Source organism: Oncorhynchus nerka, linkage group LG21 (assembly GCF_034236695.1).
Source record: "Oncorhynchus nerka isolate Pitt River linkage group LG21, Oner_Uvic_2.0, whole genome shotgun sequence".
Lineage (NCBI taxonomy): Eukaryota > Metazoa > Chordata > Actinopteri > Salmoniformes > Salmonidae > Oncorhynchus > Oncorhynchus nerka.
In genome coordinates this window covers 25,741,009-25,813,097 of record NC_088416.1, presented here as the reverse complement: position 1 = coordinate 25,813,097, position 72,089 = coordinate 25,741,009, and the positions used below count along the sequence as shown (strand labels likewise).

Genomic DNA, 72,089 nt, shown 5'->3' with positions numbered 1-72,089 from the left:
GTTGATTGCCATCATGTTTTTTATCCTATCACGAAGGAGAGGAAACACAAAACATTCTGATTAATTTGATTTTTAATTCATCGTCATTAGTTTTCATTTTCTGTATTTTAACCTCAAAACCCCATTATTTATCTTGGTTTATCCTGATTCAGTCCAATGATAATGCAAACAAATTAATCACATCAAGTAACAAATGTGAAATTAAGGATTTATTCATGTTTATTAAGAAAAATGACAGTGTATCCATTGTATGTATGCTTTGTCCATCCATCTCTGCATCTTAAAACTGTTCCTAGTGAAGCTAGAATGGTGACAATTACTATTTTACAGTAGTATTGAGTCAGTGCCTATTTCGAAAGATCCCTCTACAGCCAACAGTGGTTCTCCAGAGCAGTGTGAAAGAAAGTCAAAGGAACATCTGCAGGTCTCATTCTGTTCCCTCTCAATCTCAATCGGGCGTTATGGCTGTCATTGCCTGTTTATTGAAAGCTTGAGCCGCATATTATTCAGTCACAGCCATTGAAATAGTTGGAACAGAACTTGAGCATTTTGAATGGGTACATGAATTAGTGACATACAGCTGAGAGATCAGAATGTCATTTGTCTTCGTTCCTGCTGATTAGGATGTAGGAGTGATTGTCCAGCATGTCCACAACGGAAGTAAGAAACTCTGAAATAAAAAGCAATGAATCAAGTAAGTAGGCGTAAGTGTAAAGCACATGTGCACAGTATCCTAAACTGGGTCGTAAAATGCCATACAAAAATAGGAGTTTATGTGTCTGGACTTTTGGCAAAGTGGTATATAGCAGGTTGGGTTGGCAAGCATCATGTACATTCAGATCCCATTCTCAATACTATGCACATTTCTCCAGCAATGAATAATTTGTCACATACTGAAGGAAAATAGAGAAATAACTCTGCAGTCAGTAAATTATCCCAAAAAAGGAGAGAAATTGCAAAAGAAAGGCATGCCCATTGTTGCTTCATTACATTTCAGATGTTATTCTGGGATGTGACCTTTAACATAGTCACTTTCAAACTTGCACATTGGTCGTTTTTCCCCTAACCAATGAGACTTTACTATCTTTAAGCAAACACAGCTCTCAGATGTGCAAATGAGATAAAATGAGTAGGCCCGTGGGAGAGCCCTGAGATTTATTTTGGATTTACAGGAAATATGTCTGGAAAATGAGAAGCTAAGCAATCTTAAGGAGAGGAGGAGGAGATGAAATTGAAATACCACTTGCTATGCAGAAAGCTCATTTCATGTCAATCACAGTCTAAGACAGTGCATGAATCCCCTGCGTGGCCCAGGCTCCATTCTTGTGTGATATAACTCACTGGAGGGATCCCTGTAGAAGCATTTTCATCTGCTGTAGGTGAGCAGATGGCTGGGTCACAGACAATGGAGAACATGAAAGACACCTAGAGGCCTGGTTTAGGTTACCTTATCATCTTCGGCAGCTGTGAATTGCAGGACAGGAAATCAAGTGCGCCATAGCCCATCGGTGGCAAATGTTTAAGCTGCTGTTAATTCAGATATGAACATTTTGACTTCTGGTCTATGAGACACAAATAACGATGGAGTATTCCGTTGCGTGTACCTGTTCGTTCTATTCACTTGTAACACGATGGATCTCAGTTCAGTGAATATCTGACTATGGGCTCAATTCAATCAAGCTCACATTGCAGTGGCATAAACATGCTTTTCCACACTAGGTAGTCCCCCCCCCCCCCCAATTCTATGTCAGATCTGATTGAATCCCAAGTTTTACTTGGTTTTTACCACTAATGCTAAAAGGCCTCATGTTAAATTATAACTAAATTCATAACACGTACTATGTTGACGGTAAAGCAGTAGGGATGATTAATTGTCCATGAATATTCTCTTGCAATAAAGCAGTATGGTGTTTTGCATGCACAGCACAGTAACTTTGTAAACCTTGCACTTTCCACACAGCATGCATACAATGTGTTGATAGTGTACCTACAGATAATACATATTACTTGGACCATTACAATGGATTGAAGGAATCATCCATGGGTATAATATAAACATTGCATTATTGCACCCAAGGGTTTGTCTCCTGATAATTCAGAGAGGAAGACAAATTAAAGCATAGCTGAAACCAAGATATATTCCTCTGTATTGCATCACTTTGCATTGTTTCACGTGTACAGAAAAATCATCAACATTTGAGACATAGTTTAACAAAGGCATTCAAAAGGAAATCCTTACATTTACATTTACATTTAAGTCATTTAGCAGACGCTCTTATCCAGAGCGACTTACAAATTGGTGCGTTCACCTTAAGACATCCAGTGGAACAGCCACTTTACAATAGTGCATCTAAATATTTTAAGGGGGGTGAGAAGGATTACTTTATCCTATCCTAGGTATTCCTGAAAGAGGTGGGGTTTCAGGTGTCTCCGGAAGGTGGTGATTGACTCCGCTGTCCTGGCGTCGTGAGGGAGTTTGTTCCACCATTGGGGGCCAGAGCAGCGAACAGTTTTGACTGGGCTGCGCAGGAACTGTACTTCCTCAGTGGTAGGGAGGCGAGCAGGCCAGAGGTGGATGAACGCAGTGCCCTTGTTTGGGTGTAGGGCCTGATCAGAGCCTGGAGGTACTGAGGTGCCGTTCCCTCACCAGCTCCGTAGGCAAGCACCATGGTCTTGTAGCGGATGCGAGCTTCAACTGGAAGCCAGTGGAGAGAGCGGAGGAGCGGGTGACGTGAGAGAACTTGGGAAGGTTGAACACCAGACGGGCTGCGGCGTTCTGGATGAGTTGTAGGGTTTAATGGCACAGGCAGGGAGCCCAGCCAACAGCGAGTTGCAGTAATCCAGACGGGAGATGACAAGTGCCTGGATTAGGACCTGCGCTGCTTCCTGTGTGAGGCAGGGTCATCTCTGCGGATGTTGTAGAGCATGAACCTACAAGAACGGGCCACCGCCTGATGTTAGTTGAGAACGACAGGGTGTTGTCCAGGATCACGCCAAGGTTCTTAGCGCTCTGGGAGGAGGACACAATGGAGTTGTCAACCGTGATGGCGAGATCATGGAATGGGCAGTCCTTCCCGGGAGGAAGAGCAGCTCCGTCTTGCCGAGGTTCAGCTTGAGGTGGTGATCCGTCATCCACACTGATATGTCTGCCAGACATGCAGAGATGCGATTACCACCTGGTCATCAGAAGGGGAAAGGAGAAGATTAATTGTGTGTCGTCTGCATAGCAATGATAGGAGAGACCATGTGAGGTTATGACAGAGCCAAGTGACTTGGTGTATAGCGAGAATAGGAGAGGGCCTAGAACAGAGCCCTGGGGACGCCAGTGGTGAGAGCGCGTGGTGAGGAGACAGATTCTCGCCACGCCACCTGGTAGGAGCGACCTGTCAGGTAGGAGAATCCAGCGTGGGCCGCGCCGGGATGCCCAACTAAGAGAGGGTGGAGAGGAGGATCTGATGGTTCACAGTATCGAAGGCAGCCGATAGGTCTAGAAGGATGAGAGCAGAGGAGAGAGAGTTAGCTTTAGCAGTGCGGAGGGCCTCCGTGATACAGAGAAGAGCAGTCTCAGTTGAATGACTAGTCTTGAAACCTGACTGATTTGGATCAAGAAGGTCATTCTGAGAGAGATAGCGGGAGAGCTGGCCAAGGACGGAAACGTTCAAGAGTTTTGGAGAGAAAAGAAAGAAGGGATACTGGTCTGTAGTTGTTGACATCGGAGGGATCGAGTGTAGGTTTTTTCAGAAGGGGTGCAACTCTCGCTCTCTTGAAGACAGAAGGGACGTAGCCAGCGGTCAGGGATGAGTTGATGAGCGAGGTGAGGTATCCAGAAGGTCTCCGGAAATGGTCTGGAGAAAGAGGAGGGAATAGGGTCAACGGGCAGGTTGTTGGGCGGCCGGCCGTCACAAGAAATTGAGATTTCATCTGGAGAGAGAGGGGAGAAAGAGGTCAGAGCACAGGGTAGGGCAGTGTGAGCAGAACCAGCGGTGTCGTTTGACTTAGCAAAGAGGATCGGATGTCGTCACCTTCTTTTCAAAATGGTTGACGAAGTCATCTGCAGAGAGGGAGGAGGGGGAGGGGAGGAGGGGATTCAGGAGGGAGGAGAAGGTGGCAAAGAGCTTCCTAGGGTTAGAGGCAGATGCTTGGAATTTAGAGTGGTAGAAAATCCTGGCTTTGCAGCAGAGACAGAAGAGGAAAATGTAGAGAGGAGGGAGTGAAAGGATGCCAGGTCCGCAGGGAGGCGAGTTTTCCTCCATTTCCGCTGATGCTGCCCGGAGCCCTGTTCTGTGAGCTCGCAATGGTCGCGAGCCACGGAGCAGGAGGGGAGGACAGCCGGCCTGGAGGATAGGGGACATAGAGAATCAAGGGATGCAGAAAGGGAGGAGAGGAGGGTTGAGGAGGCAGAATCAGGAGATAGGTTGGAGAAGGTTTGAGCAGAGGGAAGAGATGATAGGATGGAAGAGGAGAGAGTAGCCCTACTGAGAAGCGAAGATTGGGACGGCTCTACCATCCAGTAGGGGCAGTGTGGGAAGTGTTGGATGAGAGCAAGAGGGAAAAGGATACAAGGTAGTGGTCGGAGACTTGGAGGGGAGTTGCAGTGAGGTTAGTGGAAGAACAGCATCTAGTAAAGATGAGGTCGAGCGTATTGCCTGCCTTGTGAGTAGAGTAGATCCTTCTCATGTACAGTATATGTCCCTATTTTAGGAGCTAACTACCACCATGATGTAATGATGTCAGGTTAATGTGTAACGTAGAGGGTATGACAGGGTTGGGATTACCACCCTCATGCTATTCTCTAGCTCTGCAACATGCAATGATAGGATATTTGACCATTTAACTGTTTGTTGATCTCAAAGTGATTATATTACAAGCACCAAAGGCTCCATTTTCCAATTATACTTATGAGAATAATGTGTAATATTGCTACGTGAAGTTATGTGAATACTTATAAAGGAAGTAGACCTCTGTTAGTTACAAGTCGAGACAGTTGGATGGCATGGTGTCAATAAGAAAGTGCTCGGTTAATGAATGTGTTTTATTTTGTTAGATAATAATACGCTGCAGTGGATGACATCATTGTACACTTTGGGATCTATTTTAACAAACTAACCTCTAACATAAATCTAAGCGCACTCAAGTTTTGGGTGTGTCAGAAATAGTTTTGCTATTTTGACAGTGGGAATTATGGGCGCAGGTTGTAGGTGTTACGAGGGCTTGACCACTCACTGGCCAATGAAAAACTGCTCCAAAGCCTTTTTGGTTGCTTTAAATTGTGTATTTACTGTGTTTGGTGTTCTGTTGTCATGAACTCCGGCAGGAGAAATGTTAATGCCTATCCGTGAAAGATAGGGCTACTAGTTTATGAAATAGCATAGAGTATAAATAACATAGGGTAGTAACACTATAGTAGTCCTAGTTATGACAAATGTTTATGTATCCACATTTTCATATGCCTTTTAAAAAAGGTCATGTCCTTAAATATGGGAATGTTGCATTCAAATTTCAGTAGCCTTTAGCCCAAATTGCATTGCATATTATTTTTCAACTAAATGATAAACGACATACAAGCAGACTTTTTTTTAACTACTTGATGTTTCTAAATAGGCTTCCTACACATAACTACTTGATGTTTCTAAATAGGCTTCCTACACATAACTACTTGATGTTTCTAAATAGACTTCCTACACATAAGTACTTGATGTTTCTAAATAGACTTACTGACATCTTTCATTCAATGGGCATCGCACGTGTCTAAAGTTTTTTTAAGGGACCTGGAAATAAATATTATCCAAAAACTGCTCCCAAAAGTGATATTTTAATATAACATTGGTGATATGCTATTCTATTGATTTGGATACCAGTGCCTCCGCAGGCTAATTCCATGCCATAGACAACGCCCTTATGCTAAAACCAGCTTGTGGTCTGTCCTTAATACCCCTACAATGCTGCCTGAAATTGGCACTTTAGTGCGCGTTTTTAAGACACACCTCAAATATTTCCACCCCTCCCACCTCAGCGTAAGCGAGCTGATATAAAACAGGTAAATTACCGACCCTGGCGCAATTGTTTGAAAAGAGCAGAGTGCCTGCTTGAAGAGGTTGAAATTGCACAATATTGTGCATTTGAGAATTGTGCTGGGTTAACGGCCGCTGAAAATAGAGCCCTGCACCTTTACGAGGCTGTCATCGTGACATGTGCTGTGTCACGTACCATTCTGTTCCTTAGCTGGGTTTATGGTCAGGGATGCCCTTGAAAGCTAGTTAATACCACTTGAGACAGAAAGACTGTGACACGGTGTCATGATTTTAAAGGTCAAGGAGAGACCGTTAAACTCCCTAAGTATATGGTAATGGTGGTACGTAAAAATATCTTGCCACCCCGAACTTGATGTGTACCCCATCTTTATTTTTGTTACTGCACTGTGCTTTCCTTTGCATATCAACTGTGTATTCCAACCAAACCTTGTAAGGCAGGTAACAAGATTTGCCATACCTGCAAAGCAAATGTGATTTCGTATAACACAAGGGTTTGTTTGGACCTTCACTGTACCTTTGCTGCTGAGGAATTGGCATTGGTCAGAAAAGTTAGACTGATGCCGGTTACACTTGTGATTACACACTCAGTGGAGTTTTCCTTATTCAAACTTGTTCTGAGGGCAGCTCTGCCTTGAGGGCAGGACAGAAGACAGCCCTTACTGTCAATAACACACCCACCCCTCACTAGCTTGTCAGCTGCCTTGTAGAGGGGGCAGGTACTAGCAGCCTGCACCTGTTATGTCATTTGTCAATCAGTCCCAAGGCCAATCAACAGGTAGCTGATAGGCATCTACAGCTGCCAGTCGCAATCCCTACACATCATAGTCGAGGAAAACTGCAGAACACAGCTGTCAAATGATTCTAATAGTTTGCTCTATGGGGGGAACATGATGTTCATACGTTATGTGCAGACATCAACATAATATAGAATGAACAAGCCCTGCCAAATAAAATTAATGTAAGGGTTAACGATTATTCAAGGCAGCTTCAATGGCTTTATGTAATACTTTATGTAAGACTGACCAGAATTGCAAAGGTAGTTCCTCAATCTGTGTAAATCGTTTATCTTGCTGGTCAGCTGGTGTTGAGCTGAATTGGTATTCCCTGGACTCCAAGAGCCCTGGGGTTTGTTCGCTGTGGGGGGCCCAGCGATCAGGAAGGCCAGGGAGAGGGCTGTGTGTGCAGCTGCTGATGGCATCTGATGGGAGATCTGCTCTGCTACAGACCTTGTGCTATTATTCACCAGGTTATGTTGAAATAGCCCCTTATCTGGATGACAGTGCTACATAGCTGAGAAATATTGAAATAAACACAGTCTTGAGTTAAAAAGGGGTACAGCAGTACGTCTCCTTCAAGGTGCTGTTTCTGGCAGGTTTTAGATATTATTTTGAGATGCTGGTTTATTCTCTAAATAATGGCAAATTCATTTGATGTTTATGCATTTCTTCAATTTCTGTTTGAGTGAGGTGTCAAAACTAAAAGCACAAGTAAAATTCTCATTAGCATTTTACATCCTCAGAGCATTGTTGTCAAATTGAAAATATTTTATATTTGGTGATAATGCAACCAAATGTTTTCTTGTTCCTCTGTTTCAGAACCGAATGGATAAAAAATACATCCTGGTATGGAAAGATTCTCCATGGGCAGGCACCTTCATTTTGCTAGTATTGAGAGAGATGTTGTCTTTACTGGCACCTGATTTATCCAATGAGATTGCAATGGGAGCCTCAGCAAATGGGTGTCAAATTGGAGGAGAGAAATCCATTAAACAATGGAGTAACATTTTACTAAAGGTAAGGCATGTTGCTTTACATAATTAAGAAATATTTCCTTATTTTATTTCAGAACTTGTGGCATCTTTCAATATCGAGCCTATTCATCATGTCTTCAGTCACATGGGCCTGCAGCCTAAGACTTGAGCTCTTATTTATAATGAGACACAGATGTCAGGCAGATACAGCATGTCTGTGAGCAGTGCTGCATGTCCTCCTGTCTTCATCATCATCATATAGAATAGCTCATGGTTTGGGTGTGGTCTTTCAAATGGTTTTCTTCACCGAGAGAATAGAGCATTCTATTACTAGCACACCAGTCTGCTGCTGTTTCTGTATCTCTTCTGAACATATTTCTTGGAAATGTTACACACACCGCACACTGCTTGCTGTGCAGTCATATGTAGACACTCCATGTAGACACTCCATGTAGACACTCCATGTAGACACTCCATGTAGACACTCCATGTAGACACTCCATGTAGACACTCCATGTAGACACTCCAGATAATAAATGCTTATACCATGGCAACGTTTGAATACTTATTTCTGATTGGCTTGAAGGGCATTCTAGAGTGTGCATTAGTTCCCTATGGCGCACGGTAGAATTTTGAAAACAAAAGTGAATTGAAAACAACATTGTTGAATTTGATTTTCATAATAGGAAGCTAGGGCTGATGGTTTGGTTAGCTAAACTAGGAAGACTGTTTGGTTACCATCTAGTAGACTTGCTAACTACTTCAGTGGATGTTAGACAGGTTTCTAGCAGCAAATGAACACGTCTAGCGGCAAATGTGTTCAATTACAGCCATTGGAATAAAAGGGACAATCAACTTGTTGCTCTATGCGTTCTCTGGAAAATAATGCAACTCCGTGGAAGGTCAGGTCCACTCCGCCAGTGTGTCGTTCATTAGTTTCCATAGAATGCATAGCCTCTTATCCCTTACATAATGAATACATGTACACGTGTCATAGAGGAGGCGTGATTAGCACAGGGGCACTGCACTCCAAGTCACTCTATGTTGACAGACAATTCCTCTAGTCAGCCATTCTGTGTCATTTGAGACCTCTGGCATGCTGTGTGCCCTTGTGGCTACAACGGTTGAATAATAGTGCACTTGAATGCAACTGCAAGGGCTTCGTCAGGAAATGTTCACAGAGGCAATTCTCTATAGGAGGAGAGAGAAAGTTCTGACTTAAAGAAATGTATGTCACTGTAGTTTACAACTTGTCCTCATTGTTCATGGCTGATTACAGCATGATGGAAATTACATTTGCATGAAAAATCACAACTTTAATGTCTCACAGAAGGGACAAACAAAATATAAATGAACTGTTTCATGTGTGTGTGTATAGTACCCCTTGGGGTGAGTGTACATCCTCTAAAAGTGGACTTCTAAATATTGGCATGTTGGAGAAATAAAGATAATAAGAAGTGTTATGGATGTTAAATTAAATGGACATACTTTTTGGGGAGACTGATGCTGCGCATCCCAAATGGCACAGCGGTCTAAGGCACTGCTTCGCAGCTGTGTCGCAGCCGGCCGCCACTGGGAGAACCATGAGGTGGCGCACAATTGGCCCAGCATTATCTTGGTTAGGCCGGCCGGGTTGTCCTTGTCCCATCGCACTCTAGCGACTCCTGTGGCGGGCCGGGCCCAATGCACGCTGACACGGTCGCCAGCTGTATGGTGTGGCTGGCTTCCGGGTTAAGCGAGTATTGTGTCAAGAAGCAGTGCGGCTTGGCTGGGTTGTGTTTCAAAGGACGCACGGCTCTCAATCTTCGCCTCTCCCGAGTCCGTACGGGAGTTGCAGCGATGGGACAAGACTATAACTACCAACTGGATATCACAAAAAAGGGGTAAAATAATATAACAAAAATAATAATAAAAAACCAACATAACTACAGGCAGCCTGAATAGAATACAAGGCCAGGCACCACCTTTTAAAAAAATCATCTTTAAACATATACAGCTTTCCTCCAGTGTTAGTTATGAAGACGAGATGTTAATGAAGCAATACAGACCCGTTGAATGTCGACACAAATATAAGAGGTTTTTGTCATTTAAAAAAAAAAATCTGAAATATTGTAACAAAATATGCACATGAAACAATATTCAAGACAAACAAATTGTTGATACACTCTTCTCATCTTTCTATCTGTAAAAATCTTATCTGGAACGCAGCATTTTCAAGATATCAACAATCACTTCAGGGCAAGTCTGAAGAACACTTCTCAGAACAGAAGCAGTCAAAATGTGGTGGATTCACAAGCTTCTGAAGCTAAGATATGATACATCAATATCCATCCCATCCACAACCGTTATGGATGTTACGGCTATCATTGCGCTGAAAAAGAATACTCATAATGAAATGTAAGAAACAGATATTATATATATATATATATATATATATATATATATATATATATATATATATTATAGACCATATGAAACCTTGTTGAAAGTTGGCTTTACGGAGAAAGTTTCAAGATGATCCAATATACGGTGCATATTTGACTAAATCTTTTCCTGGATGGATGTTACATTGCCTGTTCCAGTCACCCCGCTATCTTTATAATATAGTAGAAAATGAAACAAAACTTTGGTCTGTATTGCTTCATTAACGTCTTCAGAACTAACACTGGAGGACATCTGTGAGTGGGAAAACAAGCTCTGCGAGCCCTTTCTGAAAACCCTTTTTTGAGACTTGGTAGCCTACTCTGTAATGGTCCAAATTTCCTACATAAACTGGTCAAATAAAGCTTGAACTCCAACATATAGAATATTTATCAACGTGGTTTCATTTGGAAATGACCAACTTTATTTGTACATGCTCAGGTTGACCTTCACACGGAATCACCCTTATCTTATTTGTATTGCACAGTGGTGTATATTGAAACATACCATGGTGGCATAAAATCTGCACTTCAAAGACAATCCTCAAAAGAATATAACAAGAATTGACCCTTCATAAGATTTATTTCTCAGTCTTTCGTATTTGTCCATCTTACTTTAAAAAACAATAAAAAAATGTATTGACCTGATAAGAAGAGTCAAATAAAAAAAGGATGAGGTCACTGAATTCTCAGAAGAAGATGGCTCCAGGCCAATCATATAAAGTGGATCATTTACAGTACATGACACACACCTAACTGTTGTTACATTTTTTTGCCATTGGAGGTAAAAGAGTTTATGAACAAGAAAAGATAACTTGTGAAATACCAGCAAATAGCCTGAGCAAGGTCAAAACACATGTTTTGTTTTGTTTTTTGTAAGTGTACACAAAAATTCAGACCAATGAGATTTTTTTTTTCAAAATAATTATTTTTGGTTGACAAATGTGTCATTAATTGAATAGAAATTACAGTTGAAGTCAGAAATTTACATACACCTTAGCCAAATACATTTCAACTCAGTTTCACAGTTCCTGACATTTAATCAGAGTAAAAACTCCCTGTCTTAGGTCAGTTAGGATGACCACTTTATTTTAAGAATGTGAAATGTCAGCATAATAATAGAGAATGATTTAGTTCAGCTTTTATTTCTTTCATCACATTCCCAGTGGGTCAGAAGTTTACATACACTCAATTGGTATTTGGTACCATTGCCTTTAAATTGTTTAACTTGGGTCAAACGTTTCGGGTAGCCTTCCACAAGCTTCCCACAATAAGTTGGGTGAATTTTGGCCCATTCCTCCTGACAGAGCTGGTGTAACTGAGTCAGGTTTGTAGACCTCCTTGCTCGCACACGCTTTTTCAGTTCTGCCCACAAATGTTCTATAGGATTGAGGTCAGGGCTTTATGATGGCCACTCCAATACCTTGACTTTGTTGTCATTAAGCCATTTTGCAAGTATGCTTGGGGTCATTGTTCATTTGGAAGACCCATTTGCGACCAAGACTTCCTGACTGATGTCTTGAGATGTTGCTTCAATATATCCACACAATTTTCCTCCCTCACGATGCCATCTATTTTGTGAAGTGCACCAGTCCCTCCTGCAGCAAAGCACCCCCACAACATGATGCTGCCACCCCTGTGCTTCATGGTTGGGATGGTGTTCTTTGGCTTGCAAGCCTCCCCCTTTTTCCTCCAAACAAGGATGTCATTATGGCCAAACAGTTCTATTTTTGTTTCATCAGACCAGAGGACATTTCTCCAAAAAGTATGATCTTTGTCCTCATGTGCAGATGCAAACCGTAGTCTGGCTTTTTTATGGAGGTTTTTGAGCAGTGGCTTCTTCCATGCTGAGCGGCCTTTCAGGTTATGTTGCTATAGGACTTGTTTTACTGTGGCTATAGATACTTTTGTACCTGTTTCCTCCAGCATCTTCACAAGGTCCTTTGCTGTTGTTCTGGGATTGATTTGCACTTTTCACACCAAAGTACATACATCTCTAGGAGACAGAACGCGTCTCCTTCCTGAGCGGTATGACAGCTGCGTGGTCCCATGGTGTTTATACTTGCGTACTATTGTTTGTACAGATGAACGTGGTACCTTTAGGCATTTGGAAATTGCTGCAAAGGATGAACCAGACTTGTGGAGGTCTACAATTTTTTGTGGCTGATTTCTTTTGATTTTCCCATGATGCCAAACAAAGAGGTAGTGAGTTTGAAGGTAGGCTTGAAATACAGTGGGGCAAAAAAGTATTTAGTCAGCCACCAATTGTGCAAGTTCTCCCACTTAAAAAGATGAGATATGATGAAAATTACAGGCCTAGGTACACTTAAACTATGACAGACAAAATTAGATTTTTTTTCTCTAGAAAACCACGTTATAGGATTTTAAATGTATTTATTTGCAAATTGTGGTGGAAAATAAGTATTTGGTCAATAACAAAAGTTTATCTCAATAATTTGTTATATACCCTTTGTTGGCAATGACAGAGGTCAAACGTTTTCTGTAAGTCTTCACAAGGTTTTCACACACTGTTGCTGGTATTTTGGCCCAATCCTCCATGCAGATCTCCTCTAGAGCAGTGATGTTTTGGGGCTGTTGCTGGGCAACACAGACTTTCAACTCCCTCCAAAGATTTTCTATGGGGTTGAGATCTGGAGACTGGCTAGGCCACTCCAGGACCTTGAAATGCGTCTTACGAAGCCTCTCCTTCGTTGCCCGGGCGGTGTGTTTGGGAGCATTGTCATGCTGAAAGACCCAGCCACGTTTCATCTTGCCCTTGCTGATGGAAGGAGGTTTTCACTCAAAATCTCACGATATATGGCCCCATTCATTCTTTCCTTTATACGGATCAGTCGTCCTGGTCCCTTTGCAGAAAAACAGCCCCAAAGCATGATGTTTCCACCCCCATGCTTCACAGTAGGTATGGTGTTCTTTGGATGAAACTCAGCATTCTTTGTCCTCCAAACACGACGAGTTGAGTTTTTTCCAAAAAGTTATATTTTGGTTTCATCTGACCATATGACATTCTTCCAATCTTCTTCTGGATCATCCAAATGCTCTCTAGCAAATTTCAGACGGGCCTGGACATGTACTGGCTTAATTAGGGGGACATGTCTGGCACTGCAGGATTTGAGTCCCTGGCGGCGTAGTGTGTTACTGATGGTAGGCTTTGTTACTTTTGTCCCAGCTCTCTGCAGGTCATTCACTAGATCCCGCCGTGTGGTTCTGGGATTTTTGCTCACCGTTCTTGTGATCATTTTGACCCCACGGGGTGAGATCTTGCGTGGAGCCCCAGATCGAGGGAGATTATCAGTGGCGTATGTCTTCCATTTCCTAATAATTGCTCCCACAGTTGATTTCTTCTGGTGTCCTTTGACAGCTCTTTGGTCTTGGACATAGTGGAGTTTGGAGTGTGACTGTTTGAGGCTGTGGACAGGTGTATTTTATACTGATAACAAGTTCAAACAGGTGCCATTAATACAGGTAACGAGTGGAGGACAGAGGAGCCTCTTAAAGAAGAAGTTACAGGTCTGTGAGAGCCAGAAATCTTGCGTGTTTGTAGGTGACCAAATACTTATTTTCCACCATAATTTGCAAATAAATTCATAAAAAATCCTACAATGTGATTTTCTGGATTTCCTTTTCTCATTTTGTCTGTCATAGTTGAAGTGTACCTATGATGAAAATTACAGGCCTCTCTCATATTTTTAAGTGGGAGAACTTGCACAATTGATGGCTGACTAAATACTTTTTTGCCCCACTGTACATTCACATGTACACCTCCAATTGACTCAAATGATGTAAATTATCAGAAGCTTCTAAAGCCATGACATTATTTTCTGGAATTTTCCAAGTTGTTTAAAGGCACAGTCAACTTAGTGTATGTAAACTTCTGACCCACTGGAATTGTGATACAGTGAGTTATAAATGAAATAATCTGTATGTAAACAATTGTTGGAAAAATCACTTGTGTCATGCACAAAGTAGATGTCCTAACCGACTTGCCAAAACTATAGTTTGTTAACAAGAAATTTGTGGAGTGGTTGAAAAACAAGTTTTAATGACTCCAACCTAAGTGTATGTAAACTTCCGACTTCAACTGTACATTTCCCTCCACGTGGGCCAGCCCACTACCAATTAGAGTTCTAGCCAATGAGCGCTAGCCCCTCGCATTGAGTCACAGCTAGGAAGAGGCCTGCCCAGCATTATCCAATGAGATTGCAGTGCAGGCCCGAATAATCTCTTTAATAAAATGTGCCTTGAAGCACATACAGTTAGTTATATCTAACCTCAACCAGGTTACAACAACACTGGGTGTAACTTAGTATACAGCAAGATGTGGTTTACTCTGATCATTTTACACAACACCAGGACCTCCAATTCCTGAAGGGCTGCACATATGCCAGATTTGTGTTGGCTCATTCAGTTCAGGTGTAAACCCCCCCTAAAATATAATGTAGTTGAAAAATATGTACAGTCATTCTCTGTACTTTTTGAATGATCTAATCTAATCAAACCATCAAGACCAGTAATAGCTTTCTGCATTCCAATGGCCTTTGATCTCAGTACAATAAAGCCTTGAGATTACAGACCTGATTGTTTGCAGGTGTGTGCAGCTAGTTTGCAGGTCTAGATCAACACACAACATGTGAATACACAGTCAAAACACATATTGCCCTTGCAAATATACATTCCAGTAATAATAAATGTTCATTCTCACTCCCTTGTGTATTTCTTAAAGGGGGCAAAAGATTCAAATAGCAAGTTGAAAGACACATGCATGATCTTTTGTCTAAGCATTTCTCTCCTTTGGTCAGGTGGAGGAATACAATCACAGGCATACCTTTTGATCTGTATCTCTTTACAAGCTGTGAGAAGGGAGCTGGAAGAGTTAAAGAGTAATATCATACCACCCTGCATTTCTCTTTGGTAAACTCCGACAGAGCTGATAGAATTAAATGATAAGATACAATAATTCATTGCCTGTTGTAATGTAGTGGAGGTATGGTGATAATAGACCTCTCTCTGGCTCTCTTCTTGTGTGACCTTCAAGGTAGATAAGCTGCAGTCCACGTTCATATTCCCCGTGTGTTGATATTGATGTTTGACAGACATTTTCAAAGTGAACTAACTACAGTACAGTGGCAGCAGGCAAACACAATAACTCCATTCTTCATTATTCTGTGCCAGCCGTATACATAAAAGAACAGGGGGAAAGGACAACCACATTAAATTATTACTTGCCTTTTTGAATCTATATTCTCAAAACAGTTCCTTGGCAACAGTTCTTGTGAAAATATTGTAAATAGCATTTGTATAGAGACAGGTGGTCGACTGTCTCTTATTGCCACATCATCTGCTTTTACATGCGGCATTGCTCCTCTCCGTACAAATGTTATGTTTATCTCTGTAAGAATATCGCTTATACATTTTTTCATTTGACCCTTTTCTGCCAAAGGATTTCCAAATAACGGTATAGATGTAACATTATCATTCTAGGCTTTTGATTTGTTTAGAAGGTTTGATCCGGTTGTCTTTATTATCATCAATACATGTGATAAATATATATATATATATATTGTCGTCTGGGTAGAGAAAGCTACAATATAGAATATTTGAAGAGAATGCACATCATCCCTCTCTCTCTAGTTCAGGCCCCCCCTTTCCAGTTCTTCTACACCGCGGCAGTATGTTTTTTGAACGCTCGTGGCGCTGTACATCTTCTGAATCACCACACAGACAGGAGTGAGAGACAGCCATGGAGAGGTGGAGAACGGACTGTTTTCTTTGTTATTTTTAAACTCTTCCCTATTCGCATCTATGACACGATTCACAGTGAGCTGTACAAGCAAAGATTTCCGATGCACTCGAAAACGGCAAGTAGGTTTTCACAGGTGAAGTATAGAGTACTTTTTTTTCAGCTCATGGTTTGGGATTGCGGTAGCCGGAGATGATCCATCGCTTTGCTGTGTGTGTGCGCGCGCTAGTCAATTCCGAGATCGAGTGTTCTATCTCTGCTGCGTCTTTTATCGATTCTGAAAAATAGTGGGGTGTTGGTCGTGAACAACTCTGAACATTCATTACCTAAGATACTTTCAGTTTAGTAGGCAAATAGTGTTGCAAAGTTGTGTACTAGTCGGTCGGCTGCGGAAGGGCCTGGCTGTGTGTACGGAGTTTGTTTCTGCCTCCCCTCCCCCATCCGTTCTGCTGCTGTGCTGCTCATACTCAGAGGCCAAGACATGAATGCAATGAATGTGGGATCACTTCAAAGCATTAGGGATGGTAGGGAATGGGTGTAGTAATACAGTTATAGTAGCGACAGATTACGCTCTTTGTAAATGTTCGTGCATATTACGAAACTGAAGACCGCAACACAGTATTTGTGAATGTGCGCATGATAATACTTGCACGATCTACGTGTTCACAGTTGTAATAATATCACAGCCTGTTCTTGATAATGTGATCTTGCTATTTTGGTAAATGTGTTACCTAGGCTACATTGTGGTTTAATAGAATTTCAGCATCAATATTGTTACTTTTTTTTGTTCCAGTATAACGTCAACTTCCTAACATGTTTGTTACGTTGTTGCTGGAAGGCTATGTTGCTATGTTAATTGATTCCAACAGTGTTGTTTTGGTATTGTCCACAGTGAAAGTTGTGAATTCATTGCAGGCTTCGTTTTTCATTCTCACCTAAGCTTTTCCCCCTGATTTTTAAATTGAGCCGTTTTAATTAAAGCAGTAAAGAGGGGAACTTAGATTTATGGTTTGATATTGACATGACCATTGCATATAATGTTGATGATTGCACAAATCATTCTGAGCAGTTGGCTGAACTCATGCCCAGTGGTAAAAGCAGTTGCCATTAGCTAACGTCCACACCTACAGTGTCTATAAAGATCAAATTCTTATTTTACAATGAGACCTCTCAGGTAGCAGGCGCAGCACGTATAACACACAAATAGGTTAAACAATATCATAGATACAACAGTCAAAAGTACACACAATGCCCAGTCAGTAATCCAGTTAGTAAGATATTGAGTAATGTGCCGCATTTAATTAAGAGGCACTGGGAAAACACGCAGTTATCAGTTAAAATCTTAGACAGTTTGTTTTTAAATGTACCAGTTTGCTCAAAATAGCATAGTTTGTGTTTTTTTTTGTAAGCATGGTCCAGTCTCTAGCAGCAGGTAATTGAAAAGCATTTTCACCAAAGATACTGAGTGTCTTGGGGATTGCCAGGTTTATGTAATTGCTGGATCTCAGGTTGTTGTTGGTGGTGTGGAGTCTTAGTATCGTGAGCTGAGATAAAGGGAGGTCTTGCCGAGGAGGGATTTGTATATGAATGTGAGCCAGTGGGTTTTATGTCATACATGTAGGGATTAATGAATGACTATAAGTCACAGTGATGAAGTTTGGAATGGGGCACTAGTGACAAAGCTTATGGCAGAGTGGTAAAGTACGTCCAGTTTATTGAGGGTGGACTTTGGGGCCATATTGTAGATGACATCACCACTAATCCAGGATGGGAGTATTGTCATTTGGACCATGGTGTGTTTAGCACTGTGTGTGAATTAAGATTTGTTCTGTTAGAGAAAGCCTATTCTGGACTTGACCTTTGCTTGAAGATGATTGATTTGTGTGTGGAATGATAGTGCCAGATACCCAGGTATTTATATGAGCTGACATTCTAGGTCAGTTGGTGTCTAGATAGATGATGACATTCTAAAGATACTGAGATCCTTGGAATGTAACATTTTAAAGAGAAGTACTACTCCTGCTACTAGAATTGAGCATATCACATTTTTGTGTAGATTCATCATCTCTGTCAATGTGAAAAGGAGAATTGAGTATAGTTAGTGTTTCATTGCACTGTGATGTGTAAAAGACCCTGTCTGTCCACTCCATAGTTCCCGGACAGCCACAGGGGAGGGCCACTTCCTCCAGGTCTCAGCAGGGACTGAAAATATTTGACTCAAGGTCGTCCTCTGATATGATCAGTCGGAGTGCCTGCCTGGCTGCATTCACCACACACAGCAGCCATGGTCACAGTCATGGCAGATTGGGCTCTGCCTGCACCCCACAGTTCCTCTTTTAACCTCCAGAACGCTCTGCCCTTGTCGCTCTATTTCATGCTCAGGGTCGGCTCCTGTAGTACACTGCTCGGATCTGTGTCTGTCATCAGTGGAGTTTTTGTTCTCTGTGTCCTTCACATGACACATGTCAAACATGCACATTTATTTTCAATAGTGAAGAGGGGTCGATGTGCACATCTCTCTACTTACAGGAAAAAACAACAAAATAAGAACCTGACAGTTTTAAAGAATGGAAGGAAGAGGAACCCTACAACAGGGTGTCCATAACCCTTTTCCGTTCAGTTATTTTCAGCCAACCATTCCAAGTCAGAAATACATTCAATATGATTGTGATGAAGCAGTTAGGCTAAGCAGTTAGGCTATATCTGAAATAGTGTTCTTTATTTTCACTACCTCTGTATTTTATAGAATAGATTTCATTCACACTAACATATAGCCTAGCTGCAGTTCAGAAACCCAACAATAAAAATATGTTCTAGAATCTTCTGATGTTAAGGTATTGCTGCAGGGAGTCATTAATGGAACGTGCTAATCTGTGTGAACACATGACACACAGATCACTTTTTTTCGTGAGCATCGATTTCTTCAATGCCCTTTGCTTTAGGGGATATTGAATTTTATTTCTTAGTAGTCAAAATATTTTTTCAACCTTTTAAATGGGTGCTATCGATGTAAGCAATGAAATAATTTATGGCATCTCTGTTTTGGCAGGATTTCTTTTTGAAATATTAGACTTGTGTGAATTCTATGCTTAGACATAGATATTCAGTCTGCTTTTATTTTCTCAGTATTGAATGGATTTCCAATTTGTCTCAAACGTTTGTTCTTTTTTACTAAGTTGTCAAAATGAGATAATAAACGTCTGAGTCATTGCCTGTGAATACGTTTAATTTTATGTGTTTAAAGCTTCCACTCATTGTTTATTTTTGTATTTTTCTTACAGGAGAAATTATTTCACAGTGGCATAAGTAGAGGGGTGGATCTGATAGTTCTGCACTGTGGGCTGTACTGGGGCGGGGTGTATGGACGCTGTGAACATGAGCGTGGGCGACAAGTTGGGGGGTTACCTGGTGGATCTGGGGGGCAGCTTCACTGAGGATGCCCCCAGACCCCCGTCCCTGGGGAGGAAGGAGAGCTGGTGTCCAGCGATGGACGGCCCTACAGCCACAGCTTCTATTCTTTCAAGAGAGCCTCAAGAACGAGGCCTCCACGGCCACGCCAAGACGACCTGACCTGGACCTGGGCTATGAGCCGGAGGGCAGCGCCTCCCCCACGCCGCCCTACCTTAAGTGGGCAGAGTCCCTGCACTCTCTCCTGGACGATCAGGATGGTATCCACCTGTTCAGGACGTTCCTCAAGCAGGAGGAATGTGCCGACATGTTGGACTTCTGGTTCGCCTGCACTGGCTTCCGGAAGCTCGAGGCCAGTGAGGGCCAGGGCGGGAGAAGAAGCTGAAACTGGCGAAAGCCATTTATAAAAAGTACATCCTGGACAACAATGGAATAGTCTCGAGACAGATCAAACCAGCCACCAAGAGCTTCATCAAGGACTGTGTGATGAGGCTGCACATTGACCCGGCCATGTTTGACCAGGCTCAGACTGAGATTCAAACTATGATGGAGGAGAACACCTACCCACTGTTCCTCAAGTCAGATATCTATCTTGGAATACACCAGGACTGGGGGGGAGAGCCCTAAGCTCTACAGCGACCAGAGCTCTGTCTCTGGGGGTGGGAAGGTTTTACCAGGGTATTTGCCCACGCTGAATGAGGACGAGGAGTGGAGATGTGACCACGAGTTGGAGGAGCAGCAGGAGAGTGATCCCAGCAACCGGCTCACTCAGAAGCTGCTTCAGGAGACCGCTTCCCAACGCGTCACCAGCACCAAGAGATTCCAGGACAGTCACGAGTACAGGTAAATCCTCTCTCTCTCTCCAGTCTCTATAACTATCTAGCTTCTCTGTGCAAGTGCTGAATTAGAAATAAACTTGTCCTCCCCCCTCTGTCCGAGTGCTGCCTGAAGTTGGAGATGAAAAGTGGCTCTGAGTTTAGCACAGCGGACAGCTTAAGATGAGAGGAATGCAGTGCAGGCAGAGGCCTTTAAGTACCTGTGATGGTGAGGCAGGGCAGGGGTCGAAGGGAGAGCATTTGCTGGTTGTTAGAAGGTGGAGGCAGACGCTCTTTGTGTTCCCCACGCAGGTGTCCCGTGAATGGCAGGCTTTTCTAGTGGAAGAAAGGTTCTCTCAGAGAAAAGCTCAACATGATTTCTCTTTTGACTGTGGAAAATGGAGAAGTCTGGTTTAACTGCAGCAGAAAGTCAAAGGAAGCACTCCCGATATTTCTCTTCTGGATGACTAAAATAGGACTGTAAAAGTACGGTCTTGTTTATCTGTCTTCCATTCTTTAATCAATAGTAATATGATGCTTATGTTATATTTGACAGAAACCTTTGTGTCACAGCCTTGTGTCATTTCATTTGCGCAGAATGGGATTGTGCGATGTGACTGACTACTTAAAACTCTGATCCTCGTCCTGTTGGAACAGAAACAGCGCCTCTGGGCTTTTTAGTCCACTATGCAAAGGATTAGGCCTCCAAATGTTCCTGCCAAAGTCTGCGAATGAAATATCAATCTTTTTTTCAAAGACATATTCACACATCTCTGAATTTGTTCCATATTGGTCACTAAAGCAAAGCTGCTATCATCACCAGTTGTGAGAAGGATATGCAGTGGGATTTTTCAGATTTATTTAGCCTTGCTCTGAAATATGTAAGAACACAGCATTTTTACTTTTCAGATGTGCTTAAGGATATTCACTGTTGGCATTGTCTGGTGCAGAGATTGAAGATTTCAGAATTCTATCCCTAGAAGTTGACCCACTTTTCTGTCAACAGTCTTTGACAAACCTTGACATATGCAGAAGATTCAGTAGCACTCTGTGCAGAGAATGTGTTGAAGAGTTGTGGTTGCAGGGCTGAAGGACTTGAAATCAGTCTTTTCAATTAGCCTGACTAAAAATGGTAACGTTTCCAAGTCTTTGTTTTAGTTTAGGACTAGTGTTGTGATTTTGAAATAGGTCTACTCAGAAATAGCACATTGTTTAGGCTATACTAAGGAATATTGTTTTGTCTTTTAGTCTATTTGGATGCTCCGAACAGTGTTTTTAGTATAGTTATAGTGTATAGGCATTTATGTTGCCTTTTCTCATTTCAGCTGGCCTATAAATGTGACAAAATGAAAGACTAGACTATTTTAAAACCACAAACACTCCCCACTCCACCCAGCTTCTGATTGTGTATTCTATGGCCCCTGGATATGATTGGCTTTAATTAGTGAGAGCAGTGCATTTTTTGAGGTTGTTTTCAAATGACTATTTCATTAGGTCTTGTATTTGGCGGAAATTACAAAAATATTACCCTCCATTTTTAAATAGCCTTTTAGCATCACCCTTCGGGGTTTTGTGCAACTAAATGTTGCAGCAGTCAGATGTCTTTTAATGTGTGAAGACCAGAATCCAGGGAATTAAAAGGGAGCAGCTCTGTAGTGAAGATGAATATGGAGAAAAACATGTTTTTTTCGCAGTTGTGTAGTATGGCACAAGAAAATGTGGCGGGATATTTGTGCGTTGTTCTCAGACAAGCAGGTGATGGCCTCATCCAGTCACTGTTCTTGTAGAGACAAAGCTCTCTGAATATGTTTACATGCTACGAGGAGCATGAATACACATTTTATATGAAACTGTTCATTCTGAAAGACTCATTTCAACCTGTCTGTCAATTCACACCTGACTCATTTCCCCGGGAACCTTTCTCCTGGTGCCCCTCCTCTCTCCATGTCTCCCTCGGAAAGTAGTTCAGATGGTTTATCTCAATGACAATTTCTGGTTTGAACAGGTTAGATATATAACCTCCATTTTTATATAACCATATCATCTTCAGAGTAATTGTAGAGAGAATGTAATGAGTAACTTAGCTGTTAGCAGGTCTGATTCCTTCACCTACAGTCAGAAGTTTACGTACACCTTAGCCAAATACATTTAAACTCAGTTTTTCACAATTCCTGACATTTAATCCTAGTAAAAAAAATCCCTGTCTTAGGTTAGTTAGGATAACCACTTTATTTTAAGAATGTTAAATGTCAGAATAATAGTAGAGTGATTATTTTCAGCTTTTATTTCTTTCATCACATTCCCAGTGGGTCAGAAGTTTACATACACTCAATTAGTATTTGGTAGCATTGCCTTTTAAATGTTTTAACTTAGGTTAAACGTTTCGGGTAGCCTTCCACAAGCTTCCCACAATAAGTTGAGTGAATTTTGTCCCATTCTTTCTGACAGAGCTGGTGTAACTGAGTCAGGTTTGTAGGCCTCCTTGCTCGCACACACTTTTTCAGTTCTACCCACAAATGTTCTATAGGATTGAGGCCAGGGCTTTGTGATGGCCACTCCAATACCCTGACTTTGTTGTCTTTAAGCCATTTTGCCACAACTTTGGAAGTATGCTTGGGGTCATTGCCCATTTGGAAGACCCATTTGCGACCAAGCTTTAACTTCCTGACTGATGTCTTGAGATGTTGCTTCAATATATCCACATGATTTTCCTGATGCCATCTATTTTGTGAAGTGCACCAGTCCCTCCTGCAGCAAAGCAACGCCACAACATGATGCTGCCACCCCCGTACTTCACGGTTGGGATGGTATTCTTCAGCTTGCAAGCCTCCCCCTTTTTCCTCCAAACATGACAATGGTCATTATGGCCAAACTGTTCTGTTTTTGTTTCATTAGACCACAGGACATTTCTCCAAAAAGTACGATCTTTGTCCCCATGTGCAGTTGCAAACCGTAGTCTGGCTTTTTGATGGCGGTTTTGGAGCAGTGGCTTCTTCCTTGCTGAGCAGCCTTTAAAGTTATGTCGTTATAGGACTCGTTTTACTGTGGATATAGATACTTTTGTACCTGCTTCCTCCAGCTTCTTCACAAGGTCCTTTGCTGTTGTTCTGGGATTGATTTGCACTTTTCGCACCAAAGTACGTTCATCTCTAGGAGACAGAGCGCGTCTTCTTCCTGAGCGCTATGACGGCTGCGTGGTCCCATGGTGTTTATACTTGTGTACTATTGTTTGTACAGATGAACATGGTACCTTCAGGCATTTGGAAATTGCTCCCAAGGATGAGCCAGACTTATGGAGGTCTACAATTTTTTTTTCTGGGATCTTGCCTGATTTCTTTTGATTTTCCCATGATGTCAAGCAAAGAGGCACTGAGTTTGAAGGATTGCCTTGAAATACATCCACAGGTACACCTCCTATGGACTCAAATAATGTCAATTAGCCTATCAGAAGGTTCTAAAGCCATGACATAATTTTCTGGAAATTTCCAAGTTGTTTAAAGGCACAGTCAACTTGGTGTATGCAAACTTCTGACCCACTGGAATTGTGATACAATGAATTATAAGTGAAATAATCTGTCTGTAAACAATTGTTGAAAAAATTACTTGTCATGCTCAAAGTAGATGTCCTAACCTACTTGCCAAAACCTATAGTTTGTTAACAAGAAATTTGTGGAGTGGTTGAAAAACGAGTTTTAATGACTCAATCGTAAGTGTATGTAAACTTCCGACTTCAACTGTATGTTGCTGTGTATGGGCAGGGCTTTGATAAACCAATCGGTGGTGATCCAGGGGTGGCTGCACTCCAATGTAAAGGGGAGTGACAAAGGACCAGTCATTATTCTCTCGGTCCAAAGAAATGCCCAAGTCATTGGAACAACAAAAGGCCCTAGATCTAATGATTTGGCATTGAGCTTCGATCACTGTGCATCAGGAGGACAATTTCATGAAGTTTTTCAGGACAATGGTATTCAAAGGTACGGATGATGTTTTGATGGGCTTTCTGAGAGGTATGAGTAATGTTTTGGCCATCTGGCCTACTCGTCGGCCGTAAGAAACGTGATGAAATGTCATCCATTTACAGCGGTGAACCCACACTGTCATAGCTAAACAGCAGGGAAAAAATCAACCATGATGAAACCAGTGTTGGTTTGAAAGCACCTCTCACCTCCGGCTCCATCTCTTTGCTCTCTCTCTCTGTGAGTCTGTGAACATTGACATCATGGCTGCTGCTTCAATCATGAGAAGATTCTAGATCATGGGCTTGAGTGCTGCCTGGGAATAATCATCAGAGGCTGCAGTAATCCGAGAGCTGCTCGGCTCATAAACCGATGCCTCACTACCAGTCAGTACAGTAGGATGGATGGCCATGGTTCTGGTAGGAGGCTGCCATTTTCCATGTTGTTCCCTGAAGAGAGAACACAGACAGGGTTTTAGAATTGGAAGCCCTGGTTTCTAGGAGGCAGCAGGGGAAGCAGGCTTCCAGGTCATGGGGAAACCCTGGTAAAAGGAGGCTTCCTGCTTGGCGCTCGCTCCCGTGCCGTGCACACTCCTTAAAACACTGTGGCCTCCTGCAGCTGCCCCTTTCAGTTGCATTTCCTCTCGTAACGCTCCTTCCTGTAAAAGAATCCCACTCATTTGAAACCTTGGCCATATAACGGTTGTCGTTATCCACAACCACGTTGCACCGCAGCCACAAAATGTACATTTCTATGCATTGACGGCTCGTATTGGTTGGACTTGTTTTTGTTTGATAAATGTAGCATGAGGGATGCCGTCATGGTGTGGGTTTTGTTCCTCAAAGCAGTTTTTTTTAGAGCATCCGGAGCAAAGAAGTGTTCTCCTCAGAGTCTCTGTTTTGAGAAGTTGAATCGATTTTTTTTTTTTACTTACTCAACTTTTTTTTTTATTTTTTTTATATTGAGTCATTTTTGACTTCAATGGAAACTCACTTTTTTTGCAAAATTGCTGACTATTCCAAATGAAGTACTTATCTGAGCTCTTTCCCTTCTTTTCTTAGTTGTTCACGTTATGTCATTTCGTGTTTTTGTTAGATTTGGGTTGTAAGCTGAAAGTAAATGTCATGCGTGTTCGCCATGGGTAATTCAGTAGACTTCCTTTGAAGGGCAGATTATGTAATGGCTTACTGCTGACAGTGCTTATGGACCGAAAATGTAAAAAGGCCATAAGCATCATTTAATGACTAGAGTGCTTTCGTATTAAACTGTAATCTCTTTTCCAGTGATAAACGCTGATAGGACTTATGGTTGAGGGACAGGACTCTTCAGAAATCATGGCTGTACACCTGTTCTTTACGAAGATTAGACATGTATTTATTTCCATGTTATGTTGAATAGGAAGTGAGGCACGTTTCTGTCTTGTTTTTTTTCTCTGGGGGAAATTTGCCTCCGGGATTGTCGAGGAATAGTCTCTTACTTTTGTTGCTCTTTGCCGAATAGTTGAACATCGCCTTGATATGATCCTGTCTGAATGTGACGGCAGTACCACTAGCCTCGGTCCTGTCATTTATAGCCAATAACCACGTTTCCATTCATACATTGTATGTGAGTAAAATCATACAGTATAAAAAAATCTAATAACAGCTGTGATGGAAACAGGAAGCTTCAGTACTATTTTCTAAACGCTGACAGATAAGTTGTTAGTTTGACATGGTGGGATCTTTTTGTTTCGGTAAAATGTTATTATGTGAGAAATGGTGGTGGAAATGCCTTTATGTGCAAATATGTAATAGCCATCATATCGAAGTAAACTTGGAGTCACTCGATCACATGGTTTGTGTGTGTGTGTGTGTGTGTGTGTGTGGTCCTCCCACTACGACTCAGGAAACAACACACTTTATTAGGCTACAGAGGAAATAAGTTACGATGAACTTCACAGGGCGGTGAAAGTGCACGGTGATCTTGATGCTCCTTTCCAATAAATGTCGAGGGTCTTATTCTGGTGACTTTGATTGATCGACGCTTTGACTGCCGTTTTGACCAAATAAAAAAGATATTCTCTGTGATATCATCATGTAGACTAGCCTACCGCAGAGCCTACTCGACGTTGGCTAAAGCATTAAGACCAGACTAGTCACATTTAGCTATTTAACGCAAAACGTTTTTGTGGCGAAACTGTCGGTAGAGTTGAAAATGTGATGGGAATCACGTTAAACATTGACATTTTATTCGGGAAGCCGAAAATTGCATTTTTTTGTGTGCACTACGTCATCATGCGCTGATTTTTAAAATGACATATCAGTGACTATTCAGCTTGGTGGAAACACCACTGGTGGGAAAATGCACGTGTTCACTTTGTGGATTTAGGAATATTCGCATGGAAATCTAGTTTATATTGTCATTTTATTCGATAGATTGGCAGTCTAGTTATGACACATATGCCATCTTCCGTTACGACTGCCATTGCTTCTCAAAGAGAACCAATTGTAATTTGTCATCTCTAGACATATTAGAATCTCATCCCTTTTACTTACATAATGTAGAACGAAAAGACATTCTTCAACCACTCTCCATTCTTCTCTTAATCCCAAACTGATTTACCACTTCGCAAAAGATTTTCTTTCTCTTTGTTTGGGCTAGAATATGGGCTGACTGATAGCCAGTCAGAAGTAGCCTGGGTTTTGGTTTGGTCTCTGGTAAGACTGAGAGCTTCAGAGTTCCCAGGGAGGGACCACGCACGGACCACTTTAGGGATCTTTTTCAGTTTAAAGATGAAGAGAACAGAGGCCTAACCAGATCTATAATGCATGTGAAGGGAGCAGTTGAGGGAGGTTGAGTCAACGATGGAGGCTGTGGTGATGCGATGCCTCCAATAAGAGTTAAATCAGCATCGCTACTGTACCTACCCTTAGAAACCCCCTGAAGGATATTCATTATGTGGGTGGTTTGGTGTGAAAGGCGTGTATTACTACAGAGATACTACACAGTATTCTTATTTGGAAATTTTCCTTTTGTTTTATATCTAAATGACATTTACATTGTCACTCAGTTCTTATCGGCTCTTATCCAGAACAACTAACAACGTCCTTCCCTTTTAATGCTATGATAATACAGGGCAATAATCTTCGTGAAATGTACTTGCGTGTGTCTCATGTGAACCTGACTCTATTGTTTAATGGTGCTAATACACTCTGACATCATTGATTGTGTTATATCACGTGCTATGTATTGTTAATGACTTTGCCTTAATGCTGTCTCTCTGAATGTTGGCGTTTCTTCCAGACGCGTGCCGTGGCGGGAGCCTGTCAACCCGTACTATGTCAACACGGGCTACGCCATGGCCCCTGCCACCAGCGCCAACGACAGCGAGCAGCAGAGCATGTCCAGTGCCAGCGATGTAGACACACTCTCCCTGACCGACAGCAGTGTGTACGTACTCGCACAGCCTCCGCATCACCTCCCACTCACACGCGTGCACACACACACACACAATCGGTCAAACTGTAATAGTACATACCAGAAGTAAGGGCAGATATCCTTCGAGAATGAAGGTTAGCTTCCCTGTTCCTTGCTATTCAGCATGATGACCGTCACAAACAATTTTATGACATGTGAGTGTGTGGGTATAGAAAACAATAGTGAGTGTGTTATTTTCAATTTCACCCATGCCCGGTATATCTGAGCTCTACCTGGGTCGTATTCATTAGGGCACACAGTAGCAAAATGTTTTGCCACAGAAAACAGAAACAGGTTTCTCATTGAACAAGTTCAGGTAGTCCCTCTTTTTGAGTATGTTTTCTTCCATTTGGTGCCGAATGAATAGGGCCCTAGTCTGACTAGTGCCTCCTGCTGCACCCAGACTGGTGCCATGGTGCCATTTCCCCCTGTCTGTCTGTCTGTCTGTCTGTCACTGGGAGCAGCAAAACATCTCTCTCTGCTCCTCTCCTCAGAGAACAGCCGTCTGTTCATTACCCACGCGAATGATCGCTGCTAAATGTCATTACTTATGCTAATTATAGAGCTATAAACTGGGAGGTACGACAGGGCCAAAGTATGTCATTTGAAGGCATGGACCTGTTACCCTTTTTAAATCAAGTTTCCCGGAATTCTGAGGAAATGGTGGAGAATTGACGGTAAAAGGTTGAGTAGATTTTGACAGGCTCTCATAATTGTGTTAAAGGAGTCGGTCCACAATGAATAAAAAAATCAAATGTTATAGCCTACGTCTTATATGACATACCCACATTGCCTGACAACGGTTTGTTTCAGGGTAAATGTATAAGCAGCACCTTTGGAGGATCCCATTTTGGACACGAGCTGTTATTTAGCGCCGCAATCCTCTTTCTTCCGCCTTAGCGGGAAGCAGACTGTTTCCTTTTAGAGTAAATCGAGCTAGGATATGTTGGCAGAGGGAAGCCAGAAGACCGGAACAGGTGCTGTAAGTTCAGAGATGGCACGGGGGAACGCATGTTCAAGAATCATCAAAGGCTGCTCAGCAGGACAAAAACATGTGTCTGAAGCTGGTTAGATTAGAGGCCATTATCTGCTGTTTGTTCCACAGCTCCTGGCACAGACGAGGCAAACCCAGCAGGGCCACTGAGACTTGGGATAAAACAGTTCTTCGTGTTGGTGTCAGCGACCACACCAGCTTTAAAGTAACCTATGAGTTTTGAATATGTGTGTAAAATTGTCCTTTTTGTTTTTGTTCCAGAGATGGGGTTCCACCATACAAGTATCGCAAACAGCATCGACGAGAGATGCACGAAAGTGCCAAAGCAAATGGCCGTGTGCCACTACCTCATATTCCTGTAAGTTAACCTTGGTTTAGCTGCACCCCCCCCCCTACACAAACACGTACGCACACATACCTGCAAGAACCCCACTCGCTCATCAAAGACTGCTGACATGGCTGTAACCTGGTATTCTAGAACCATCAGTCTCTCTCAAATGTTCCCATCTCTCCACCTTCCTGCGTTTGTAAGATGCCTGACTGCATCTCTCTCTGGGCCCGTGTAGGTTGTGTGAATAGCTCATAGTGAGGCTTGTGCTTTCTAAGCTGTGCCTGGTGCTGTCCCCCACTCTCAGCTTGTCTGTCTGTGTTGAAGCCCATCAGACAGTAGTGTTTCTCCTCTGTGGCAGTCCCGCCTCCCTGCATGCCTCTGCAGCTCCCTACAGGAGAACTCCCATCCTAATTGGGCCTCGGAGTCAAGAGTCCTGTTTAACAAGACTCTCTCCCTCACATTAGGATGCATTTATGTTTTTGTGTAGAATAAAAAAAAAAATAATCGACTTCTGTTTTTCGGTACACAGAATACAGAATAATAAAGAAACGAACTATGCATAGCAGAATAATGGAAACGCTGTCTGTCTTGTCCTTGATTGTTCCATTTTTGTCTAATGGATTAGTCCCTGACACAAACTGCAGTGGTAATGGAGAGACGTACAGTGCATTTGGAAAGTATTCAGACATTCCACGTGTTGTTACGTTACAGGCATGTTCTAAAATGGATTAAATAAAACAATTATCCTCATCAATCTACATAATAATGACATTTTTGCAAATGTATTAAAAATCAAAAACTGAAATACTTTTATTTACATAAGTATTCAGGCCCTTTGCTATGGGATTTGAACTAGAGCTCAGGTGCATCCTGTTTCCATTGATTGTCCTTGAGATGATTCTACAATTTGATTGGAGTCCACCTGTGGTAAATTCCATTGATTTGATTTGGAAAGGGATACACCTGTCTATATAAAGTCCCACAGATGAAAGTGCATGTCAGAGTAAAAAACAAGCCATGAGGTCGAAGGAATTGTCCGTAAAGCTCCGAGACAGGATAGTGTCGAGACACAGATCTGGGGAAGGGTACCAAAAAATGTTGGTAGAATAGAAGGTCCCCAAGAACACAGTGGCCTCCATCATTCTTAAATGGAAGACGTTTGGAACCACCAAGACTCTTCCGAGAGCTGGCGACCTGGAGAAACTGAGCAATTGGGGGAGAAGAGACTTGGTCAGGGAGGTGACCAAGAACCCGATGGCCACTGACAGATCTCCAGAGTTCCTCTGGAGATGGGAGAACCTTCCAGAAGGACAACCATCCCTGCAGCACTCCACTAATCAGGCCTTATGGTAGAGTGGCCAGACGGAAGCCACTCCTCAGTAAAAGGCATATGACGGCCTTCTTGGAGTTTGCCAAAAGGCACCTAAAGGACGCTCAGACCATGATAAACAGCATTCTCTGGACTGATGAAACCAAAATTGAACTCTTTGGCCTGAATGCCAATCGTCACATCTGGAGGAAACCTGGCACCATCCTTACTGTGAATCACGGTGGTTGCAGCATCATGTGGGGCTGTTTTTCAGCGGCAGGGACTGGGAGACTAGTCAGGAATGAGGGAAAGATGAACGGAGCAAAGTACAGAGAGATCCTTGATGAAAACCTGCTCCAGAGCGTTCAGGACCTCAGACTTGGATGAAGGTTCACCTTCCAACAGGACAATGACCCTAATCACACCGCCAAGATAACGCCGGAGTGGCTTTGGGACAAGTCTCTGAATGTCCTTGAGTGGCCCAGCCAGAGCCTGACTTGAACCCGATCGAACATCTGGAGAGACCTGAAAATAGCTGTGCAGCGACATTTCCCATCCAACCTGACAGAGCTTGAGAGGATATGCAGAGAAGAATGGGAGAAACTCCCCAAATACAGGTGTGCCAAGCTTGTAGCGTCATACCCAAGAAGACTCGAGGCTGTAATCACTGCCAAAGGTGCTTCAACAAAGTACCGAGTAAAGGGTCTGAATACTTATGTAACTGTGATATTTCAGTTTTTAAAATAAAAAAATCTGAAAAACTGTTTTTGCTTTGTCATTATGGGGTATTGTGAGTAGATTGATGAGAAAAATGTAATACATTTTATAAAAACTATCAAAATGTGGAGAAAGTAAGGGGTCTGAATACTTTCTGAATGCACTGCATACACTGAGTGTACAAAACATTAGAAACACCTACTGTTTCCATGACAGAATGACCAGGTGAATCCGATCAGCCCTTGTTGATGTCATTGTTAAACCCACTTCAATCAGTGTAGATGAAGGTGACTAAAGATTATGTGGATTGTGTATATGTTCCACTTCAGAGGGTAACTGGGCAAGACAAATATTGAATTGCCTTTGAACAGGGTACGGTCGTAGGTGCCAGGCACACCAGTTTGGGTCAGGAACCGCAACCCTGCTGGGTTTTTCACGCTTAACAGTTTCCTCTGTGTATCAAGAATGGTCCTCCACCCAAAGGACATCCAGCCAATTTGACACAACTGTGGGAAGCATTGGGGTCAACATGGGCCAGCATCCCTGTGGAACTCTTTGACACCTTGTAGTCCATGCCCTGATGAATTGACGGTAATTCCTAATGTTTTGTACGTTTTGTACGCTCTGTGTACACTCATCGCTAATAGAGGGTAATAGCCACAGTAGAGAAATAATTTCTACAGCCAGGTCTTCTAATGGCCATAAAGCTACTCTGGGCTGTTTGTGTGTAAAGCTTTGTCTGTGTTGGGTAAAATGAATATGAATCCAACTGAAACCAAATTCAAAGAGAAAATAGCAGTCAGAGCTGGAGAAATCTCCGGCTTTGTAATCAGCATGTGGACATATCCTGTGTGCTTCAGTGGGGCCCTGAGTAAAACGGCCCTCTACAATATTTAGGCTATAACCCAGAATGTACTTTAATCTCTGTTTGCTGGATTACTACAACAATGCACCTTACAGGCTTGAGTTGTGTTGGGAATACCAGCTAAGAGCTGCATATTCCCAGCATCTTCCTTTTGATGAAAATGTACTTCACTCTGCTGCCTGTGATTAAACATGAAATGATGGGGATTATTTTGAATGGACAATCACTTTTTTAGAGATGAAGTCTGGTCTGTGGTGTACCAGTGGGCTTTCACTGTGTTTTTCCAGACGTGACGTGTAGCTCAGACGCTGTTAACCTTTATTTATCTAGGCAAGTGGGGCACGGGGTCACGCTGCGACGGGTCGATCTGGAGATTGATTTCGGTGTTTTCTTCTTTTTTTTAAAACTGCTATTATAAAAGTCACTGACCAACAAAAGTTGTTTATGGCTGATAGTCAAATATCTTATGCTTTGTCTCTACCTTTTGGAAGTACCCTATGTTGAATGCCTGCGGCTCACATCATACATTCTGCGTAAGCAGCCTATATCCGCCTATTCAAAGCCTTAAACCATGTCAAATCAGACCTTGTAGGTACCACATTAGCTGCTAAGCAACAGTCTTCTTGACTTTGGTTTGAGGTTATTGTTTTGGCACGTTCATTTCCATGACAGGTCCCCTGTTAGCGTTTCCCTGATAAACTGTAGACGTGTTTGATAAGTCTTTCCTCCCGTTTTTTCATTTTCTCCCTTCTGTTCTATCAACAGAACAGCGTCGTGGCAACGGGGTTTGACCTTCTTTTTTTTCAGGAGAAAACGGCAACAATGTTATCGGCAAAATGGCTACCGGTACAATTTGAAATGAACTGGAAATTGTGTGTTTCCCCCTCTGTTAGCGCACCAACCGGATACCAAAGGACATTCACGTGGACCCGGAGAAGTTTGCGGCGGATCTGATCAGCCGGCTGGAGGGAGTGCTGAGGGAGAGGGAGGCCCAGGAGAAACTGGAGGAGCGGCTGAAGAGAGTCCGACTGGTACGTTGTTGTCCACAGTAGTACCACCGTGCTTGTCGGTGTGATCCCTCTCCCTGGTGGGGCGCTATACTACTCTATACACCCCCCCCATCATCCTTTTAACAACCTCTTACCATGTTCTCTACAGCTGTTTGTCTGGCTGTGTATCAGAAGGTACACTGTAATATCTCTGTTTGAAAGGACCGGGTTGATTCATTCAAAGGAAACCGACATTATTCCATTATGAATCATTGATAGAAGTGTGGCTCTGGCCTATCGGGGATCCATCCCACTGTTATCCTGGATCCCTTTTTGTCTCTGGCATAAGATGGAACACCTGTAGACAGCCTGAGCCACTTTTGAGCCAGGCGCACTGTAATGACTTTGTTTGAAGTCAGTTGGAGCGTGAAGAAATGCCTGCGCTCACCGCAAATGGAATCTCTTTCGGTACACAGAGCCAGGTCTTAAGTCTCAAGGCAGATATTTTATGTCGTTTGGCCCATATGTAAGAGGAGCCGCCATCATGGAACAGTAGGTTTCTCTTTATTAAGAGCTGGTGGCAGACGGGAGTGACAAATAGTGACTCTATTAACTGATATTCTTACCTAAATCAAAGCTAAGCTAGTACCCCCCCCCCCCTTCCATTCCTCTCCACTGCTCTCTTACCTGGTATTCATCCACAGACTTACACCCTGATCTCGCTGAATGTGGCCTCAATCCAATGTTGATTGATGGAGAGGTCACATGCGGTCTAGGCATACTCCCTCAGTAGTGTCTGAAAGGAACGGGTCAATAGAGCAGGATAGCCTGTCATATTGCTGTTGACTGATGAAATAATTAGTCGTAAATTATACAGAACCTTTAGGATCAATGCATTGTTGCCACGGAGAGAGAAATAACTTAATAGCCGTTTTTCACTTTACTTTTCAACGCTCTGAATATTGGCCCACCTAATGTATAATTTACATGTTCAATAGCAGCAGTACGTTCCTCTTCCCTGAGGTGAGAGTGAGTGAGAGAGACTCAGTACATCACATTCATTAGTCAATGCCTTTTAGCAGGATGGGCTCAGCAGGTCTGGATCTGGCCTCATTTTGGCACGAACAGGGTAACTGAGAGTGCAGAGCAATGGCCTGCACAGCTGCTCTGAGCCAGAGACCGAGAGCCAGGCCAGTATCTGCTCGCGCCAGTCAGACCCTCATCAAAAAGTCCTTAGCTCCCGCCCAGGATTCCTATACCTGGAGTGAGCATCAAAGCCTCCACCACATAAATTGCCCACTGTTATTTGCCAATGATTCCCATGTTGAAATGCCATCAAAGGTGTGTGGGAAGGGTGAGGCGGTGAGGAGCCAATGGGGGCTGATGTGTTTTAGTTAGGGGAGTGGAAGACCGAGTCCACAAATCCTTAGCAATTCAGTTTGTTGCAGAGACAGACCTGGTGAAATGGCTGTGTGTGCCATACAGTTAGTTACTATGGCTGTGCGTGCCATACAGTTAGTCACTATGGCTGTGAGCCATACAGTTAGTTACTATGGCTGTACTTGTCACACAGTTAGTTATTATGGCTGTACGCATCATACAGTTAGTTACTATGGCTGCATGTGCCATACAGTTAGTTACTATGGCTGCATGTGCCATACAGTTAGTTACTATGGCTGTACTTGTCACACAGTTAGTTACTATGGCTGTACGCATCATACAGTTAGTTACTATGGCTGACTGCGCCTTTGTCTAGGAACTAGTACATAGAAATATAATAGCTTGAAATATATCGAGCTATTTAATTGTAGTAAAAATCAAGGGTCTATTGAGCGGTAAGATTATGCTGGCAGACATGATGTAGAGCGAAATAGCTTTGCACCACAGAGGAAGAACATTGCCTCTGCAGCAGAGCCATGATGATGCCACGGCATGTGTTAACACATGGTCTCGTGGAAGTGTGCCATCTGCTGGTGTGACTGATTGGAACAAATTGCCTTTTGCCTTTTGAAATGACTTTAGCAGTTGTTCTTTCACAATGTGGTGAGTTGGGGCTCCATTTATTTTCTTGGGAAATGACCAGACACTGAAGCTCATGCATGTGGGTTGTAATTGAGATATGTCTCAATGTACAGCACAAATTAATGTGTAGGATATATTTGTGTATTATATACTGACGTGATCTCTGATATGTCAACTTGTAGTATTGCTGTTGAGTTGGGTAGTAACCATCTGCAGTATATTTAATGATCATTTATTTTTCTTTCTGGAAGGAGGAAGAGGGTGAGGATGCAGACATCTCCACATCCACCTCGTTCTCCAGTCACAGGCTGCCCCCTGGTGCCCACCCACAGCACTACAACAACCCCCGCTACTCTGACATCGGCTACAACGGCCTGGCGCTGCGTCCTGACGCCCACGAGGAGAACCCGAGAGTATCCTGGACGACCACGTCCAGCGAGTCATGAAGACCCCCGGCTGCCAGTCCCCGGGCACCGGCCGCCACTCTCCCAAGTCCCGCTCACCCGACGGCTTCCCTGCAGGTGGCAAGGTGCCGGACCTGGGATGCCACTGCCCACAGGCCCGGGCAAACACCCAGCTCGGCAGGGGCCCAAGGGGGAAGCTGCCAGCCAGCAATACCACCACAAACACGTGCACCACATCCACCACCCGGCCGGAGGGAAGCCCAAAGAGCAGGTGGAGGCTGACGCAGCCACGAGGGTCAATGGTAACTTCCACTGGGGGATGGAGCAGCACAACTATGGGTCCAAGTCTCGCAACTATGCTGACGGCATGGGCCCCAGCCCGACTGATCCTATGGGCTACAGGTACACACAGAGACACACAGCCCCTTCATGTCTCTTTGAATTGTGTTTTTAGTTCTTCCATGTCTCCGATGTTTTTTATTATATATATATATATTTTTTTTTTACACTTGCCATTAACGTCATTGTCATTTTTATCACGCAATTTCCGTAGTAGCAAAGGTAGCACGCTATCGAAGCGGCCTTTTAAGAAGGCTGAGGAGGTGCGGACCTTTGAGGTGCCCGTGCCTCCGGAGGACGTGGAGAGGAACCAGAAGATCCTCCAGTGGATGATGGAGGGAGAGGCGGTCCGTAACAAGAAGAGCCCCTACGGGTGAGTTCCGGCTTTATGGGTCTTCCCCACGTAGGGAATCAGTAACGTACAACCACAGTGATGCAAGTCATTTGAATTAACACTGATCTGTATTATGGGGGTACGTGTACATTTGGGTCAAACAATGACAAGGATGTCTCCCAGGAGCACCACAGGGTCCAAGAAGACCCCGTCGAGCCACGAAGTGTCGCGGCCCAGCTCTGTGGAGCGTCCCGGGGCAGTGCATCCGTGGGTCAGCGCCCAGCTGCGGAACAATGTGCAGCCCTCACACCCCTTCATCCAGGACCCCACCATGCCCCCAACCCGGCCCCAATCCCCTCACCCAGCTGGAGGAGGCTAGGAGGAGACTGGAGGAGGAGAAGAAGAAGACTGGGACCTTACAGACCAAACAGAGGTGAGTCGGCGTTACCTAGGGAGGAAGGGAGATGTTTCTGTCACAGCCTGGTTCTTCATGTCATGTCTAGCCATCCGTTGTATTGTTGTAGTGATTGTGGCAGCCATGTGACTGAATCACCAAACTCATCCTTTTGATAATACAGGAAAAAGGAATAATGTTATCGAAAAGTCATGTTTGTGCTGAAACAGCAAATGTTGGGGTGAGCTGAGGCATGACGGGGTCTCAGACCTCTAAAGAATGAAATATTCTTCCCTTTTTTTCCCCCTTCACATTTCTCACTGATCAAACCCCATTTTGAGTAGCGTGATGCACTGACCAACCTGGTTTGACGTTTTCATTGCACATCTGTGCATGATCCCTGGTGTGTGTATCCTGGTTGGCGTGGCCCCTGTGGCTGGTCCGTGTCTAACTCCCAGGGTTGTTGGGTCCTTCAGGTATGTGATGGAAGTGATCCAGCGGGGGCGCGCTGCCGCCAGGTCCGCCCTGTTCCCGCCGCTCGGCGTGGTGCCTGCCGTCTCTGACACGGAGCTGTCCGAGTACGTCCAGTCTGGTTTACCCCAGTAGCCCTTAACAGCCACCCCATTGGTCACAGCAGCACTCAACCCCCCCCTTCCCATTGGTCACAGCAGCACCCCACCTCACCACCTCCTTCCATGTCTATCACCAGCAGCATCCAGACCCAACTGCTCTGTATCTGCACAGCCAAGCAGAGGCCTGTCTGTATGACTAGACTCCATAGAGATTAACAGAGGCGTATATGTTTGATTACTGGCATTAATACTTGTATCCCCATAATCTAGTAGTAGTTTCCTGTACAATAACATGTGTGTAGTTTAGTTTTTTGTCAATTAGAAATTCATATTTGATCTGATTATTTGCTGACGTATGGGTGGGGATTAGAAAAGTCAGTCTCACCTCTTCAACCATTTCTTAGTCAGACTGTAATCCATAGCTGCAGGGTGAGGGCTAAAACAGTGGACGACCGTGAGAATGATCATACCTTTGGCTTCACACTGGTGGGATGAGAGGGATTAGAATGACATTAAGTGGAGAGAGATGGGGAAGATAGAACTGGAAGACAGGGAGGGAGGTAGTAGGAGGCAGCAGCTAGGGAGAGGCGTGTACTGTAAGCTGCGTGGGGCGAGAACGCAGAGCTTTTGATGTTCTCTGTGTGAAGCTGCTGTTTGTTTGATGTCCCGTGGCTTCTTCCTCCGATGGACAGTTTTTAGTGATGTAGGGGGACAGGATAGGCTGCAGTAAGGAGCAGATGAAAGCCGGGCTATCCTGGCATAGCCCCTGGGCCTCTACAACCCCATCCTATCACTGGGCCTCCACCACCTCACCCCACACCATCAAACCCAACAACAGGCCCAGGGGCATGCAGTTGGAACACTACTTACTGTAGTAGCCTGCTCTCTGCTGGTAGCATTTGGGCATAACACCTCTTCATCACAATCTCATTTAAACTTGTGAGCATTTCCTTGCTGGAACAACATTACCCCCAATAACTCTGATTGATAAATGAATACTTTCCCTGGACAAGGTCCTTAGGGCAATATTACCTGTACCGTGAGTGCTCAATTTGATAGCATTTTAGAGGAAATCAATGCTGTAAAGTCTTACATTGTGGCTCATGAAGTATTCCAATCATGAAACCGATTTTTTGAATTTGTTTGTCAAACAAATTTTTGCATTTATTGGTTGTCTCCTTTTTGGCAGACCTCTGGAAATCAAACTAAGGCCCCCCACTAGGGGTCCCCGGCCCCCCTGGTTGATTATGCTTCGCCCCCTAAACAGTCATTCACTGCATAGCAACTCTGGTGGCTGTCACAGCCAAAACATTTCTACGTTGTAAAGAGGGAGGATGAGTGACTTGAAATCTTGTTTTCTTACATCAGATTCTGACTGAGAGGAAATTATACCTCTGGAAAGGAAAACTTGACCTGACAAATTGAATGAACCTCTTGCTTTGTTTGTTTGCAGACATAAAGTGACGAAGAAGCCCGCGTGTGAGAACATTACGGTGGCCTACTACTTCTGTGGGGAGCCCATCCCGTACAGGACGTCGGCCAAAGGTCGCATGGTCATGCTGGGCCAGTTCAAAGAGCTGCTGACTAAGAAAGGAAGCTACAGGTGAGGTCACTACTCTACCTGGTGAGGCACAGGGAACTAGATTTACAACATGATGTTATGTAACATTTTAGTCTATTAAACTCTGAAGTCCTTGAAATTGAATATCACGTTTTTGTTGTGTTTATGGTCATCTGGAAAAGGATGAACCACATTCCAAAGTCCATTTTTTTCGTCTTGTGTAAATTTGGTGCATAATAAATCAAGCTTTTTCAACGAACTTGAACTAACAAGCAACTGTTCTCTATCCAACCGACTCTAGGTATTTTTTCAAGAAGGTAAGCAATGACTTTGGGGTGGTGTTTGAAGAGGTGCGCGAAGATGACGCCGTCCTGCCCATCTTTGAGGACAAGATCATTGGGAAAGTGGAAAAGATTGATTGACATGGAGGTGGAGAGGAAGGCGACGTTCACAAAGTCGGCCTGCGATGGCGCTATCGACGGATGAGCTGTTCACTGGAGAGAGACGGAGAGTACGTGTTTGATTAGAGGGAGGATTGGCAGGGGAAGAAAATGTACGGAGTAAGTCGCTACAGGAGGGAATGGATGAAGGGCTGAGAGAATGAGGAGACGAGTGCGTAGTGGTCACTGTGGTAGACCCTTATGACTCCAAGGCTTTCATATCTGCTCAGTGCCACTGCATTGTGCAGGCAGAGTAGGAAAGCATTGGACAACAACAACAAAAAAGCTGACATTCTCTCCTTCAGTGTCTTTCTGAGTGTAATGTAATGTAGCATTGTACAATTTGACTAGAAGAAAAATGCTATGAATCTGCTTACTAAAGCAGCATATTATTTTTGATATGACGTATCAGAAGGTATCCTTTCTAATATAAGCGTGTCATTTTTATATGTGTTGGTACCAGATGTGTACAGATTGTCTGTTTTAAAACATAACGATAAAGTGTTATATTATCTATTTAAATATTTGAAAAAGCGGTCGTTTTAATCCTATTAAAGCAGTGGCGCTGTTCCAATTCGACGAGATCCAAGTGTTTTGACAGGGCTGTTTTTCAAGTATTGTAGGAACTATTACACAGCCCCCATGTTCTACCAAGTGCTTTTAACAGGAACACTCAACCTTGCCAGTCCTCTAAAGTTAAGTGGCATTGAGTTGTCATGCTGCACTTATCACTGTATTATGCATTAGTGTCAATGGCGCAAAATGAAAAAGGAATGCCTTCTTGAGGTTGCCCTTAACTGATTCTGCCTTCATGTTTTGCGTTTTTCAATTAGGAAGGGACATCCCCAGCAGTAGCTCGATCTGTGTCCAATGTACTGTACTCTGAGGTCTATTAACTTTCCCCATAGTGTACGTATGTATGCACATTAAATACATTATTATTCCCATACCTGCAGACATCTGCCAACTTAAATTGATCCCCACTATGTTCAGTAACTTAAGATTTTTGCTACATTTCGGTCTTAATTGTAGCAGATCAGGGCAGAAAATAACGTCTTTGATCAGAGATAATCACAACCATTTGTGTACATGCTACTGACAGTTCAGATCCAGATTCTATTTACAGCCTAGAGCTTTTGTTAGGCATTTAAGACCAGAGTCCATAGTAGAAGTCTCCTGAAGGTTCATACACGGGTGTCCGTGTCGAGAAAGGGTCTGTGTGCGGAAGTTTGTCACAAAGTAACTACCGCGCTCAATAGAGTGTTGATCGTCTAATGTGTGTTCACATGTATCCAGAAAGGCTCCTGACCCCATGGTTTCACACTGGACAATGAAAGGACATAGTATATGTTTACCTAGTAAATATATCACAAATACAGCTGAATAATGACTTGTAGCCTTTCATAGCTCTATAGAGCTACATTTGGTGCCTGGCAGAAATTGTCTCTAGAAATAACTTTAGTAGGAAATTATCTATTTTTTTTTTTTGATAGGTCACAATACACCAAAGAGAACAGTAGAAGTCGATGTGTTTGTCATCCCCTTTTCTCTTCTTTATTTACCCTCATTCACATGGGTACTCTTTTTTTATTCTCCAAATCCCTGTGTTGAAGTGTAATTCTCTTGTACAATTTTCTAGGGCAGGGCTCTCCAACCCTGTTCCTGGAGAGCTACCCTCCATGTAGGTTTCCAATCCAACCCTGTTCCTGGAGAGCTACCCTCCATGTAGGTTTCTACTCCAACCCTGTTCCTGGAGAGCTACCCTCCATGTAGGTTTCCACTCCAACCCTGTTCCTGGAGAGCTACCCTCCATGTAGGTTTCCATTCCAACCCTGTTCCTGGAGAGCTACCCTCCATGTAGGTTTCCAATCCAACCCTGTTCCTGGAGAGCTACCCTCCATGTAGGTTTCCAATCCAACCCTGTTCCTGGAGAGCTACCCTCCATGTAGGTTTCCACTCCAACCCTGTTCCTGGAGAGCTTACCCTCCATGTATGTTTCCAATCCAACCCTGTTCCTGGAGAGCTACCCTCCATGTAGGTTTCCACTCCAACCCTGTTCCTGGAGAGCTACCCTCCATGTAGGTTTCCACTCCAACCCCAGCTGTAACTAACCTGATTCAGCTCATCAATCAGCAAATGACTACAATCGTTTGCGCTAGATTAGGGTTGGAGGGAACCTGCAGGACGGTAGCTATCCAGGAAGAGGGTTGGAGAGCCCTGTTCCTGGGCGTTGTGCCGGGGGTCAGTGCAAGGCGGAATGTGCTAACCGTTGTGAATTAGGATGGTAAGGACCTTTTTCATCAGAGTGCTGTATTGCTGGGTGTTGTTCTGTTTCAACACCACGTATAAGAGGACGATCTCCTTTTCTGAGATGCTGTTTTTGTATTTATTTAGATGGATATTTTTAAAGAATCTGTATAAAGTTAACATACGTAGTGGACAACCCTCTATTGTTCCTGTTTAAAGATTTGAATAACCGTACTTTGTGTTTTTATAGCGAGAGGCATTTACTCCATGATCTTTGACAATATTGGTACTCAGCCATCATCTGTCACGCTACAATGTAGAATTTGGCTCACTTGTTATAATTATCATTAGATGTTCACTGTCTGTATGTATTACCAATGGAGGGCAGTGATTCTTACTGTGAAAGCCCCAAAGTGACCCCCCCCCCCCACTCATGGTGAATGAAATGTATATAACGACCATCACAGAGTGCCTTTTATTGCCATCCTCTCATGTCATCCGCTATGTGATTCTCAAGTGTTACCAAGGCCTTGCTTTTATATTTTTATTTAACGTCTTACAAACCATGTTCTGTTCAACTGTTTCCTATGTCACATCTCACTTTGGATAGAAACGTTTTGTGTAAATATGTATAAAAAAAAAAAATAATTGTACATGTCATCAACCAGCAATTCACTTTAGGAGATATTCAATACCCCCGGACCTGTTTCTTTGTGCTGAGTTGTGCGGTTATCATTTAAAGGTACTTCAATGAATACATGTAATAAACCTGAACTTCTCCATTACCTGTAGTCATTCAAATGTGTTAACTGATTTGAAATCTAACACTTTAACACTATAAACTAACAACACTTTATGAAATACTTAATATCCTATTAAACTATACTTCACTATAATGTGTTACCCACAAAGTAGAGTTACATTAAATAACAAATCTGCAGTGTTTGACTGGCACAGCTTCAACTGAAGGTGGCAGTCTTGATCCGCTGGCATTGTGAGCGTTGCTTGAAGTGGGCTGGTTCTCACCCGTACTGGTACCTGCACCTCAAGTGTTCTACTGCTTGACCACTGGGAACCTCTTATAGAATATTGGCTCTAGAATAGGACACTTAAATCAGTCCTGTAACCTACCTAGTACTGCAGTCCATGACCAGCAGAGTGAGAGAATAATTTGCTCGTGTGAGGAGTAGATTCTCAAACCTGGCTGAGATGACAGCAGTTTCAGACAAAGCCTTTGATAATGGTCCTGGAGGTGAACTTTGGAGAGTGTGGCTGTTGTCTGAATAACGGTTCAGGCTTCCAGATTGAGGTGATTAATTGGAACATTACTACAGAATCAAATCTTGAGAATCAGAATCAAACTCTTGATTGACTCTTGTTGTGGATTGTATTAGAGCAGCTTTGCTTTTTTTGTTAATGAGTTTGAATCAAGTTTGAAGTATTTCAAGTCTAACTACAAAGGAAGATTTTGCAGTTCACTCTTGTCAGTTAACAATCCTTAACTGTCTATTGACACCCGCGAGTCAATCTAAGTAACATCATTTAAAAAATCCCCATCAAAATCCGTAAAATTAAGCTCGAGGTAACAGTTTGCATGGGCTGAATCTCAATCCACTGATTGCGCCTGTGTCGGTCTTCCGCATCTGCGGTGGAATGTAGTTGAGCTACGGTTTGGCCTACAAACTATGACCCCCACAAGTGTCACGGGACTAGTCTGAAGATGACCCATACAAATGAATGGAAGTATGGAGGTAGATTTGTGTCCCAAAAATATGGGGTTTAATTATGTGAGAAGAAAACAAATCCGGAGCTTTCTTATATCTCCTGGATATAGGACAGACACTTCAAAACCTTATTCCTTATGATAAAAAATTGTTTTTACATTTCATTTATGATTGTGCCATTCAATGCATTTCTATGGGCTATAGTATATATTTTTGGGGGATACCTAAAGGGGTCCTAAAATTCCAAATCAAATAGCTAAATGATCTATGGTATGACCATCTAAAACAATTGCATATGTTCGCTTTGTACCCCAACGACCTTTAGAGGTTAACCTGGCCCATTACTGGCTACGTCAGAAATAGCTGCGCATACAGACAAGTCAGACGTGAGCGGTAACATTTAACGAATGACAGACTTGATTGATTCACTTTGATGTAGATTTACGAAGGGATCATGTTGTGATAAGAGTCCGATTCAAGTACATGCAAGATGGGGTTTGTATGTGAATAAATGTTATTAGGTTACGATGGTTTGTGGAAATGCTGGACGTTTGTATACAGCGGAAGCAACGTTACATTTAAAACAAGTGTTCTCAGAAATGACAGGGTTTTAAGATCAAAACTGATTAGTGCATTTTGTAGGACGTTCTCCATCAACCTTCAATGACACTCTTCAAGTCTCCCTGCCGTGTGGGTGATTAGGCATCGAGCAATCTCTTTATAAAGAGCTCTTCATATATCTGCACATTAGCTACTGTTACTGCTCAGAAATATCTTCCTTTTGTCTTCCAATCCCTAGTTTGAGGCTTAGTCCCAGACAAGTGTCAAAACACTGCTGCTAACACACTGTTGGTTAATTGTGTTCTCGCTCACTTCTTTCCAATCCAATAGCAGTACCGTGAGGCCCCTGCTGTTTCATCCCAACAGGGCCCCCAGCTCATATAGACTTGTAATTAATTCTGGAACACAATGTTGGGCTCCGTTTAGAGAAGCAAGCAGCTTAATTGAAAAAGTAAGATCATTAGTGTGTTCTCCAGCAGTGCCTAAAACTAGCCAGACCAAATCAAAAGAAATAGGCCTTCATTAGTGGTCGCCACAGCTCCAAGATATATATAAATATACGGTTGTTTTTGCAAAAAGTTTGCTCTTCGCACCCTTTTGCAATGAACATCAATTGGAGGTTGTCTGTAATGATCAGACGCGTGCTTTTCTTCTCACTTCTGATGGAGACTCTGTGTGCTTCCCAAACCGGTTTGATCTCTCTTCACACCATCCCTGTTGATGACTCGCTTTGTATGATGCTGTTATGTCCTTTCCCAGCATCCTCGGTTCTTTAACATGCACTAGTGTAAGTCTACTGCATTTTGTCAGACCATAGTGTTCTTCATTGTCTTGACACATGCACGCACACAAGCAGCAGGATGCACCTGCTTAAAGCATGAACATGCACTGACATGCACTTCCTGTACCTATAAAGAAAGGCCACACTGAAGCGTTGGCTAGGCTGGTGACTTCATATACAGCTATATCAGTACGTTGTTGTACACATTGTACATGCTGTGCTTAGAATGGAGACCTGCACTGGACCTGTACATCAAAAGTCAGAAATGAATGTCAGCCTGTCAGGTCACTATTGTCCAATGTCCCAGGCTAGCGGAAGGTAAATGCCAGTCCAACCTCCTTTCATGCATAACCTTCCACACAATACCACACTGCCTCGCGTACTTTACAGGGTCATAGACCTATAAATGGAACATATCCTTTGTGTGTAACACCCAAGTAGGCAATGTTCTTACGGAGAAACCTGTATTGACTAGGAGCAGTGAGGGAGGAGGGAGGGATAATATATTTTAATTGCATGCAGTCCTTGTATTGCTGACTAATTTATACATGTTTTAGATTGCAGCACAGCAGTCAATAAATCCCACTGAACCTGAGTCTGAAATCCCCATGGTAACCAAATCTAAACACTCATATTTTATTTAATCACGATACATCCTTTAGAGGTAAACGTCAATATGGCCCCCATCAAGATACCAGGGTGAAGATATGCTCCCCTTGAATCAATTATTGCTTTTCGTTAGACTGTGCCAGGACTCCCATTCTACATTCAGACAGTTATACAGTCGCTGTTGCTGTGTGTGGGGGTGTATCCAGTGTTGATAATCACTGGAGTCTAAAGCACACATAAAAAAGCAGCTGGGCATGTTACTCCCACCCAACAGAAACAGTATGCCTAATTAGACTCAGTCAATTCATTGTGCATGGCCGAGAGGAATGCACAGACAGCAGCACATACAGGATGTCCCTTGTGTAGAAAATGCATCATTACAGTACTTGTTGTTTATGACATATTCTGCTTAACGTTTGTGGGCAGCTAAATAGAACCATGCCAATGATGTAGATAGGTGTCAGTAAAACTGTCAACTGTCTACGAACTGTGTTCCATGTACCATGGATATGACAAAAGAAAAGTGGGCAAAGGAATGAAGAAATGTCAGTCAGGTTCTGTGCTGGTGTGAAAAACAGCGTTGATGAAACCACATTGTAAACAGGCAGACCGTGAGCCCACTTCCATGTGGTCAAACCAGTCAATAACACAATGGATGTGTCAAACTAATTGCAACATGCATCTTTTCTAACTAGGCCATAGTAACAGTAGGTTCAGTTGAGCTATTTTCTGCTGTATATTTTCCCACTGCATGGGGTTGTGTTAATTGTTGTGAGAAACGTCTTAATGTGACTCAGCTCAGCCCCTTCATTTCCTCCCCACTTACGAGACTTGTAACATGAATTGTTGTATTTGTTTATTGTGGATTCCTGGGCTCCAGCAACATTAAGGCAGTTATATACAATAACAAATATTACATAACACTTTTCACAATACATTAGGTGTGTTCCCTCAGGCACTGGTCCAGGTGTGACAAAACTAGGGCCTGTAGGACCTGCCTTGATGAAAAGGAATCCTAAATCAAATAGTATGAAAATGTTAAGATTTTGTTGTATATTCATTCGACCAGGTGCATTTATTAATAAGTGTTTTGAGGTGTGCGTATGACAACTTCCTGTTTTTGAAGATGACTTGCTCTCAAGTCATTTTCAGAACACTCTCAGTTCAGGATACTCTGTTCAAAGTGCAGCACTCCGGCATATCACACATTTCTCACAGCTTGAGAAATGTCAAATCAATTAAAAACACCACTGGTGTCCTGGATACATCATGAGGGTAGGGGGCAGCATTTGGAATTTTGGATGAAAAGCGTGCACAAATTAAAGGGCCTTCTACTCAGGCCCAGAAGATAGGATATGCATATAATTAGATCTGGATAGAAAACACCCTAAAGTTTCCAAAACTGTTAAAATAATGTCTGTGAGTATAACATAACTGATTTGGCAGGCCGAAAACCTGAGAAAAATCCATTCAGGAAGTAGGATTTTTTTGTTTGTTGTAGTTTTCTATTCAATGCCATTACAGTATCCATTGACTTAGGACTCAAATTGCAGTTCATATGCCTTCCACTAGATGTCAACAGTATTTAGAAATTGTGTCAGGCTTGTATTCTGAAAAATGAGGGAGTAATAGCAGTCTGAATGAGTGGACCCTGCCGTGTCACAGAGCTTTTTCATGCGCGCGGCCGAGAGAGTGCCTTTCTTGTTTACCTTTTATATTGAATACGTTATTGTCCGGTTTAAATATTATCGATTATTTAGGCTAAAAACAACTTAAGGGTTGAATATAAACATCGTTTGACATGTTTCTAAAAACTTTACGGATGCCATTTGGATTTTTTGTCTGCCTGTTGTGACTGCGTTTGAGCCAGTGGATTACTAAAGAAAACGCGCAAACAAAACAGAGGTTTTCAGATATAAAGAGAGACTTTATTGAAAAAAGGAACATTTATTGAATAAATTAATGTCTTCTGAGTGCAACCATATGAAGATCATCAAAGGTAAGTGATTAATTTGATCTCTATTTTTGACTTGTGTAACTCTTCTACTTGGCTGGTTACTGTTTGTAATGATTTGTCTGCTGGGCTATGTTCTCAAATAATTGTAAGGTATGCTTTCGCCGTAAAGCATTTTTTAAATCTGACACCGTGGTTGGATTCACAAGAAGTTCATCTTTAAACCTATGTAAAATAGTTGTATCTTTTCTGAATTTTTATAAGGAGTATTTCTGTATTTGAATTTGGCGCTCTGCAATCTCACTGGATGTTGGCCAGGTGGGACGCTAGTGTCCCACATACCCTAGAGAGGTTTTAATAAAGAAAGCTATTTGTGGAAGGTCTGTGACAGTGTTTCCCAACCCTGGTCATCGAGTACCCCCAACAGTATACAGTTTTGTTGTAGCCCTTGGAAACACTGGTCTATGAAATCAGGTCCCTCGTAATATCGGGGATCGGATCGAAGTTGAGTCAGATATTCTCGGGGATCCATCGATTCTTATAGAGAGGTCATGTAAAACATTTATAATTGTGTTATAAACCAACATATCACATCAAAAGGGCTTTAGTCACTGGATGTCATTAGTGATGGAAGTGATGGCTGTGACTGACATTTCACCTCCACTATGTTTTTCATACAGTGATGGCCATCACTTTGTTTCAGACTATTTGGTTTTATGATCACTCCTGCAGTCATAGCTGCTGCTGTATCAGTCTTAGCTGCTGCAGGCTATTGAAGCGATACAGAATCAAGACTACTCCTTTGCTTTCATCCAGACTACAGCATCTAAACCACAGGTGTGTTTGAGTGCTCCTCAAGGGTTGTGAGTGCTAAGAATTTTGCCCTCTTCGTTCCACATTATCTTTCGCACTGATGTTGCCATATTTGGATGTTTAGGGGTAATGTTTGTAATCTGATGAAGTGTCACATCCAGGCCTCTTACACCTTTTGCTTTGTTTCATTTTTTGCTGTTCTTTTTTTAGTGCGCATGGTATCCCTTTTCAATCTAATCATCTTCCTAAACCACTGTAGAATATTGATTGAGCTGTTATCACTCTCTCTCTCGCCCTCGCCCTCGCTCTCACTCCCTCTCTCGCTCTCTCTCTCACTCTCTTTCTCTCTCACTCTCTTTCTCGCTCTCACTCTCTTTCTCTCTCACTCTCTTTCTCGCTCTTGCTCTCGCTCCCTCTCCCTCTGCCTCTCTCTCTTCAATCCCTCAGCACTTGAGCTGCAGTATTCCAATGCTCTCCATGCTTCATTTCCACTCCATCTCAGCCCTCACCACACTTTTCTGCTTCAGAATACTGAACTTCAAGAGCTATCTTCTTTTACCCCATCTACTATCTCCTCTCATTTTCATTTCTTCCTTGGCGTTGGGATATTCCCATGTGGCACACAGAATGGCTTCAACATTTTTACTCTCAAAGCTCTGGTTTTCAGTCTTGCTCCTTAATGTGTAGCCAGTGTTTATTTTACAATTTATTTTACAATGTCCGTTGGTGCATGTGAGTAGCTGTGCTGTGTGTTTTGGGCTTTCGTGCCCTTGTGGATTGTGCAGATGATTACGGGTCTGTGTGTTAATCATCGTGTGCGTGTGTTATTTATTCAAGGTACTCCTCGCTCTTTTGTTTGGGTTTCAACCCTGTGTTTTTGTTACGTGTTTGTTTGAGACCAAACAATACTCTAGAAATCATATGGAGGTCAATTATACTACACAGCCTTTATATGCTGTATACTGCATGTGGCCTTCATATGTAAATAGCGGCGTTATGGTAAAGCATACTAATGCATACTTTTCAGATTTTATTTTGTGTGGATCCCCATTGAGGCCTTTCCTCGCGTTCATCAGAAATGTATAGATATGGCTTCCAGCCTGTTGTCTGCAGAATGCATTCATTCATTTTGCGTGTGTGTGTGTGTGTGTATTATCCTCACCATGACACTGCCTTTGATTTTCACAGTGCTAGAGATCCAGACAGAAAGAAATCAAGGGCTTTGGGATGTTACAGCCATGTCTAGGTGAAAAATGAACAGTAAAACATGTCAAGTGGAGAATTGGGAAAAGTGAACATTATCCAAAATTCTGCTTGTCTAAAACATTGATACTCCAGCCGTAAACTGCATTCATCTGGGTTTCTTTGCAAATGTATATATAAAATGTAACATCTGCTCAAAATTCTAATCTGTGACTAGATTTTTATCAGCCCATTTGTTGTCCTCAGTATACAGTAATCCTACACTGTTATCTTGCTCAGAGGTGAAAGGGAAAGACCACATGCAGCATAAAAAATGCATAATCATTGATTTGTGGACCTGTAAGTAACTCGTACTCCCTGTGAAGACTGCAGCCTTCACCATATAAAATAGAGAAAATACAGCTACTAACGCAACTCTTTTCAATTATCTTTAAACAAGAATACGTTTCAAAGCGATGGCAGGATCATGCCGAGAAGAATCCAAAGCCTTGTACAACGGAGAGCTCTGTCAATATTGTACCTACTGTTGTTATTTTTTAAGTGATTTTTGAAGAATGTTTTTTTTTATATATTTGGGGGGTGGTTGATAACCTTGAGCTACAATATCTGGTGTTAACCCATGGATTTACAGGATTGACTATGACAAGTCTGTTTACTTAGCTATAGCTAGCTAGCTAACATTAGCTGGCTAATCTAAATTTCAATGATGCACCGGCTGTTTGTTCCACCTGCCCAGGTTTCTGGAAGGACTGTGAGGGGATGGCAGAGGCTCGCATTGTGGGAGACTGTTGCTGATTACTGCTGACGTGTGGTGGTCTCTAAGGCGCTTATAGCTGACGAAGTATCACCCAGGTGGGTGCTACACTTTTCAGTGGTGAATCTGTTCCGACCGCGGAGGAGTCGCTGTGAACTTCAGAGACAAAGGTGCCTGATGAATAGCTCCGGTCCTGCCTGTCTGAATAATCTTACTCCCTAGCTGGCCCATTGACACCAGCTTGACTCAAGCTTCTCCTGTACAGAACTGCATTATCATCCAGCTGTGACCTCTTTTTTTTGTGTGTGAATGAGAATCTGTACGAAAAGTGCTATTATTATTATAAAGATCCGATTAAATTACTAGAGGAGCTATGTTATAAACCCTCAAAGTTCCAGAATGGTATGAAAATGGCAGCCATTGTGGTCAGGCAGAAATCCAAACCGGTCTAATTGGAATGAATGGCAGTAGAGGCATAGGTCATGCATTCCTTCTTTTACTGATGCAGGGAAATAAAAGCAAGGCATGTGCAGGGGTGTCATTTCAGCTAAACCTAGGGTATGGCAGGGGGTGGGGTTTATAAAGTTCAAGCTCATTTACTGCATTTCTACCCAATTCAAAACTCTAAAATGCATTTTGGAGAACAAAAAAAAATCTTTTTTTACTCCAGCCATTATCACCTTGGCTACTGTACCTTCATTCACCTCAGTCGACAGGAGACTTAACATTCTACAAACCCGTCATACAGCAATTCTCTGCTATGCGCACTAGCTCAGCACTGTGATCAAAAAGTCTAGTTTCATGTCAAGTCAAACAGCAGTTATCTAGCCATCTAGAGACATCTTCCAGATCTGCACTGTTTTGAGAGAAAAGTTCACTCACTGCAGAGCTGTGTCAATGCGCTGTCCATAGGCCTAAAGCCAGCTAGCCGGCTAAACAACCTTCCCGTCCTGCTCTGAGTTATCCGCATGGTCCATAAACCAGCCCACTATTACTGCTAAACTGCATTTGCCTTTTAATCGGGATTAGAATGATTTTAGTAGCCTATTTTAAATTGTTGGTGCTGAGCTAGGGTAAGGCGACTGCCATCCTCTGCCATACCGAAGTGACACCCCTGGGCATGCGATGTATCAGAAATTGTGCAACAGAATTACTGTCAAGCAAAAATATTGTCATATCATTATACGTACAGTTTACACCAGTTTTATACCAATGTTGGGTATAAATAGCCTGTAGAATATATGTAAACAGACCATAAATGTCTCAATGTTTGTTTTCTTGTGTGGTGTACTATGATACAATATTGATACTCGTTGCATTTACAAGTTTTCTAAGTCCTGTCAACTAATTTCAGCAGTGTATGGCTGTGGATTGACTCCATTGTTTGTATGGAATGTAGGTCATTAGATTTTTGCGCGGGAATCATTCCACCTAAACCTTCTGGCTAGCTAGCAAATAAACATGAGTTGTTTTACATAGCATCTTATTACAGCACTGGCTAACCAATGGCTTCACAACTCCCTTTTACCAAAATGTCTGACCTTTTATATCATCATAAGGAGGTTCATGACCTCTGGCCTGCTCGCCTCCCTACCACTGAGGAAGTACAGTTCCTGCGCAGCCCAGTCAAAACTGTTCGCTGCTCTGGCCCCCCAATGGTGGAACAAACTCCCTCACGACGCCAGGACAGCGGAGTCAATCACCACCTTCCGGAGACACCTGAAACCCCACCTCTTTCAGGAATACCTAGGATAGGATAAAGTAATCCTTCTCACCCCCCTTAAAAGATTTAGATGCACTATTGTAAAGTGGCTGTTCCACTGGATGTCTTAAGGTGAACGCACCAATTTGTAAGTCGCTCTGGATAAGAGCGTCTGCTAAATGACTTAAATGTAAATGTAAATGTAATGACCTAGTATTCTAGTATTCTAATTCCTAATTCTAAGATAATTCCTCACGGTCCTTAGATTAACCGGTGCTTTGTCAATCTCAAACCATATATCCAACTCCCTGGCATTACCCTCTCTTGACCCAACCATTGATTTCCCTTTAATAGCTGATCTGTCCATGCCAACCTTGCCTATTAGTGTTTTCAATATTCTAGATATTTGATAGTCAAGAGGGACTCACAGCACCACTATCAGCAAGTAGGGGTTAAGTATACTGTATTTCCTTTAAGGGTCCGTAGGCACACTTGGCAGCATTTTAAGCCTAAGCACATTCTTCAAGCTCCGTCCTTCAGCCAGCCATGTAGTTCTTGTTGGATTGTTGTTGGATGTTTCCACAGTCCTTGTTTGATTCCACATATTGGATTGAACAAGCACTCTTGCCCAGAGAAACTTTTTAATTTGTGAATGTTTCCTACCATTTATATGGCTGGTGCCTTTCTAATTAGGCCTACATCTGTTGCAGTAGGACAAGGCTTCTTTTGCAGGGAGCGAGGAGGATAATAAATGGAATCCGTGGGTGTGGATTACATCCCTATGCAGACACCAGCCCTGAGCTGGAATTACTAATGAACAGACACAACCAGAGTGGATATATTAGGCCCTGTGTTGGAAACTGTTGGAACACCTGCTCATATAACCATTACGCGCAGGACGCGCAGTGGTCGTGACATAATTACAGTGACTTATTTCAAAAAACAACTTGCAAACCTCTAATAATTTGATATCAATGAGACAGACACATGTAGTAGTCACAGAAAATCGAATGTATACATGTGTACAAAATGACCAAGTGGAGACCGCTATAAACTGTCATATACCAGATATAGGATTATCAAAAGCAGAGATGGAGCTTGCTAACTGCATGCTGAGTGTTGGAAATGATTAAGTCCCTTATTTTAGAGAATTAAAGTGTGTGTGTGTCCGTGCATGCGTGTGTGTAGTCTGTTCTGCCTGACTTTCTTAGATCCATGTCAAGCAAAAGGGCTTTAAAAAGAACAGTCTATATCGTGCTAAGAAGTAACTGGGGTGAGTTTCTTTCAAACGTCTATTTATGTTCCAAATTGTTATTAGAGTTAATTCTACCCTGAGTCATAGCAACCGGAGGCTGAAGTCTCATAGATCACGTTTACTGCTGCTTGACACCCACAGGTTTTGGGAACGGAGGGGTTTAAACAGCATCAAGGCCATGACTAAAGCACCCCACTCCTCTAGACTTTCAGCTCTGCTATGATCATCTTCACAGGAAGTGTCTACACTGCAGATGGGTTCTGGGGGAAATGGAGGTTATGGTTTGTCCACTCACCTCTATGACTTTTCCTTGGATCATCAGTAATTACAACACATTACTACGTATTTCACATCTTCTTTCAAGAGATAATCAAACAGCATATTCCCTATATACACTTAGGGTATGTTTGTAATCCACCCAGTTGGCCCACACTTTATCACCCAAGCTAAATAAAGTCCGTAATGCTCATGAGAGAGGAGAGACTGTTACACAAGAACAGATTCAATTCAGTACAAGCCTGAAACCATACAAATGAAACTATTAATCACTAACCACTAAATTGTTCTTCAAGAAAAAAGTGTCTGAGGCTTAAAGCAATAAGCCTGATATAAAAACTTGAAGTGTCTTAAATAAGGGTCTTGAGGAGTTAGTAACTCTGTGGTGAGAGACAATGACGTATTTTTCAATTAAAAAGACAATTAGATGGAGTATTGACCTGCTGGAAGATAAAACAGTTCATAAAATTAAAGACCAGACATTTTGCCAGTTTGTCGGAACACATTTAATTTGTTTGTCACAAATGTTTCATTATCCTGCTTCTAGTTTGGTAATATTGAAGGATAATGGACATTTTAGGATGCCAATGAAATTGTCTTTGAAAGATAACTCATTGCAGTTGTATCATCTGCCCACAGATTGAAGTTTGACAATGTCAAACAGTAAGGCACTTGATTCTTGACTCAGCTGGTGCGGTGGACATGGATTTGAATCTCTGTCTTTTTTCAATATACAAATCCAGGACATTGTGTCCGAGCTGCGTCATTCTGGGATGGAGGAAGTCTCCCGCACAATAGAGTTATCCCAACAATGAGTCAGGGAACACATCTCAGGGACGATTACCAACAACGACGAGACGGCCTACAGGGAAGAGGTGAGGGCCCTCGGAGTGTGGTGTCAGGAAAATAACCTCACACTCAACGTCAACAAAACTAAGGAGATGATTGTGGACTTCAGGAAACAGAAGAGGGAACACCCCCCTATCCACATCGATGGAACAGTAGTGGAGAGGGTAGCAAGTTTTAAGTTCCTCGGCATACACATCACAGACAAACTGAATTGGTCCACTCACACAGACAGCATCGTGAAGAAGGCGCAGCAGCGCCTCTTCAACCTCAGGAGGCTGAAGAAATTCGGCTTGTCACCAAAAGCACTCACAAACTTCTACAGATGCACAATCGAGAGCATCCTGGCGGGCTGTATCACCGCCTGGTACGGCAACTGCTCCGCCCTCAACCGTAAGGCTCTCCAGAGGGTAGTGAGGTCTGCACAACGCATCACCAGGGGCAAACTACCTGCCCTCCAGGACACCTACACCACCCGATGTTACAGGAAGGCCATAAAGATCATCAAGGACATCAACCACCCGAGCCACTGCCTGTTCACCCCGCTATCATCCAGAAGGCGAGGTCAGTACAGGTGCATCAAAGCTGGGACCGAGAGACTGAAAAACAGCTTCTATCTCAAGGCCATCAGACTGTTAAACAGCCACCACTAACATTGAGTGGCTGCTGCCAACACACTGACACTGACTCAACTCCAGCCAATTTAATAATGGGAATTGATGGGAAATGATGTAAATATATCACTAGCCACTTTAAACAATGCTACCTTATATAATGTTACTTACCCTACATTATTCATCTCATATGCAAACGTATATACTGTACTCTATATCATCGACTGCATCCTTATGTAATACATGTATCACTAGCCACTTTAACTATGCCACTTTGTTTACATACTCATCTCATATGTATACACTGAACTCGATACCATCTACTGTATCTTGCCTATGCTGCTCTGTACCATCACTCATTCATATATCCTTATGTACATATTCTTTATCCCCTTACACTGTGTATAAGACAGTAGTTTAGGAATTGTTAGTTAGATTACTTGTTGGTTATTCCTGCATTGTCGGAACTAGAAGCACAAGCATTTCGCTACACTCGCATTAACATCTGCTAACCATGTGTATGTGACAAATAAAATTTGATTTGATTTTATTTGAATTCGTAGAGACAAACCACTCTCTATTTAACTTCAAATCTTGTACCAACACTGTACAATTGGCAGATGTTAGTCAATTACCGTGTGCCAAAATAAAAGCTTTCATCCCAGTCTTAATTGCTTGCTTTGAGTTTTGGGTGTGACAAGCTACATTTCCGATTGAAATGCCTTACAGCGTGATTACATTAAGGAATGCACTCCCACCATGATGATGATACACTGATGAGTCAAAATCATGCTGTTTATGCATAACGTTGCTTTCATTTAGCACACATTGGCCAGAGTCATTCTGTAATGTCTATGCATGATAATTACATTTGACTTTCTTCTTTACAAGCTTTATTTTTTTAATCAGGAGCTCCTTCAAAGTCAAGCAGAGGCAACTCCTGTATGCAAATGCTGCCTGCTCCCAGGTCAAATTCCAGAGATGCAAGGATCTCTGGGGGCTCCCTCTTTCTCCCCTTTCTTGCTCTCTCACTCTCTCTTGCTGCTTTCCTTGATATTCTACTACAGTATGTGTTACTTCCTGGAGGAAAAGGAACAATCTGCCAAGAACAGGTAGGCCTAAATCAGTGGAGGCTGCTGAGGGGAGAACGGCTCATAATATTGGCTAGAGTATAGTCAATGGAATGGTATCAGACGTGGTTTCCATGTGGTTGATACCATTCCATTGACTCCATTCCAGCCTTTATTATGAACCATCCTCCCCTCAGCAGCCTCAACTGGCTTTAATGGTGAAAAAGAATCCTCTTTTGTGTGCACGCACAGCACTGTGTGCTCTATCTTCACACAGTTTCACATTTATTCCATGTGGTCAAACGTGGTCAGATGCATTCAAGGATGTAACACTACAAGGTGTGAAACAGATGAGGGTAAGCGCTCTGAGGACAAGGGAGGCTGCAGGCTTATTGATTGGTTGCCACGACAATTCAGAAACAAGTACTGAGCCTTATAGAGCGTCATTGAAAAATCCTCTAAAAAAATCACAAGACAAACAATGCCTTTCTATAATCATATCAGTGCAAAACAGAGAGCCTGTAGTTCAATTATTATATTTACTGTCTGTACTCATTGTAATGCCAGTGAATGAAACATGGGAAAATATTGCCTGCCACCGGAAGAATAGGATCAATGGAGTAGGTGGATGTATCGAACCACCATTTGGAGAGACAATTATAAAATGTGTAGGATGGTGAGCCAGACTAGAAAGGTCTTAGAAAATGCTTCATAAGAATTGGGTGAGACTGAACCTGTGACTGTTACTATGACAATAGTCATTTTATTAGACATATAGCATACCTGAAATGGGATTTAGCTAATTGAGGCTCCTCACATCTTGCAATGTAAATTAGTTCTACTCTTGGCATGATAATAGTTGCTGTCTTCTATTGAGATCGGATTAGCTCATTATATTTTCCAACCTTCAGAATACATGATGTGTGATACTGACCACTTTAGAGCATTGTTGTCCCTCTACCTTTTTACCAATGAAGGTTCTCAAATGAACACACAGAGCGTTTCTAATTTGAAGTGTGTGTCACGTGTATCCTGCTATTATTAATGCGTGAACAAGAAAAGGATACATACTCCCATCCTGACTTTTAGATAGGCAGTGTGCATGTTGCCAAACCTACCATAGCAAAGAACACAATGAGCTGTGATGAGACTGTTACCACTCCTTATTGCTTTTCTAAACGTCTCAGTAGTGTACTTATGAATACTGATGTAGGGACTGAAATCCCATATAGGGATAAAAAGCAATTCCCATGAAAGCAATTGTTATTCCCCCAGGCGGAATTTGCTTTTAATTAGTCATACTGAGAAGTTAGAGACGTTGAAAATCTACAGCATATGGGCTAAGACACCCACGAGGTGGTAAGCTATTTGTTTCATGTTAATAAGCTGAACCAATTGAGCTTTTAAAGCATGGTCTGTTAGAGCTTGAATGTTTAGAACACACAATATTTGTTTGTCTTAGTTTAAACAAATTGCTTATGAATAGCTACATTACATGAACGTACCTTTCATTAAAAAAACTACATAGGGATATGTCTAGGTTTAGGGTTGAACCCAGGGTTGTGCACATGAAGCTAGGATTAGGGTTTGATATGTTACCAATAATAGCATTAAATACTGCAACAAAAAACAAACATTTTATTTGATCATTGATATTTACATCCACTTCTAAAATGTTTAGCCAATATTTAACCAAATACATAATCTACATAATACACATAAACAAGTTAGAGAAGTACATAAAGTACAGACATAAGGAAGTGTCACAAAGGCAAAAACAAATCATACAGAAAGCACATTGCATTTTGACAAAATGACCAGGTATGAAGGAGAGTTCTAAATATAAAATATAAATTTTCTGTTCTGGCCTTTTGCAGGAAAATCAGTCCTGCTGGTGGAAAATTGCATTTCTTGGAATTTCTAAATGAGAGGGAGGGTAGTTTAACACAGCAGTGAGGTAGTATACAAGCTTTTAAGGAGACTCGACTAGAAAAGGGGGAAACTAGGAAAGTGAAGAAAGCAAACAGAGAAAAGAGAACGTTGACTTCATAGAGTTTAACAGACAGATAACAGATAATACAAGTGAATAGAGGCCATAAAGGATAATATAGTTAGCAGCATGGAATTTACAACAGCAACACAACTCTTAAGTGACTGAGTTCAGTAAACATCAGAGAAATCATGCAAAAAATACAAATATGTGCAAAGCAAAAAGATAACACCACCAGCCTAATACATTTGAACACTATAGAGATCCTATTCATAGGTTGCACCTCCATCACCTGGTCGCGTCATGCCATTGTTATGAGCATTCTCAAGCCGCCCTCTTGAGATTAAATGCATTCATTCTGAACGTAGGGAAATGACTGCTTCATCTATATTACAATGACGTTGTAATTATTTAGTAGGACACAACTATGCCATCATTGTCATTTCATAAAATGTACTTTAGACAGAGGGTAATGTTGTCATTAACTAGCAAAGTTTGTTGAAAATAGCTAGCAATGCTAAACTTAACTAGCTAAAACCCAGTGATCTCCACTCAATCTTAGCTTGCTAGCTAACGTTATTAATCAAGTCATCTGATGACATCAAAATGATGACAAAAGGTTTTCCTACTAATTAATTGCCTCATTTTGAAATGTAATTGTATTTCCAAGCCATTGTAATGCACTTGATGATATCTTCCTCAGCGCTCATTGATAATGCATAGAGTAGAATGCTCAGTCGGCACCAGTTCTAAAACAAATGTTCAAACCAATATTGTGATGAAACATAGGTGCAACCCATAAATTAAATGACTACTATTCTAATTTATAATTCTATATTTGAACCATTCTCATGTTTGTTTGTTTTAAGGATCATGCTCTCTTTACCCTCTCATCAAATTCTCAGTTGTCACCATCTCAAAACCGAGATACTGTCAGCATTGAGTTTCCCTTTGAGGTTGGAAAGCAAAGTCTTTGTGATAAGGCAATCTGCACAGTCCTTTACCATAGGCCTCATCTTTCAAGACTGTTTCTGGAAATGGCTTATAGTTGCTTCTCTCGGCTCGGCGATGGGCCGGCTGCTCATCTCACAGTCATTTTGTCGTACATTGTCCTCATTCATTTGTGACACTTCTGTGGACCCCGCCTGGAACCCAGGCACTGTGTTGGCTACATGTACCACATGCACTTTGTTCCTGCCGTTCTTACTGAGAATGCAGCTGAACACCTTCTTGAAACCTTTCCGAAAGTGCTTGGACACCAAGGCGTACACAATGGGGTTGAGGCAGGAGTTGGCGTAGGCCATGCAGTGAGAGAGGATCCTGAATGCGTATGTGGTCTGGTTGAAGGGGAAGTCTCCGTACAGATAGCATAGGATCACCACATGATAGGGCAGCCAGCATAAGCAGAAGAGCACTGTGACGATGATGATCATTTTGGTGACTTTGCGCTTAGCCCTCTTGGACTCTGACATCCCATCCAGAGGGTCCACAGCAGTCCACAGGTACTTGATGGTTCTGGTGTAGGACAGGCTCACGATGAGCACAGGGATCACGTAACCAAACACAAAGGTGCAAGTGTCCAGCACCTTGCGGTTGTACTCCTCCCAACCTGGAACACAAACGTTACTGTTGGCGTAGTCTATGAGGTCGTAGTAGCTCAAATACGGTCCTGCGAAGATCAATGATAGTCCCCAGATGACTACCATGGCAACCACGGCATTACAGGGCGTTCTCAACTCTCTAGAGCGAAGAGGGTAGCGAATGGCCAGATACCTATACCAAACAGAAAAACTTAGTTACATATTGTATTAAAACATAATGCCATGAATCAATATACTGAGTGTACAAAACATTAAGTAACACCTTTCTAATATTGAGTTTTACCCCACCCACCATTTTGCCCTCAGAATAACCTAAATTCTTTGGGACACGGACTCTACAAGGTTTCGTAATGAGTTCCAAAGGGATGCTGGCCCATGTTGACTCCAATCCTCCCCACAGTTGTGCCAAGTTGACTGGATGTCCTTTGGGTGGTGGACCATTCTTGATACACACTGGAAACTCATGGTCATGAAAAACCCAGCAGCATTGCAGATCTTGACACAAACCGGTGGACCTGGCACCTACCGCCATATCCCATTCAAAGACACTTAAATATTTTGTCTTGCCCATTCACCCTCTGAATGGAACACACACAATCCACGTCTCAATTGTGTCTAGGCTTAAAATCCTTCTTTAACCTGCCTCCTCCCCTATATCTACACTGATTGAAGTGGATTTAACAAGTGACATCAATATAGGAGATCATAGCTTCCACTTGGATTCACCTGGTCAGTCTCTGTCATGGAAAGAGCAGGTGTTCCTAATGTTTTGTACACTCATTGTATGTTGTTTGCTTTATATGTGTAATTGCAAGTCAACTGGGATTTCATTATACTCCACCTTCTAAATGGAATTAATTGTTTTTACTGTTGTGTTGCTTGCACAAAAACATACAAATATTATGAGCGCTTGCTTCTGGGGCTTAATAGAAAGAGGCACATTGGTGCTGCAAATGGAACTCATGAAAGGGCAAACAGTGTGTGTGTATATTGTTCATCCCAACCTGGCAGTGAAATAATTGCTGCTGGGTATCATAGGTCTCAGCTGTAGCCTGAGTGGATGCTCATTGTTCACATAGAGGACATCTATCAAATGAATGTCCCCCTCAAAAGGTAAACAACACCAGGATTTCTGCTCCCTTATTTAATGTAGGGGGAAAAGACCAGCTATTTTCACTGGGCTGAGCATAGCGAGGGCCCTGCAGAATAAAAGCAATCCATTTATGCAGAAGAATATGTCCATTTCATGTAGGGATAACACATTAGTGGTCTTTTACTGTATTCAATCACAGATTCAGCCTCAATTTCAGGTCAAGACCTACTCTTTCATTTCCACATTTTAATGCAGATAAAATGCCCTTCCCTTGATCACATGAATACTGGGTTTCATTAACATGACCAACAGGGTTGCCAAAAAATAAATACCTGATTAGCATTCTCCCTATCTCCCTGTGAAAATTGTCAAGGCTGTTTTGTAATAATGACCAATGGATGACTACAGTATAGGTTACTGCCGTGTGCTTTGCTAAATGAGCGTCCATCCTCTTCTGTAGAGAGAGCATTGGGCGCTTGTATAGAGAGGAAGTGTGCTGGACTTTAATGAGGTGAGGGAAATAGTGACCTTGAACTCTGTACTTTAATTGGCATTGACCTTCAGAGATGCTGCACAGGTTATGTGCAGGTTAGAACTCAGCCGAATAAAAATTAAGTCTATTCCTATCAGCTCCTTGAAGAGAGAAAGAAGTACTAAGCCAAAATTAGAATGAAGATATTCTTATGGAATCTGTATACATGTAGAAATATTTGTATAGATTATTTCAATGTTTTGACATTTTAAATGTTAAATGAGACATTAGCCAACAAGAGCTACAGCGTACATACCTGTCGACCGAGACGGCGGCAGCGTGAAGCTGCTGGCGTACATGGTGAGGTTGATGAAGAAGTGGACCACCTTGCACATGAAGGAGCCGAACACCCAGCCCTCCAGGGAGTAGATGGTGGCTTGGAAAGGCACGCAGAAGATGATGAAGAAGAAGTCAGCCACGCTGAGGTTGAGGATGAACAGGTTGGTGGTGTTGTATCCCACCTGGCCGCTGCGGAGGAGGACGGCCAGGACCAGACTGTTCCCAATAGTGCCCAGCAGGAATATGAGCGAGAACACCACGGGCACGATCACACTGGTGGGATTCAGCTGGTAGCTGTCCGATGTGTTCCAGTGCCCTGCTGTTTTGCTGAAGTCTTCCAGATCGGACATTTTGGGAGTACTTTATAAGTTCTGTAAAAGAATAAGAGAAGTACATGATGTGTTTAATGCTGCTGAATTATGACTGCAATGGGGCTACAGGGACTTTAGGGAACACAAGACGGATCATTGTTGAACGTATGGATTCACAAATGTTTTAAAACCAATTCATTCAAATGTTCAAACCACGAGGATAGTTAGGAAAGTTCATTAAATATTTCTGGTTCTCATAACACTACAATTTCTAATATGTCTCATGTCCCGAATCCCTACATTGCGCAAATTTGAGCAACTATTTCCATTTGGATGTGTTATTTTACAAGAACGGTGGATTGTGTTCCAACTGTGAGGATAAAAATGTACTCCTAATAGATTTAATCATGAGTCACCCTGCTGTAATCACAGTGACGTTGCAGAAATGACTGATGGTTCCACAGCAATTGAGAGATAAAATAGTTCTGAAGTCAAAGGCTGGTGTTCAGAAAAGCCAACAGACTATGCTTCCATGGTATTTTCAAATTCATCATGTACAATAGTTTGATGCTGGTTTCACTGGGACTGATGAAAGAATTGTGAGACCAAAGCCGACCCGATAGAATTCCTTCCAATATACAACACTACCCATAGCAAGTATGATAGCTAATCTAATGCTTCACTAGTTATGGGGAAGGGGAATATATCAGTCAACACAGAACACAGCATGCAGTACACAGTGTGAGAAACACTCCAGCTCTACAGCTCTATTGTCATCAGGCTCTTGTGCTAACAGGCGATTGAATAGGAAAAGGTGAAATGGTTTTTCTTCCACGTCAACAATCACCAGAGCTGCGGAGAAGAAAACAAAAGACAACCATGTATTTTCATAACAGGGAGCCGGTGCATGCTCAGACCTGTCCACTCCACTTGTGTCTTTTCCGTAGCCTTCCCACCCAAAGTGACCTGGTTAGCCTCTTGCATGGCATGAAGATGCACACATCCATTGGCTGCTAAGCCATGCCAGCAGCAAGGTCTAGTAAGAAATTGAGTAGGGAGAGATGTTGCTTTCTGATGGACAGGTCTCAATAAATCATGTGCATAGAAATAAGTAAATCAAGAAATCTTTGGGACCCCAAGGGGTACACTTTTGGTTTGATGCCCTAGCACTACACAGCTGATATAATCAAGTCCTCATTAAGCTTTGATTATTTGAATCAGCTGTAATAGTGCTAGGGCAACAAACAAAAAAACGAGTTTGGGAAACAAGTTCTACATACTGATGAAATCAGGATATCAGATCACATGTGATTATAGTAGGCCTGCCAGCGCAATGGCTTTGGAGTGTGCCTCAATAACGTTTCAACGATGCCCACGTCTTAATGGAAATGGTTGAAATGACATGACACACATACACAATCACTAATATTATTTAAATGCAGATTCAGATGAAACCATGACAGATGACGCAGAGATGGATTTGTTAGTATGAGAGTGATTACATTGTTAATAGAGGAAATTATGGTTGAAATGATTAATTATGTATACATTATTGATTAGAACCCTTTATTCTAATACTATTATGTTATGATATGAAATGTATGGGCTCTTGGTTAAGCTGTTACTGAAAATGTAAGGAAAACGAATTAATTGTCTGTACCTTGCTGTTTTAATTAAGGGGGAGAGATGCTATAGCTTTTCAGACAGATAAGAAATGTTTGGGTTGTGTTCCATTAGTGGAGAAAAGTATATATTTTAGACAGTTTGGAATGTAGTTTTATGAGGGGAGTAGAAAAAGAGTTCCAGACCTAAAAACAATGGGATCTTGTGAGAATCGGAGAGAGGGTGGGAAACTGATGATGTCATTTTCAGTTTATAACCTGTGGAAATATGTGTATGCGTTTAGTACTCTCTTGTAATAAACACTGTTACCTTTGGCTTTTAAGACTGGTCTCAATCTACTTCATGCATAATTAATGAACTTACAACTCATCAATGAATTAGAAATGAGTGCGAATTGGTTTTGGCTATAAAACATACAGGAATTTAGAATTCCTCTATCAATTGTACTGTATGAAAGCTTAAGGTAGGCCTATACAGTGGAGGCTTGTTTGAGTCTACAGTTCTGCAGTCATTATCTTATTTGTGAACTAAACTAGAAATAAAAATACATACGGTACTTCCTAACCCCATGCAGATAGTAAATCAGTCTATATATGAGTACCATGCCTACTGACGTCATTGGACCATTCTCACTCTATTTTTCCTGTTCAATGTTCATGTTGGATCAACGATGAGTGTTGGTAAATTGGCACTTGCTGTAAGTGCCACTCTGGACAGAGTATGGCTCATCCTCCAAAATAGAGCAGAAGCTGCTCGTGCAATCCACCATTTCACTCACTGTAATTAATATTTTTGCATTTTTTTCCCCCTCTGAGATATAGTATGTCACTATCGGGATCTATCATGAAAGGAGTAAAACATTGATGGTGTTGTAGATTTTGCAGTTATTGTGTAGGTTTCAGTTAAGCTAGTTTTCTCTACCTCCACTGAGGTCCAAAACCTACTTGTTATCAGAGATTTGTTATCGGTTATACCATTAAACCACAGGAAAAATAGGTTACAATAAATCTGTTAGCTTGGATGGTACTTGTCTAGCATACATTTGACAGCTCTTAGAAAACACACATTTCTCAAAGCAGAACTGTACCGCCATATACCTCCACCTCATAGATCTCCATCAGCCTACACCAGACCCATCACACCTCATAACCAAACTGGACTTGATCCAGCACAGGACTGACTGATCTCTACCGTACCATGAACATGACAAGTCAGATGTCAAAACAACAGCTGCTGTAACCAACTTTAAATTGCCATGACAGAGAGCATTGTTTCGGCCAACTAATTGGCCGAAACATTTGATCTGATATGACATTATTGTTATTACAGTTTTACATATTTGTGGCAGAGGATTCAAGTCCCACTTTAAAATAACAAAAACTGTAAAGGCGTTATAGGACAGTCACATCGTCTTAAAACAAACTACTTAGATTCTTCCCAAATCGTTCATAAGTCATACTACATTAAGGGTGATATGAAAGTACATCTGTTGATTTGTCATTGTGCAGCATCCTGCCTTTCCCACCTTTTACATTGCACGCCGTTGGCTTGATCTCCGGGTTAATATAGGGATCATGAAAGCTTTAAATGTCATATTTTGTCAAATCACTGTCAAATTATTACTACATCAGCTGAAAGTCAGGTATTTGACGTAGCCTAGGAGTTAGCATGTTGGGGCAGTAACCAAACGGTTTGCTGGTCGGAAAACCTGAGGCGACAAGGTGAAAAATCTGTCGATGTGCCCTAATTTGCTCCAGGGGCACTGTACTACTATGGTTGACTCTTCTTACATATTTCTCATACAGACCTTGGAGCAGTACCACAGCATACAGGAAACCCCTTTTAAAATGTCTCATTCACTGAATGCTTTCTGGCTTGTAGGAATGGGAAACAGTCTCTTTCTACCTCCTATTAAATCTCTGACAGACTCCATATGAAATCTAATTGGAATATCTGGGAGATGAAAATTACAGTGGCAAACACTGACTTAACCTGGGAACACAAACACAAAGAAGCAAACATAGTGGAATGAGCACATACAAACATACCTAAAAATCTCCAATAATCAAATACAAAAAAAAAATTCACATTCTACTTTGCTGTTGCTGTGGTACCACAACAACATGTACAGTGTTGTGCCTTTTTAATGTAAATGAGGTTTTTGGAGAACAGGATTAAATTGAATATATCCGATAATAAAAGCATAGATTTTCCTAACACAACGTCACATTTGTAATCAATGTTCCTCACATATTGCCAATATGTGACCTTGAATAATAATGAAAAAGCAAACTCTGTGGCTAATGGCCGATTACCAAAAGAGGAAGGGCGGTTATGTGAAATACACCAATTATTTTTTTAATAAACTCTGAGGTATCCTCAATGGAGTTGTATGAGACAATAAGTAAGTCGTTCTGGTATTTAAATCAGTGCTCTCTAGCCTATCACTTTAGCTTTACTGCTACTGTCTATATTTCATTTCCAAGATGTGTCTCATCACTCCTGTTGTCAAGAGTCAGAGCCCAGACTCTCCTCACCCTCAGCAAGCTGAACTCTCAAGGGGAAACAATCTTGACATACATGTCATTTGAGTTTTGCAGTGGGATGTCTGTTGAGTAGCAGGAGCTGGCTGACAGGAAGAGCAGCATGACAGCCAGCCTGAGAGGCAGGCAGAGAGGACGAGCTAGAAGAGCTATCGAGCTAATCCCTTAGCTTGTGTGAACCAACAGTTGGAGAGGATGCAGAATTTGCCTCTCGTCTTGAGTCATAATGATGGTTTTGTTTGGAATTACAGGAGTGTTGGACAATAAGAGGAGGGTAAATGACGGGATATAAAATAAACATAAGATTTTCTGCTTTTCCTTGGATGGGCTATTGCAGCAGACGACCACACCGGGTTCCACTCAGCTAAAAACAAGAAGAAGCCGCTCCAGTGGACATGTGATCACCAACACTGGACAACTGAGGAGTGGAAATACGTTGCTTGGAACATGACAGCGAGTCCAGTTTACTTGAGTGGCCTGCACAGTCCCCAGAGCTCAACCCAATAGAGCGTCTTTGGGATGAGATGGAATGGGCTGTTCGCAGCATGAATGTACTGCTGGCCAATCTGCAGCAACTGCTTGATGCCATCAGATCAGCATGGACCAACATCCCTGTGCAACGTTTCTGACACCTTGTAGAATTCCCCAAAGAATTCAGGCTGTTCTGGAGGCAAAGGGGGTCCGACCCGGTACCAGATGGGTGTACCTAATAAATTGTCCGGTGAATGTAGCTCAGTGGAATAAATATGTTTATAATGAACAAATGTAATTAAAAACAAAATGAACGTGAAGACACAGACAACATGTAACCAAACTTCTGAAGCCCATTCTCATTGCAACAGTAAGAGTAGTTCATTTCCATCTAGCATCCCACATTCCAGTGGTCGGCTGTTATACACCTCCTCAAAACATAATATGGTACATGGTAAATGCATGTGAAACCTTTAGAATAATTGCTTTATAAATATTTGAAGGTGTTTGTGTATGAATGTAGACACATCATGCAAATTAGAAGTAGATGCATTTGGGGTGATCTTTACTTACCAGGATTACTGGCAAACGATATATCCGTTGTTCAAATGTCCTGTTTATGTTTGTTGTGTTCTGCTACCCTCAACAGAAAAACAATGCTGCTCATGCTAATATCTGCTCCATAGCCTGAGCTCTCTCTCTCCTCCCTCTCCTCCGTTGCACATTGATATTCTGCCTGGATCTCTCTCTCTCTCTCTCCCTCCCTCCCTCTCTCTCTGTCTCTGTCTCTCTCTCTCTCAGTTCAACCCTTCCCTTTCCCCCTCTCACAAAAGCTCCTCCTCCACATTTAATTGAATGTTCACACTTCACTGCAGAAGAGGTGCATTGTGTTTTACACACTACCGTCCGTACTGGAGCAAGGCATAACAACCACTTTTTATTATCAGCTGGTAGGATAAAGGAATAACCTCAAGTAATATTGTCAATGAGTCAAGCCCCTGCTGGACCCAGACTACGGCACTACGGCTGGAACTCATCAGCTATTAATTGTGGTGCAAAGTTTTCCATAAATGCATCATTAGGGCAACTTTGACTGGTAGCTTATTGTGAACAGTAGCTCAATACAGCTCTCTTGGATTGTTCTCACTAATGTGTTGGGAGTGTTTGGCTTTAGGGGCTTTGAACTCGTGAACTCAGAAAAGGGTGTTATATTAATTGTTTGGTTGTGAGATCAAGTTGCAACGTTAGGGAATATGGCTTATGCTTTATGCTTTTCTAAACTAAACCCTTTTGGATTACCAGATACAGCAGTTTGATAAAGCAGTCCCTAAGGAAACGGGGTCTCTAATCCACATATATTACATTTCAATGATTTGTTCAAATACATTTGTGTTGTGTGTGCTTTCGTCAATGCATGTATGCGTGTGTGTCTGCCCTGTGAGTGTTTACATCTAGGGTGACATGATATTGATATTCAGTCAATCCGTACGGGCTTTCTTAATCTAAATAACCCATTACATTAGCCTTAGATGTATAAATCTGTTTGTAGAGTTCAGTCTCCAATCTTCCTAACATTTTGCTCTGTTTTTACTTCCAACAAGATTTTGAAAACATAATTAATTAGTCACACCTTGTAGCCTAAGAAACTAAACTAAACTAAACTAAGAAACACTCACAACCAGCTCGTAATTACACACAGTTGGCTTGGTGTGTGTTATTATGCATTACAAAAATAGTATTATCGTTTTTTTGTAATAATGACAACAGCACATTAAGCACATCTAAGTGGGCAATTATTCAGCTGAACAGGAATTAAAGCTTGACCTCCCAAAGCAGCCTCTTAACCAGTTGAGAAGGAGGCTTAATGCTCTTGCATACAAATACTGTGAAGTATGCATATTTGAGCATACCCTGTGCTCAAGAGTTGCTTTAAAGGTCCAATGTAGCCATTTACAGTATATCTCAATATGAAATCATTTCTGGGTAACCATTAAGTACCTTACTGTGATTTTTTTCAATTAAAATGGTCAAAAAGAAACAAACATAGCTTCTTAGCAAAGATTAGCTCACAGCAATTTCTCAAACAATACTTTTGATAACTCCATCCCACCAAAACAGGCTGAAATTTCAGGGGCAGCAGGGTAGCCTAGTGGTTAGAGCATTGGACTAGTAACCGGAAGGTTGCAAGTTCAAACCCCGAGCTGACAAGGTACAATTCTGTCGTTCTGCCCTGAACAGGCCGTCATTGAAAATAAGAATTTGTTCTTAACTGACTTGCCTAGTAAAATAAAGGTAAAATACATTTAAAAAAAATAAAAAACAGCTCTTACACTAAAAGGCTATTATAATTTTCACAATTTCACAGTATTATTCCAACGTCATAGTGTGTAATTATGTATATAATACAGGAAAATCACGTTTTTGACTGCAATGGCCATTTAAAGACATGTTGTTCCAGCTGGTATGTCCTTGGTATTTACTAGAGAATGGTGTGGTCAAAATGCATACTCCTTCAGGTGCTTCCTTCAAGTAATTCATTGGTAATTAGCTGGGATTATAATTAATGATACAAACAAACAAATGTATTGTAATTACTAAGCAATAACATTTTAGCAAATTATCATTTTAAAATAACGTCTGCCATTATGATTTTTTGTGATACATTTTTGTATTTTATTCTGTACGGTTAGGGAATACAATGCGTACGGAGGCAGTAACCAGACAATTTCAGGAGATTACAGTGAGGAGATAGATGAGGAAAGCCAAACCTCAGAGGAAAACTCACATGAGGCTCACGGTATTGACCTTTATTACCTCAGCACCACTTTATGCTTGGTCTGAGCGCTCCAGAGCTTTCTGTCCTCAGTTACAATACACCATAATATATTACCAGAGCCGTGCACAGACCTTTCAGGGGGCAGGTGCTCAAAATGAAGAAAAAAACCACCCAAGAGGCATCCCTCCCCTCTCCCCCTCCTCCCTTTGCTAGATTTTTTGGTTGTTGATATTCATAGTTCATATCTCGAAATTCATAACATACTAACTGCCTCTGTGGCCAAAAATGTTGTTTTTAGCATTAGGCATATTTATTACTACAACACACACTCACTAATTGATACACACAACACACACTCACTTCTTACAATCACAAATTGTAAGAAGGTGACAGGTAGCCTAGCAGTAGTTGGCAGGTAGCCTAGCAGTAGTTGGCAGGTAGCCTAGCGGTAGTTGACAGGTAGGTAGCATAGCGGTAGTTGGCAGGTAGCCTAGTGGTAGTTGGCAGGTAGCCTAGCTGTAGTTTGGAGGTAGCCTAGCAGTAGTTGGCAGGTAGCCCAGCAGTTAAGCGAGTTGGGCCAGTAATCAAAAGGTTGATGGTTCCTGAGCTGTCTGTCGACGTGCTCTAGCTCTGGATAAGAGTATGTACATAAATGCAAGCTAGTTACAGTGCATCTTAAAGACATGATTGACATTGGGAAAAGAGGGTGGGCTATCAGCTGATTGTTGATGTAAATCTGCTAGTTAGCTAGCTCAACAATTTACTACTGAGCTGCATGGAATTGTTTTAAGGAGGTCATACCAAGGATAATTTTGCTATTTGATTTAGAATTTTTAGACCCCCTTGAAGTATTCCCCCCAAAAAAACTATTATTTGATTAAACATTTCATTTAGCATTACAGTAAGCTATATGGAATTGTTTTAAGAAGGTCATATTAAGGATTATTTTTCTATTTGATTTTGAATTTTAAGACCCTTGAAGTATAGAGCTTTACTGCTATTAACCCATACAAGCACATTGAATAACAGATTCACTACACGGAACAACAGATAGTCCCCTAAAATATCAAAAGGAAGTTTGATCTCGAAGTGCCTGTCCTGAGAGATATAAGAATGATCAGGAAACATTTGTTACATTTTTTTTACATGTATTTAATCCCTTATTTTTGGTATTAAACAGGTTCCATATCAATACAGTGCATTCGGAAAGTATTCAGACAGCTTGACTTTTTCCACATTTTGTTACGTTACAGCCTTATTCTAAAATGTATTATATTGTTTATTTTCCTCATCAACCTACACATAATACCCCATAATGACATTTTTGCAAATTTATAAAAAATCTAAAACTGAAATATCACATTTACATAAGTATTCAGACCCTTTACTCAGTACTTTGTTGAAGCACCTTTGGCAGCGATTACAGCCTCAAGTCTTCTTGGGTTGGATGCTACAAGCTTGGTACACGTGTATTTAGAGAGTTTCTCCCATTCCTCACTGCATATCCTCTCAAGCTCTGTCAGGTTGGATGGGGAGCGTCTCTGCACAGCTATTTTCAGGTCTCTCCAGAGATGTTCGATGTTGTTCAAGTCCGGCTCTGGCTGGGCCACTCAAGGACATTCAGAGACTTGTCCCGAAGCCACTCCTGCGTTGTCTTGGCTGTGTACTTGGGTTCGTTGTCCTGTTGGAAGGTGAAACTTCACCCCAGTCTGAGGTAATTAGCGCTCTCGAGCAGGTTTTCATCAAGGATCTCTCTGTACATTGTTCCGTTCATCTATGCCTCGATCCTGACTAGTCTCCCAGTCCCTGCCGCTGAAAAACATCCCCACAGCGTTACGCTGCCACCCCCATGCTTCCCCATAGGGATGCTGCCACATTTCCTCCAGACGTGACGCTTGGCATTCAGGTCAAAAAGCTCAATCTTGGTTTCATCAGACCAGAGAATCTTGTTTCTCATGGTCTGAGAGTCTTTAGGTGCCTTTTGGCAAACTCCAAGTGGGCTGTCATGTGCCTTTTACTGGAGAATGGCTCTGTCTGGCTACTCTACTATAAAGGACTGATTGGTGGAGTGGTGCAGAGATGGTTGTCCTTCTGGAAGGTTCCCCCATCGCCACAGAGGAACTCTGGAGTTCTGTCAGAGTGACCATCAGGTTCTTGGTCACCTCCCTGACCAAGGCCTTTCTCCCCTGATTGCTCAGTTTGGCCGGGCGGCCAGCTCTTGGAAGATTCTTGGTGGTTCCAAACTTCTACCATTTTTGGTACCCTTCCCCAGATCTGTTCCTCTACACAATCCTGTATCGGTGCTCTACGGACAATTCCTTTGATCTCATGGCTTGGTTTTTGCTCTGACATGCACTGTCAAATGTGGGACCTTATATAGACACATGTGTACCATTCCAAATCATGTCCAATCAATTTCATTTACCACAGGTGGACTCCAATCAAGTTGTTGAAACATCTCAATTATGATCAATGGAAACAGGATGCACCTGAGCTCAATTTAGAGTCTCATAGCAAAAGTTCTGAATACTTACGTAAGTAAGGTATTTCTGTTTTTGTTTTAATAAATTTGCAAAAATGTCTAAAAAACAGTTTTCGCTTTCTCATTATGGGGTATTGTGTGTAGATTGCTGAGGAACTTTTATTTATTTAATCAATTTAAGAATAAGGCTCCAATTTAACAAAATGTGGAAAAGTGATCTGAATACTCAAGGGGTCTGAATACTTTCCGAAGGCACTGCATGTACTTCCATTCATTTTTTCAAATGGTATTGGGGACCTTCAGAGGAGTCTTGTGAGGCCTTTGGGTGTCCTAGAGGAAAACAACCGATGTGTACGTATTTGTGAGGGTTTCACCTTTCCAGAATAGTTTGTAGGCCAAACAGTTCTGACACTACAGACGATTTTGTGAGAAGACAGATTTTCGGGACGTCTCGTGGTCTGACAAACATCGCTCTAGCTCTGTCACCTTTCACCACAGATGCGGAAGTGCGACATCGTCAGATGTGGTGGATTGAGACGCATCCAATTATGCTAATTAGATTTCCACAGTGGGGCGTGGACATCGACTCTATGGGGTTCATACTGCATTTGAATAGCAATGGCATAGGTGGTACTTTGTCATTACACTTCTTGAGATTTCAGAGCGTATTGTTGTTAAGCATTGTTACAGTATTCAGAAAGAAACGTCATACAGTACAATTCAACGTATGACTCAAGGTTGCCTAGGGAAGCTTTTGTTGGCTGCAAAGAGCTTTTCAATGATAAGTCAACATGTTGTGGGCAGCTTTGCAGTACATTGCATCATGATGTATTTAGTGAATGGTAAGATGAGTGTCTGTGGGTGGGAGAAGAAAACACTAAAGTATTATCAAAGTGCCCATGGCTTATGAAGTTGTGCGGCAAGGTACAGTAAATCAGCATTCTGAAATGCCTCCTAGGTTATTTCACGGGCAGGTTCCCATAGCAACCAAAGAAGGCTCCTTTTCACAGGACACTGATCAGATCGTTAGCACTTTATGCTTCGTACTGGATTTATCTGACACTTCAGATTGATTTGGCATCAAGAGCACAGCAATCAGTGAGATCTTCTTCT

At 42.2% G+C, this 72,089-nt stretch overlaps 2 protein-coding genes across 2 annotated transcripts; one reads left to right on the top strand and one right to left on the bottom strand.

Annotated features, from left to right (window-relative positions):
- The first annotated feature begins 15,909 nt into the window (after positions 1-15,909).
- axin1 (axin 1) lies at positions 15,910-41,898 on the top strand. The gene is given in 17 exon segments (XM_029625434.2): positions 15,910-16,096; positions 19,242-19,411; positions 19,414-19,482; positions 19,485-19,732; positions 19,735-19,959; positions 19,961-20,211; positions 27,422-27,568; positions 28,851-28,947; positions 32,705-32,842; positions 35,074-35,230; positions 35,233-35,361; positions 35,364-35,628; positions 35,780-35,938; positions 36,083-36,238; positions 36,240-36,332; positions 38,319-38,468; positions 38,728-41,898. Coding segments are annotated over 16 exon segments (2,496 nt in total). The 5' UTR covers positions 15,910-16,096; positions 19,242-19,320; the 3' UTR covers positions 38,849-41,898.
- Positions 41,899-58,119: 16,221 nt separating this feature from the next.
- galr2b (galanin receptor 2b) lies at positions 58,120-61,124 on the bottom strand. Its single transcript, XM_065006775.1, is given in 3 exon segments — positions 58,120-59,038; positions 60,748-60,769; positions 60,772-61,124. Coding segments are annotated over 3 exon segments (1,125 nt in total). The 5' UTR covers positions 61,121-61,124; the 3' UTR covers positions 58,120-58,284.
- Positions 61,125-72,089: the final 10,965 nt, after the last annotated feature.